This window comes from Lygodium microphyllum, chromosome 1 (genome assembly GCF_053477565.2).
Source record: "Lygodium microphyllum isolate KBCC chromosome 1, Lygodium_microphyllum_v1.1.10, whole genome shotgun sequence".
NCBI classification, from domain to species: Eukaryota; Viridiplantae; Streptophyta; class Polypodiopsida; order Schizaeales; family Lygodiaceae; genus Lygodium; species Lygodium microphyllum.
The window spans coordinates 180,820,939-180,893,027 of NC_141135.1; the positions used below are offsets into that span (position 1 = coordinate 180,820,939).

Here is a 72,089-nt window from a genome sequence, read left to right on the forward strand (position 1 = left end):
AAAGTGATGGTTGCATGGAGCTTTGACCGCAGCGTTTCGCGAAGGGACAGAGGTCTCAATGGAGGAGTGGGAATTCTTGAGGAGATGTAGTCCAAAGGTGATGAGGGGTTTAGAATTTGTCATATCTAAATTTTATAATGCGATATCTAATTCAAGTGTTTCAATGTACAGTACAAAATATATAGTGCAGCGTGGTCGCGCGGAGGTCATTTTCACGTGGAGTGTATTGACAAAATGTGCTCCACAATGGACTGTGGCATCATGGCAAGGTTCGAGCAAGAGAGCCAACGACGAGCAATGGATCCAAACACGGTTATGGATGAGATGGAGTATTTTGGGAACTTGCAAAGTATTGTTACGGTGGATTACTGTAGCTTCTCCACGATACTATTCTATGTGCAGTGGTTCAAAGTGGTACTTAGAGGAGCTGGAGCAACAGTTCGATGAGGTCCATCTAGATTTCTCAAAATAGATTCTGAAAAAAAATGGACGGATTTGCGCGACATCTTTGTGTTTCCAACCCATTGTGAACAGGTGCATGGACTCATTTGTTTGCTAATTGTATTACGACATGGTTTATGTCACAATGGTTTGAACTCTCTTGTACGTATTTGTGAACAGGTAATCTTCTATCCAAACCCCTGACAACCTCGATGGTGGTATGTTATACCTTCAACTCCCCAAAGTGCGAGAGTATATGATCAAAGTGATGTTCCGAGCATAGATGAAGATAATATGAAAATAGAGGGGTCGATATTGCAAGGGGGTGGAGGCTGTCGAAAGCTTGGAGCCAGCATCAGCTAATAATGATGGAAATACAGGAGTCCAAGAATTCTTTGAGAACGAGGTGGACTCATCCTTTTCTGGTGACATGTCTATCGACCTTCCAGTGTATGCGAAGTTGTGTCAAGAGATTGACATGGGACCATAGGATACTTCATACTTGGAGCATCCACTTACTCAATTCATTGGCCAATCGCTTATAAGGGTACATAAGATATGCATTTTAAGTGAGATTTTTTAAAAAAGGATTTATATTATGTGCTTTGTATGATTTAAATTGATTATTTTAACATCATTTTTTGTCTATGCAGGTGACATTTTGAGGATGAGTCGAGGGATGAGTGATGAGGAGTTATAGGATATCTTCACATGCATGTCTCCAGACCAAATCACGAGATTCAGAGATATGGCAGACTAGGAGTTATCTCGGTCTTTGTCAGGGCGCTCTACTAGATCTATTTCAGCGCGATCGGATGCTTCGGCTTCGAGCAAACGAGTTCGATGCTCTAGACTTGGGCCAGAGGGAGGGAGTGCTTCGGGGTTAGGGGGATGCTACAGAGATACAGATGCAATGAGCCCGCGGTTGACACACGATACAGGTGCGACTCGTCGCTCTCGTGGCCCTTCTAGGGAGCACGGCTCAAGCTCAGGTGGATGCTGTGGAGGCACGAACGCGGTGTCTCCATCTCATCATTCAACTGGAGTTGCGTCACCTCAAGAATTTGTCACACTTGTGGGGATGTCTACTCCAATTACTCCGACTTTGGCTCAGCCGTCAGCAGGTGGCATCCCTATGGGTGCCACACCGAGAGATATTACCCCGTTGGTACATCGGATGCACAAGGGTCTCTTGGATATGCCTAGGAGCGTGGATGCAGATGGGAGAGGACGCATCTTAGGCAGACTCCAGGGGGATATGGATATCTAGTAGATGGTAGGTCAGGAGCCATCATCATGAATGATCAGGGGAGGAGGGTGATGGCTCGCATGAGAGAGTTGTGCCAACAAGTTTTTTGGCACGTCTTAGATCATTGGAAGAACATATCGGGAGGGAGAAAGGACTACATAGTATCATCCTTGCATGAGGAGTTTCTGCTTCCAGCCTCAGTAGATAGATTCTCTATGGGCTGGATGATGGATTGCATGTGTGTATATATGTCACACAAAGGATCTGACGCACGCAAGGCAATCAAGAGTGGGGCTGCAAAGCCCGAGTGGTTAGATGCAGACAACTGGCGCCGACTGAGGGAGGAGGCTACATATTCTCCAGGATGTTGGAGTCAGCTGCACGAGGCGACGAGGGCAGAACTCGAGGCCGGAGTGGTCCATCATCTTGGAAGTGGCGGCCACAGGACATTTTTGGAGGACTTTGTAAGTTTTTCTTTTGTTTTGCTTGTTTATTTTTTAACAATATCCTTTGTACTGACAATCATGTTTCTAACAGTTAGCATTTTGTTTTCTTTGCAGCACTCCATTACAAATCGTGATTTGACTGGCCTTGAGACTCGATATGCAAAGAGGTATGGTATCACTTTATTGATCGACCGCTTATATAGATGCGACGGCCCTATAAGTCACTCATCTTTCTTATCCGTAGTTACCATGTTTAATTAGAATGCATTATTGCATGGTGGACTGATGTGTTGTTTCTTTTTTTGCAGAGTCTGTTCGATGCTCCTTTGCAGTGGGACGAGCTTTCGGAGGGCGAGGATATGTAGCTCACCCTTGGATCCCTAGAGCTCACACACCTTTATTTTTGGGTCGCTTGATCTATGTAGACATTTTCTATGTATTAGTGATATCTTGTCATGATTGTACCAATTGCTTATTATGCGATCATGTATTTATTTCATGTAACAGTGTTATGATTTCAGTATACATTGTTTTTCTTTGCAAGCGCATTGTACACAGTGCAGAAACTATTTTGTATGGCTCTAATAAAGCACACAGTGCTTCACAAATTTTACTGCTTGCGTCGTTATTGGCGTCGTTATTTACATCACAAACCGTCGCTATCAGCGTTGGTATTGGCCTCGATATCAATGTCGCAAATGCGACGCTCATACCGATGCCAATACCGACACTGATAGTGACGGTGATATCCACTGTTCTATGGCATCGCCAATAATGGTGCTTTTTTCGACGAGGGGGGTAAATTTTGTTATTTGCATTTTCGTTGCTTTTAACGTCGGTATAAGGCCTATATCTTGTAGTGTGGCTGAAGCAACTTATGGGACCTTTGTAGTATGAAGTAGGAGACTTCCATGTCTATCCACTTAAATGAGTTTTATTCTATTTATAGCCACTTATCTTCAGAAGGGATTGACTTTAAGGAGAATCTTCCTCCCTTGTTCCTGTTGGGTTACATTGCTTGAGTTATGGGACACATTCCATACTACTAAGTGTATAAATATGCTTATTGACGGACTGAAATTGTGGGATGTAGAGGGTCACGATTGAATGAAGAGGTTAACAGAAAGAATGTTGATGCTTCATGTAGTTCTCATACTTTGACAATTAGAGGAAATAATGGTAAGAGCGGTAATGACTGCCATGGGAGAGAATCTCGGTAGTCTCATTCATAGTCATATGGATAGGCTCATAGTGCCATAAAATGCATGATGACAAGCGTAACAAAAAGAGAAAGGGAAAGCTGGAAGAAAATACTAATGATCCTAGTATTATCCCTAGCAAGTACAATGTTAAGACTGAAGAGATTAATATTATGTATATTGATTTTGATGAGGATTATATACTTGTAGCTTCTTCTCTTGATGTTTTCCAGTTGATTGATGCCTCATCTACCTATGCATAGTATTGTTGGATTGATTGAGATGCTTCATTTCATATTACCCCCCATCGAGAGTAGTTTTATTCCTATCAAAGCATGACCAGATGTATTAGATTGAATAAGCACTTTTGGCATTGGATATTTTTGGTATTGGTGATGCCCAGCTGCACTTTTTTTCAAGTAGAATGTTTACTTTACATGATGTATGCCATGCTTTGGCTTTGACTAAAAGCTTACTTTCTGCTAGACAATTGGATGATGCAGGTTATGTTGTCTCTTTTGGTGATTTCTCATGCAATTTTACATGTGGGAATCTTGTCCTAGTAGAAGGTACCAAGTCTAGCATTCTTTATCCCTTACTTCTATCTCAATCTATCAACCATGTTTTGATAGTCGGGATGCAGTACCACATGTATCCTATATGGTATTGTCACCTTAGGTACATGTCATTAAAGGAAATGAAAATGCTTGTCTTTTTTCAGTATCTTAGCCCATTGACGATAAAGATATTTATTCTTTTAATCATTGCTAGGTAGACATGTAGTTCACATAAAAAGTCTAGCATTACGGGCATGAGTGAGCATCTGGCTCTTGTTTATTCTAACATTTGTGGATGTATCTGCAATTCGTTAGGTGGAGTGAAGTATTTTGTTACTTTCATTGATGATTACTCACATAAGGTCTAGACATACATAAGGTCTAGATATACCTCATAAAGTAAAAGTTAGAAGCCTTGGCTACATTTTAATATTGACTTGTTTTTGTTGAGAACTAGTTTGGGTATAGGTTGAAATGCCTATGATTTGACAATGGGGGTGAGTATATATCTAAAGTGTTTGAGTAGTTTTGTCATGAGAGGGATATTAAGCATCAATTGAATACCTTATACATCCCATCCTAGAATGGTACGATAGAGCACGTAAATAGGACGATTTAGAAGAGTGAATTTGTAGTATGCTTAGCCAAAAAGACTTATCGCAATACTTTTAGGTTGAGGTAGTTACCATTACTATATATTTGATTAATCAATCACCATGCACTGCTCTTGACTATTAGGTTGCCAAGGAGATACAATCTGCAAAATCTCCATCATATGCTCATTTGTGGATCTTTAGTTGTGAGACTTTTTGTCGTGTTCCTAAGGACAAGCACAATGAGCTAGATCCTAAGTCAATGAAATGCATCTTTCTTGGTTATGGGGATGCATGGGAGATATGCTATCATTTATGGGACTTGTAGGTTCAAAAGGTCATTCGTAGCCATAATATTACTTTCCATGAGGAGAAGATGCATAAGCAACTTGAGTAGGTTGTTGCGGTACGTAGGGAGATATTTCAGGAGGAGCCTCTTGTTACCATATAGCTAGCTAGACAGCATGTAGCAATTAATTCTCTAGTATCCCAAGATCATGATGTCGGATAGGAGATACAAGACCCATAGCTTATTTTGTGGTGATCTGCTAGAGATAGATATCAATCTGATTAATTTGCATGCTCTATGGATTATGTAATGGTGACAAGTGTTGGTGAACCTCTTATCCATGATAAGGCCATGCACAAAGGTGATAGCCACTATTGCGAGAGGAACATGTAGTTAGAGTATGACTCATTGTAAAAAAATAATATGTGGGATTTGGTTCCTATGCCTAGTGGAAAGAGTACTTTTCCATGCAAGTGGATATACAAGTAGAAGAGTACCCTTAGATGCCCCAAGCTAGTAGCCTATAAGGCCAAATTGATTGCTAAGGATTTTAAGAATGAGCATGGTATTAAATTTGATGAAATATTTTCTCCTATAGTCAAGATGACTACCTATACTTGGTATTGGCATTAGTTGCACAACTAGATTTGGATCTCTATCAGATGGATACCAAGATGGCTTTCTTACATAGAGACTTGCATGATGAGATTTATACACAATAGCCTAAGGGATTTGAGAAAAAAGGTAGGAAATAACTGGTGTGTAAGTTTAAAAAGAGTCTTTATGGCATTAAGTAGGCACCTAGGGAATGGCACCACAAGTTCAATACTTTTATGCATTCACAGGGATATACACCCCGTGATATATGGATCTATGTTTACACACAAATAAGGCCCATGATGGTAGCCTTATGATTTTGGTACTGTATGTGGATGATATATTTGTAACGTGTCCACTAACATCCTCTAGGACACGTCTTAGCAGTCCATCGGAAAGGTTGTCTAGAAGACTCCACCCGGCACTCCCATGGAATGTTGCGGGTTTTGTAATCTAGGACTTTCCGCGTCTGCCCCGTAACGGAAGTGTCCTGGGCGCTTTCCACTTAGGATCGAACGGAATTGTTTGGTCGTTTGCTAACAGCGACTAACGTCAGACCTGATCGAGCTACTTTACGCAGAACGCCCGGTCTGAAGCGGATTCATGCTGCACTTGGTTCAAGGAGAATGGGGAAACGAGAGGGATGCAAGCTCGACCTCTCTGCCAAAAGGCATAGTCCCATTCCGTTTCCCTAAAACAGCCTGAATCGGGTAGTTTGTATTCCTAAGTCATCGTTCTCCCTTCTTGCTTTGGTGATGATGATCATCCTCTGTCCGTTGAAGTCCTTGAGAAAAGTTCCCAGCTAACCGGGACCACCCATCCATAGGATAGACCCATGGTCCATCCTCCGCACTTTCCTCAGCTTGTTTTAGTTATGTAATTACCTACCACATTAGTTTGACATATACAAACAGCTTCTTTGATTAACCCTGTTAAGCACTGGTTCCTTCTCGTAATCTTATCACAGGACATAAAGAAAACAATGTCAAACAACTCCTTTATTATCGTTATATCCTTTTATCTTTGAAATACAAGGAGTTCCCGCCCGTAGGCGTATTCATAAACCGCCCGAAGGCTATCCAGTAATCCTTCCTGTGATTACTATCCCAAGTTTCCGCCCGTAGACTAGTATGCGGGCCTCGAGATCCAATCCCGAGTCACGTTAGTCTCTTGTGCAGGACCCGGAAGGCGAGGGATTTACAGCCAGAGCCCCCCATGGCACCCAAGCGTCCTCCTGCTCCAAGCAGAACTCAACGGAGAGACCTCTCACGGCGGGTTCGGTCCACGTTCCCGGCGCGGTTCACAACCCCCTTGGTTAGGGTCAGGCAGGCAGTCGGGGGTAACTGAGCTGCCTCTCAGGCACCAACCTGAAGTATTTAAATATATTTTCATCCTTTAGTTCATTGAGCAAACAATGCAAACAGTCCTTTCTAAACTGTTACAAGCACAATCAATTTCAGTGGTCTTTTAGCTGGCAAACTGTTAAGAAGTGGCTCCTTTTCTCCGAATGCAACCCGCATTCGATCCGGAATCAATTGCAACTTGGCAAGATTCCTATCATTCTTGGGTTAGGGTCATACCCTACCCATACTTTAGTGTTTAGCTGTGGTAGGTTCCAGCGACCATGTCGCTTTAGTTTATTGTCTGGTCATTTACTTCAAGGCAAACACCTAACCTTTCCCAAGGGTGATAAACTAGATCAATAGTTACAACTATACCAATAAACATGTGATTCACTGTTTCAACGCATCACATGGTTCACAATAACCCCATCCTTTCTTGGTAACGTAAAAATGCCTAATAATCTGGACACTAACTTTCCTAGGTCCTACTAGGATTTACATCAAATAAACATGCCACTTGCAAGTCCATAGTTCATGTTTGTGCCCTTCTATTCCTTTTCGAATAACATCTTATGGGTGATAACTTTTCCTTATGAATCATTACAAGGAAGATTTATCTAAAAAGGTGACATGCCATTAATCTTTCCATACCTAGTAAAAAGGTGTACCTCAATAACTTCAACCTTGTAATGAGGCAACAGTTGTCCTCGGCTCGTCACTTTAGAATGCACAAAAGGAAACTTGCTAATAAGGTCCTACAAATGCATAGACACCTTATGCTCTTTTCATTCATTCCTTTGAACGTACCAATGATCACTTTCCATATCTTAAGCTATTTCTAATAATGTTCAAATAGCCAATTCATGTCCTAATTGCATTTAACTTGACTAGTTGCATTTGACATGTATGAGTGCCTCTGATCCGTGAAGTTATCGTGAATAATTCAATACTTTTGTGTGGAATCCAGATAGATAAAACCTGGACTTGCGGACTCCGGAAAATATCCACGTATGCTCGGGGTGAACCTTCCGCATCGCACCTTGTGACCTTTCTAGAAACCATCGCGAATTCGATCTCCAGCTAGCCTTTGTGGACTTCAACTTTTTGCCTTGGCTTGCAATCTTATGAGCTTGGCTCGCCTCCTTTGTATGCGCAACTCCCTTTGTTATATGCCTTCCTTGACCGAAGTTCTGATTTGCAGAATTTGCCTTGGCGGCCCTTAGGGTTCTTATGAGATCCCTTTGACAATGGCGATTTGAGAGCTTTAGTCCTCCTTGAAATTCCGGATTAAGGAAGGATTGATGATGTCCGCGGAAAAAGGCTCTTGCGAATGGGCCTTTGGAGTTCTTCTTCTTCCACAAAAAATCCAAGGACCGGCTTTGGGGGAATTGGTGGGGAAGGACCCTTATAGTCTTCCTCTTTTATTCTTCTAGAATCCCGAGGATTAAGGATACTGTGGCAAGGTGTTTACGGATCCCCTCTTCTTCTCTACAAGATCTGGCCAAGAGGCTTATGGGAAATCGTTGAGAAGGTTCGTCGTCTCCTCTTTCCTCAAGTTCCGAGATGTGTGCGGATAGACCGATGGACAACGTAGTGGGAAGGACTTTTGTCACCTCCTATTCTTCAAATCCGGGAAAATAATGGCCTTAACGAGGCCTCCCCGTGTCACCTCCTTCTCCTCCGAATTCCCGGGGGATGTGGATAGACTAACGGAGAAGAGTGAGTGGGAAGGGGGCTTAAGAAGCCCCTTAGAAGCTTCTTTAGAGAAGCTTCTAAGAAGCTTCTCTCAGACACGTGGGGGGGGGGAAAATGGTCGTGACCAGGGCGGCGGACAGCGTCAGCAAGGCGGCGCTTCTTCATCATCGTTGTCCTCTCCATGGCTCCCCCACGGCGGCAGCAGCGGCGATCTCCACGGCCGGCCCTTCACACGGCGGCTTCCTACATGGTCCGCCTCCTCCTCCACACGGCGGCCTCATCCAGCATCACTTCACGGCCCCAACGGCCAGCGGCTTCCCAGCAGCCTCTCCTCCATGGCATTCCCCCCTTTACGTCGACATGGCGACTCCCCCCTGCAGCACGGCCAACTCCCGAATGCAGCACGGTCCTATCACACACGCCCAACAGCACCCACCTTCAGCCCACGGCCGTCTCCTCACTCACAGTCCTTCCTCTTCATGGCATACGACAGCCCTCTCACAATCCTTCTTTCCCCTCCTTCTCCCCAAGAGGGGGTTCTTATAGCTTCTTAGGGAGAGAGGGGTCTGCCCACGTGGTCGGATGCATGGCCTCTCTCCCATCCTTCCTTCCCATGCTAAGCCATCCCCTTTCCCCAAGCCACACATCGGCAAGGGAAATTAAAAAAAATTGCAATAATCTTACCTTTATCCTCTTGACCTCTTCCCAAGAGGCTGTTTTCACGCGGTTATGCGGTTTGAATCCCCCGGCCCTATTCTCGTACGATGGAGTGTCTCTATTCCCCGCGTGTAGCTATAGATCAACTGCTGGCACCAGTGATAATCCTTGCACGAGATTCGTATGACGTGCGGCAAGTTAATATTTACCGTACATGGTACGCGGAAATATTACATTCTCTCCCCCTTAGAAGAATCGAGATGTCCTCATCTCGAGGTAAACTGGGGATATCGAAGATTGAGAGAGCTTTCATCCATCCAGGTAGCATCCTCCTCAGGATGATCTTTCCACTGGACGAGGCATTCTCTCAAGGTTCTGGATCTCAGTTGTCTCACCCTAGCATCTAAAATCTTGTCCGGCCTTAGTTCAAAGACTCCTTGACTAGGCATTACAATTTGTTGATCATCAAGTACATGATTAGGGTTAGGTACATACTTCATTCTTCAATAGACTGTTATGGAATACATTATGAACCTTCAGGTTTTCAGGGAATTGCAGTCTATAAACATTAGGTCTTAAGCACTTGAGGATCTTGTATCGTCCACAATACTTTGGACTTAGCTTCATGCAATCTCCTAAGGATAGAGAACTCTTCCTTGGGCATACGTAAATGAAGACCATGTCTCCTTCCTCAATATTCTATCTTGACACTTCAAATCCGTGTATGCCTTCTGTCTATCCTTCGCAGCTTTGATGTCCCGAGAAAGTGAAATCATGAGCTTGCACAATATCTTCCATTTAAATAACTGGCTTGCTCGTATACATACTCTCATTCTATAGTAGACAAGTCCACTACTGATAGAAAATTCACGATACTTAGCCTCTAGCTTTTGTTTCTGGTCCTTGATAAAGACTTCCCTTAGCATCCTTTGATAGGCTAGATCTACTGATATTCCTTTTGATGATACTATGAATCCTAGATATTCAATCTGCCGTTTGAAGAATGCACACTTCTTCATTTTTGCATACAGCTTATGAGACCTCATTGTCTCCAACACAATTCGTAGTTGGGCCTCATGATCTTCTTCCTGTTTAGAATAGACTAAAATGTCATCGAAGAAGACAAGCACGAAATCATCAAGATATGGCCTAAAAATATCCTCATCCTTGATCCTGATTTGATAGTAACCTGACCTGAGATCAATTTTGGAGAAGATCTTTGTACCTTGAAGGCAATCAAGAAGCTCATCAATTCTAGGAATAGGGTACTTGTTCTTGGCTGTTGATTGATTCAACCCACTGTGATCAATACATAGTCGAAGTGTCCCATCTTTCTTTTTCTGGAATAGGACTGGAGCTCTCCATGGGGAACTACTAGGACTGCTATAGCCTTGGCTTAACAGCTGCTTGAGTTGTTTCTTCAACTCAATTGCTTCCGATATAGACATTCTATAGGTTCTCTTCACAATTGGCACAGCTCCTATTACTGGCTTGATCTCATGATCTACTTCTCTTTGAAGTGGGAGTTCTGTTAACTCTTCAGAACTACGTCCCCATATTCCTTCAGCCAAGTGACCAATTCACTTTACTTCTTTATCAATATTCATAGTCAAGACAATCGGGAAAAAGTTTTATTCCATTCATATCAGCATAGCCCTTTCGGGGCACAATTATTTCTTGGGCCGATGGTACAAGTTAATACATTAATTCAAGGAGAATAAGATATTATTGCATTCAGCTACAGGAACTGAGTAGTAGTACGGATTAGGATCATTGATTTTCAGGAATCGATAGTTCATTGGAAGATTAGGGTATCTCTTCCTTCGATATCCATTCTTCTCACGACGCCCCAAAACCTTGATTCGGTCGGCAGGGATTCTTTGAATCACTTCCCCGTACACATACTTATTCTGGTTAACCCTTCAACCTCCGACCTGTAGGGTTGCGTTTGCATGAGCCTCAATAAAGACGAACAACTTTACGATCTTCAAATCCTCCATCCACTTGATTCTCTTCAGGTTAATTTGAAGGTACGCAGGTTGATAGGCAGTTATGTAATAGACCCCTATAACACCCATCCATCTCCATTCCACGTACACAGGTGATGGATTGTAAATGCGGTCTAGGATGTTCATCATTTCAATTCTCTGCCTATAATGCGGAGAGTGCATTGCAGTCATAAACATGATCCGGAACACCAAAAACTTGTTCCACGCCTCGTAATTCTGCAAGACAGCATTCAAAGTAAGGAAATGTTTGGAATACAACATTTGCTTTACTTCTTCTTATTTAAATTTCCTAAAAACAAGTCCTTTGTTGGTTCGCTCTGATACCAACTGTAACGTGTCCACTAACATCCTCTAGGACACGTCTTAGCAGTCCATCGGAAAGGTTGTCTAGAAGACTCCACCCGGCACTCCCATGGAATGTTGCGGGTTTTGTAATCTAGGACTTTCCGCGTCTGCCCCGTAACGGAAGTGTCCTGGGCGCTTTCCACTTAGGATCGAACGGAATTGTTTGGTCGTTTGCTAACAGCGACTAACGTCAGACCTGATCGAGCTACTTTACGCAGAACGCCCGGTCTGAAGCGGATTCATGCTGCACTTGGTTCAAGGAGAATGGGGAAACGAGAGGGATGCAAGCTCGACCTCTCTGCCAAAAGGCATAGTCCCATTCCGTTTCCCTAAAACAGCCTGAATCGGGTAGTTTGTATTCCTAAGTCATCGTTCTCCCTTCTTGCTTTGGTGATGATGATCATCCTCTGTCCGTTGAAGTCCTTGAGAAAAGTTCCCGGCTAACCGGGACCACCCATCCATAGGACAGACCCATGGTCCATCCTCCGCACTTTCCTCGGCTTGTTTTAGTTATGTAATTACCTACCACATTAGTTTGACATATACAAACAGCTTCTTTGATTAACCCTGTTAAGCACTGGTTCCTTCTCGCAATCTTATCACAGGACATAAAGAAAACAATGTCAAACAACTCCTTTATTATCGTTATATCCTTTTATCTTTGAAATACAAGGAGTTCCCGCCCGTAGGCGTATTCATAAACCGCCCGAAGGCTATCCAGTAATCCTTCCTGTGATTACTATCCCAAGTTTCCGCCCGTAGACTAGTATGCGGGCCTCGAGATCCAATCCCGAGTCACGTTAGTCTCTTGTGCAGGACCCGGAAGGCGAGGGATTTACAGCCAGAGCCCCCCATGGCACCCAAGCGTCCTCCTGCTCCAAGCAGAACTCAACGGAGAGACCTCTCACGGCGGGTTCGGTCCACGTTCCCGGCGCGGTTCACAACCCCCTTGGTTAGGGTCAGGCAGGCAGTCGGGGGTAACTGAGCTGCCTCTCAGGCACCAACCTGAAGTATTTAAATATATTTTCATCCTTTAGTTCATTGAGCAAACAATGCAAACAGTCCTTTCTAAACTGTTACAAGCACAATCAATTTCAGTGGTCTTTTAGCTGGCAAACTGTTAAGAAGTGGCTCCTTTTCTCCGAATGCAACCCGCATTCGATCCGGAATCAATTGCAACTTGGCAAGATTCCTATCATTCTTGGGTTAGGGTCATACCCTACCCATACTTTAGTGTTTAGCTGTGGTAGGTTCCAGCGACCATGTCGCTTTAGTTTATTGTCTGGTCATTTACTTCAAGGCAAACACCTAACCTTTCCCAAGGGTGATAAACTAGATCAATAGTTACAACTATACCAATAAACATGTGATTCACTGTTTCAACGCATCACATGGTTCACAATAACCCCATCCTTTCTTGGTAACGTAAAAATGCCTAATAATCTGGACACTAACTTTCCTAGGTCCTACTAGGATTTACATCAAATAAACATGCCACTTGCAAGTCCATAGTTCATGTTTGTGCCCTTCTATTCCTTTTCGAATAACATCTTATGGGTGATAACTTTTCCTTATGAATCATTACAAGGAAGATTTATCTAAAAAGGTGACATGCCATTAATCTTTCCATACCTAGTAAAAAGGTGTACCTCAATAACTTCAACCTTGTAATGAGGCAACAGTTGTCCTCGGCTCGTCACTTTAGAATGCACAAAAGGAAACTTGCTAATAAGGTCCTACAAATGCATAGACACCTTATGCTCTTTTCATTCATTCCTTTGAACGTACCAATGATCACTTTCCATATCTTAAGCTATTTCTAATAATGTTCAAATAGCCAATTCATGTCCTAATTGCATTTAACTTGACTAGTTGCATTTGACATGTATGAGTGCCTCTGATCCGTGAAGTTATCGTGAATAATTCAATACTTTTGTGTGGAATCCAGATAGATAAAACCTGGACTTGCGGACTCCGGAAAATATCCACGTATGCTCGGGGTGAACCTTCCGCATCGCACCTTGTGACCTTTCTAGAAACCATCGCGAATTCGATCTCCAGCTAGCCTTTGTGGACTTCAACTTTTTGCCTTGGCTTGCAATCTTATGAGCTTGGCTCGCCTCCTTTGTATGCGCAACTCCCTTTGTTATATGCCTTCCTTGACCGAAGTTCTGATTTGCAGAATTTGCCTTGGCGGCCCTTAGGGTTCTTATGAGATCCCTTTGACAATGGCGATTTGAGAGCTTTAGTCCTCCTTGAAATTCCGGATTAAGGAAGGATTGATGATGTCCGCGGAAAAAGGCTCTTGCGAATGGGCCTTTGGAGTTCTTCTTCTTCCACAAAAAATCCAAGGACCGGCTTTGGGGGAATTGGTGGGGAAGGACCCTTATAGTCTTCCTCTTTTATTCTTCTAGAATCCCGAGGATTAAGGATACTGTGGCAAGGTGTTTACGGATCCCCTCTTCTTCTCTACAAGATCTGGCCAAGAGGCTTATGGGAAATCGTTGAGAAGGTTCGTCGTCTCCTCTTTCCTCAAGTTCCGAGATGTGTGCGGATAGACCGATGGACAACGTAGTGGGAAGGACTTTTGTCACCTCCTATTCTTCAAATCCGGGAAAATAATGGCCTTAACGAGGCCTCCCCGTGTCACCTCCTTCTCCTCCGAATTCCCGGGGGATGTGGATAGACTAACGGAGAAGAGTGAGTGGGAAGGGGGCTTAAGAAGCCCCTTAGAAGCTTCTTTAGAGAAGCTTCTAAGAAGCTTCTCTCAGACACGTGGGGGGGGGGAAAATGGTCGTGACCAGGGCGGCGGACAGCGTCAGCAAGGCGGCGCTTCTTCATCATCGTTGTCCTCTCCATGGCTCCCCCACGGCGGCAGCAGCGGCGATCTCCACGGCCGGCCCTTCACACGGCGGCTTCCTACATGGTCCGCCTCCTCCTCCACACGGCGGCCTCATCCAGCATCACTTCACGGCCCCAACGGCCAGCGGCTTCCCAGCAGCCTCTCCTCCATGGCATTCCCCCCTTTACGTCGACATGGCGACTCCCCCCTGCAGCACGGCCAACTCCCGAATGCAGCACGGTCCTCCCACACACGCCCGACAGCACCCACCTTCAGCCCACGGCCGTCTCCTCACTCACAGTCCTTCCTCTTCACGGCATACGACAGCCCTCTCACAATCCTTCTTCCCCCTCCTTCTCCCCAAGAGGGGGTTCTTATAGCTTCTTAGGGAGAGAGGGGTCTGCCCACGTGGTCGGATGCATGGCCTCTCTCCCATCCTTCCTTCCCATGCTAAGCCATCCCCTTTCCCCAAGCCACACATCGGCTGGGGAAATTAAAAAAAATTGCAATAATCTTACCTTTATCCTCTTGACCTCTTCCCAAGAGGCTGTTTTCATGCGGTTATGCGGTTTGAATCCCCCGGCCCTATTCTCGTACGATGGAGTGTCTCTATTCCCCGCGTGTAGCTATAGATCAACTGCTGGCACCAGTGATAATCCTTGCACGAGATTCGTATGACGTGCGGCAAGTTAATATTTACCGTACATGGTACGCGGAAATATTACAATATTGATTTCTAGGAGCACTCATAGTGAGTCGAATGCTTTCAAATATTAGCTAAGCAGATATTTGAGATGAAGGACATGGGATAGAGGCCTCACATATTCTTGGGATACGCATCACATGAGATTGCTCTAAGGGACTCCTTTAGTTGTGGCAAAAGGACTACATCTAGAGGGTTCTCGAGTTGTTTCATGTGTAGGATGTTAAGCCTATTGGTTGTCCTTTACCTTCTCATGTGAAGTTTAGTTAAGCCAATTATGTGTAGTACGATAAGCATAAGGTCGAGATGGCCAAGATTCTTTTTGCATCTATAGTGGGTAGTTTGATGTAGGCCATGATAGACACTTATCCTAACATGGCATTTGTAGTGGTGGGAGTTGCGGCACGCTCTATGGCTACACATGGTAAGAAAAATTGGGATGTCATAAAGGATATCATGAGGTACCTTAAGGGCATTATAGATATGTGCATATGTTGTGATAGCTAGGATACATGAGTCATGAGGTACATTGACTCTAATTATGAAAGACATATAGATAGTAGAAAATCTACCTCTAGCTATGTCTTCACCTTTACTAGAGGTGCTATTTCTTGGATATCTGGGGTACAAAAATGCATGGCCATATCCACTACAAAGGTAGAGTCTATTATAGCCATTGCGGCTTGCAACAAGGAGAGTCTTTGGTAGTGCTTTCTAGTTGTATATCTTAGAATTATTGATGTGGTCCCTACATTGCATTTGGATTTGAGTATAATTGAGTTGCCAATATTCCATGTGAGGACAAAGTATATTGAGGTGGGTTACCAATTTATTACGGAGGTCATTGAGGATAAGTCCATTGAGCTTGTCAAGATCTTAGATTGACCAAAATCTTGTAGATTTTCTCATTAAAAGTCTCGCAATAGAGTGTTTTGCCTTCCTTAGGAAGCTCATGCGCATTGGATGAGATGACATATTTCCTCATCTTGTTGTGCTTTATGTGCATTTGTACTTTCTCACTTACATTTTCACTTTCTCACTTTTTTTCTTATTCTCTTCTCACGAGGGGCACATTTTCCTTTAAGTGGGAGGTTGTTGGGGGCAAAGGCATGTATACCTATGCTATCTCTGTACTACTACACTAAGAGTGCCCACATACCTAAACATGACAAGTAGCAGGTACCCATCACTATCACTTTATTCTTTATTCTTTTAGTGACATTTGAATAAGTGAAGGTTGGTCACACTTTGTGATTCTTAGAGTTTCCACATGTTGAGTCTCTCTCTCTCTCACTCCCTTGCTCTATCTGCCACATAGCTCACTCCTCCATTGCTTCTGCTTGCTAGTGCTCTCGCTCGAGCTTCTCCTTTCAACTAGGAAGGAAGTGTAACCATATCATAATATGCTTGGCCTAAATCAATAATTATAAATAGCCTAGCAAAAGTACAAAAGGTTAAGTTTAGTGGTTGTAACTACTTGTGGCAATTGAAGAAATTAGTTTATTTATCAAGTGTATTTCCACCTTGCTTCTATTGTTGTTATGATGGTACTGAAGTAAATGCGAAGTAGAGAGAGAAAAGGGCGAGTGACTCAAGGAGATAGATCATGAATTGTGCTCATAGGTATGTCTTGCCCTTGATGTGCCCTGAGGGAGTGTTGGTGGGGAACTGGAAGAAGGGCTAGGGGGTTAGAGACATAGCTAGTTAACTAATGTCACTAGGATATCTAACTTGAAGACCTGTAGGTGAAGTGCCATGATTGTGCGTGCATAATCATTCATTTTTTAAAAATAACTATTTGAGTGTCGTAAGCAAGCTTTCAACATTATAAGGATGTCAAAAATTATTGAGGGTTAAAATATTAGATTATTAAGGGTTAAAAGATTGATCATGATAGATATTTTGGATCTTCATATAGAATTGATATTTTTAAATAAATAAATAAAGTGTGGCTATTTATATTGCTTCAGAAAAAACCTTGAATACAAAGAAGTGCTCATGCTCAATAGACTAGTTGGAGCTAATGCTGAGTCATAGATATATCAAGTGTACAAGCCTCTCAAGGTGGCGGTCTAGGGGGGATGGCAACAAGAAGCGATGGAGGGGGGTGTATCGCCATTTGGGGTTGCATGCATCATGAAGAACAGGTCGTGGTCACCCCAAGTGCACATGAAGTGAAAATAGAGCTCCTGACGAGCTCGAGACTCACATGGTCCCATCAGTCGTGGAGGGAGTGGATGATGGAGATCCATAACTTTGCCAAAGTTTCATGTACTAAAAGTCTCTCCCCACCCAAAACCTCCTGACACCGCGCCTCCTAGGTGTGCCATCCAGTAACACTCTCTTTACGATCTCCCATACCTCAGAGCAGTCTGCTATGGGCTCAAGTACATGGCGGATGGGTAGAGCCTCCAAGCCGACCACTGCGCACCACGACCTAGCCTCAATGATGAAGATCATGTGTCCTGCATCCCAGCCTCATACAAAAGGTGATTGCCCTGGTTGAACGCTTGCCAATAGAAATCTCCCCATGAGATACATCCAAGGCTCGGTGCTATACAACGGAGAATGCAACATGCTCCTCTCTACATGAGCTGTGCCACCTCACCCAACCAAAGGCGGTGCTTTGGAGTTTCTAGAGATTCTTGTCAGTAGTGTTTACAATCTCCATCCTTCTACATCTAGGCTAACCAACTCCCCACAGCTAGGCCTCCATGTGCCCACATCCATAAGAAATACGACACCCTCCTCAGCCTCCAGCTGTCCCATAGGTGGCATTAGAAAATCCACTGAAAAGCATCCGTGATGCTGTGCTCCGCCTAGTACATGCTACGGCGCCCCCAGTCCATGTTCTCCTGCATCAATACATGTCTACCAATCCTGGCTATGTACTCCAAGAACCTTAGTGCCTTCTTGGTGACCAAAGTGGCCAGCCGTAGCCACTCTCCAAGGTCCCACTCTAGCTCATTGAGTGGCCTGCTCTCCCATATCCAAAGGTGCCACTGCCAGAACTCCTCCTAGAACACATAAGGGTCAAGACGCCATGTCTTCCCTTGAAGGCAAACCACTAGAATCCTCCTCCACAGAAGGACAATTATCCCCTCATCCTGCTCCCCTCTATCAAGGACCTAATGCCCCCCTGCACGGTGAAGAAAGTCCCACATGGGGCACCCACTCTACCTGCAACCTGTAGAGGGATACATGTTGGTGAAAACCTAGCGTCCCATACCTCACTAAGCTCTATCGGCTCTGTATCAGGGGGTCAAGCCACTCCTGAGGTATTGCAGCATCAATCTCCCTTCTCCTCAACTCAACTCCTCTCGGTCAACCTAATGCTTGCTGCAACACCTCCTGGTCCACCATCCTGTACACCTCCTGCCATGTCCTAATGGTATGAGTCGGGCCACCCTCCCAACCAGCCCACTAGATGTGGGGGCACTTGTCAATTTGTACCCCATCCCAATCTCTGACTTGGGGGTTCTAAATCATCGACTGGTCATCTATCTCCTGCTAGCAACTTGGGGGGCTTTGAATTAGGGCTTTACAGAGGCTTTGCCATGCACAAAGTAGGCTACGGGAGAAGGAGGATCTGGGGGTGTGATCTGGGCTATCATAAAGATCCATCTCAAGGACGGCTTCCAATCACCGCTAGGCCTCGGTCTACACTCTTGAAAACCCTCCTGCAATAGGACTTTCCATGTCTACCCTCCTTGTGTGAGCCCACGGATTACTAGCTTGCCCAAAAGGGCCACGCTTTGATACTCTAGGTCTATGATCCCAAGCCCTCCCTCTAACTAATGTTGGATGATGGTCACCCATGCTACCTTCGCCCGGGAGTCCATGGAACCATCCGATATAGCCCAAAGAAAATTTTCCACTAGGCGGTGAAGCTAAACTACACATGACGAAGAAAAGCACCAACATGAGGTAATGTACCATGCTGTCACTAGGAGGACCTGATTAACCACCAAGGCTCGGCCTGTTAGGAAACGTCAAGCAGTACTCTAGTAGGTCAGCTTTCCCCAAATAGAGTCCAGGACTAGAAGAAACTACTGGGTAGGCGTGATGTCCAGTCCCACCTAGAACCCTAGGTAACAAATGGCCTCCCCTCTTCACACACATCTAAATCTGAAGTGGACGCCCCACTCCCTGCTAGAGTCTGCGTCTATAAGAAAACAAATCGACTTTCACCATTTGATTTTTCACTCTTGTTGTAGTGCAAAACACCTCAAGAGCTAGTCTCACTCTCTCGAGCATCAACTCATCATCCTCTATGTAGAGTGTTGTATCATCTACATATTTGGAGTCTAGCAGCTCTGTTTTCTCTCTCATCGGAAGTCGAAGGCTACGTAACTCACCCACACATGACCTGAGGAAGTAAGACATCGCCTTTGCAAAGAGTAGGATCACAGACAAGACCAGAGGGCAGCCTTTCCCGAACCGATCTCTCCAGTCTAAACTCTTCCTCTCGCCTGCCACCTATGAGAACCCTATTGGTAGTCGATCTATAAAGTGCGGAGACACCACGGATCCATGCATGGGGGAATCCCAACCTTACCATGGTGCCCTCTAAGAAGTCCCAATCAACCCCTATCATAGGCTTTCTTGAAATCCAGGAGTAGTACCACCAATCTGTGACCACTGTGCTGGGCCCACTCTGTCACCTCAAAGAAGGTTAAGACATTGTCTAGGATGCTCCTACCCTAGACAAAGCATATCTATGTATCATGAATGATGTATGGAAGCACAAGGCGGAGTCACCTACCAATCATCCTGGTCAGTGCCTTATAAGCCACTAACAATAGGGTGATTGGTCTCCACTAGGATACCTCCAACTAGTCTTCCCCTTTGGGAAGGAGACTGATAAGACCTGTCGATAGACTCCCTAGCATCTGTCCTGGGCAGAAAATATCTTGAAAGGCTAGAAGTAGGGGGTCCTTCACCACCTCCTAGTATGTAGTGAAGAAGGCCTTCGAAAGGCCATCCGGCATTTCTGCCTATCGTGTGCATGGAAAGACTCCTCTAGTTCCTTCCCTGTGGAGGGGTCTAGTAGGGAGCGTCCCATCTCCTCCATGATGAGGGATGGGATGTGATCCTAGACCTATTGTCTACATTGTTGCCCTCTGCTTGAGGCTATCTCTCATGCTAGAAAAAACGTCTGTAGTAGTCAATGGCAATCTCCATCACCTCATCTGGGCTAGAACGAATGCTCCCACACTAATCTCAAAGGCTGAGTATCTACTCTCCTAAGGTGCCGAGCTGATGCACTTGGAAAAATTCTATGCACATCGTGTCCCCCTTCCACGCCCAAAAGGTTGTTGAGGTGCGGAATGAAAACTTAAAGTGCTTGTCCTCTAGGCCAACAAGGGTTGCTCGTGCACGTACCTCATGTGTGTGGAGGATGGGATCCCCTAGTTCCTCCTGTAGGAATTTCTGCATGCCTATTAGGTCCCGCCGGTGTGCTCTCTCCTCCTCCTAGCTCTACTGTCTGGCTTGTAGGACTACCTCCTAGCAGTACTGCCTGACTCGGCTAGGAGCTCTGCAACCTCCTCTATGATCTGGTCCCTCCTACCCCACTCCCTAGTCTAAATCTACTCAATCTGTCTCTTCACCTCCTCCCTCCTATAGATCAAGTCAGGGATCATGTGTTTAGGGTAGAGGCTGGGCATCAAGTGTTAGGAGAACCGGGCAACAGTCAGACAAAGTGGTGCCTACTGCCCTACGTGGCCTCCACCAGAGCATCCCCACTCTCCCACATAAAACCTGTCAAGCCGCTCCAACAAAACTATGCCTAGCTGCCTGTATCCCTAAGAGAAGTTGAGCAACTTCTCCCTCCTATGGAAAGCAAGGTCTCTCCAAGCATCACATGCTTCTATTGCTAGTAGGAAGACCTCCCATGCCTCTTGCTTCTCCCTAGCCATGCCTTGGTAGTTTTTGCCTCTGCCCTCTACTGGTCCTCTAAGGCCTCCAGGTTGTTGAAGTCTCCTCGAACAATCCATGAGTCCACCTCTAGAAGTCCTGCTACAATCTCCACCTAGAACCTGCTGCATGCCCTAAGCTCAGTAGGGGCATAGACATTAAGGACTCCAAGGCACGAGTCCCCAATATTCATTCTAATCTAGAGAACCCTCCTTCCCACAATCATCCCATGATCCTGTATACAAGCACTGAGGCTCAGGACAATAGAGGTGCATATGCCTCCACTCTTGCCATGGACACTGATGGCGTGCTCCCAGCAAGTGTGTGAACTGCTTGTGAGTACCTTCCTAACCCGCTAGGGGACCTAGGCATGGGAACGAGCTTGTGCTCTTGCAAAAGTAGGATGTCGATCCATCCAGAAAGGGTAGGCTGCAACTCTTGCTCAACAATCAACATTCTAGAACCACATGCCCCATTGTAGTGGAGGCTGTTCATATTCTAGGATGCAAGATGTAAACTCATAGGGAAACCTATGGCTGATCGAACATGCATCTGTTTTTTGTGGAAGCTGCAAATGAAGAAGAAGAGCTATGGGCATGCTGATATGCTTTGCTACAGACCTGGACAGTGAACTTGATTCCCCCTTGGAGAGCCATGGGCTGGACCATGGGGGTGATAGATGCACCTAGTGGTACCACCAGGGTATCTATTAGCCAAGCTAAGAGGCATGACTTTGTACACTAGTAGAAACGGGCTGCATATGCTAGGGGCCACTTGATCACATCCATCTGAGCTCTCCACACTATAAAGAGGCTCGAAAGATAATGCTCAGATGTAGGACCTTGGGCATGGCCCACCAACTTATGTCCATTATGCAACTTGGCCATTGTTGCTGGGAGAAGAGTGCTAGTCCTCCTTCTCCCAATCCACTAGCAGTTGTGATCTGCCATCTGACTCTTCACCTCCTCCTCTATCTGTGTCATTGTCTAGTCTCATGTATGAGAGGTCTGAAGGAAGAAAACATAGGTTGGTCCATCCGTTGGTGCTAGTAGATGGACCTTGTGGCTCCTTGACTTGCATACCATGAAGATTCCCACCTCTAGAGCTAGTGGGAACTCTCCATGATCTACAACTCTTAGGTAAGATTACCGACCCTGTGAAAAAGCTCTTGTGGTAGCAGCTGTGCTTATGCTTGTCTCAGGAAAGTGTGACGAGCAGCATGGACATATGAGCTGGTGGCTGTGTGGGGAGGGGGTAGGCTGCTCTGGTGAGTGGAGGATGGCGGTGTATGAGGCTACTTACCTCTTTTGGGTGGGGGGTTCACCTCTACTGCATGGGGATTAGAGGGACTGATTGAGGGGGGGGATGGTGGGGAGGGGGAGGATCGAGGGACGATAGGGTGGTTGGAGGCACAATGTGGGTTTGGGGGGCACCGTGGCTCTGGAGGGGGGGCTGTGGGCTAGGGTCACGTGGGAAGTGTGGGGAGGATGGGGAGGGAGCGTGTGGGGGATCTGGGCCCTCAAGTGAGGTGGCATGTGATGTCTCAGTGGGAGATGGATGTGGATGCATGTGGTCCTACCGAGTGGAACAAGGAGGGGGGTTTGCATGGTGCTTTGCCAGGGGGGACGCTCGTCCTCCTTCTCCCTACTGCCCTGGTTGTGTCTAAGGGTTTGTTGATTGCGGCCCCCTGTCGTCTTCCCCTCTGTCATCTCTGGACCTGTGTAAAGCTGTCCCCGTCCACCTGTGGGCCTATTGGTGAAGCTACCTTGGCTCCAAAGCGTGTGCAATCTACTACATGATGCCCAAAGTCATGGCAATGTAGGCGCTGCCTTGGCTGCCCAGCCACAATAACCTCCTGCTTAAAAGAGTGTTTGCCTGCCTCAATCTCTAGAAACTGTGGTATATTCTTTGTCTCTTTGACTGTCACCTGTACCTTTGGGACTCTTGCAGCTATCACTGTGTCTACGAAGGAGGTGGGAAGGACAGTGCTGAAGAGCTGTCCAGAGTACTCCACTAACTAGCGATACTCTACCACCAATCTAGGGAAGAGTAGGGTGAATTGATGTTTAAGAAACTTATTGTGGAGCGCAAATGCCTCCACTATGAAACCATTGTACCAGGAAACCATGTGGATGACCCCCTTCATGGGAGCATAATGTGAGCTAGCCACTAGCTCACGGGCTGTGTCTGCCGATGTGAGTCATACCATGAAGATCCCTTGACCCATGAGAACCATCTCCACGATCTGCACTGTGCCAATGTGCAGTGTGGAGTGAAGCCAATCCCGAAGCTAGGGAGTGTCATACTACCTGACCAAAGATTGCTATTTCTTTTAGCTCCAGCTCTGTGGCACGGACAACTAAGAGTTGTTCCTTAGAGAGGACGATGCATAAGGTGTTTGACTAGGGAGGCACTCGTAGAATGCATCGGCATCTAACCAGAGGTTTCCAGTGTGTGTCCCTACTAAGAACTTATCAATTACATTGCTGTATTGCTAAGGGGGGGGAGTGTTGTTGCAAATGGAGGGAGCAACGGGGGGGTGGGGCAATGGCAAAGAAAGGGGGTATGCAATTTTCTGACGGCAGTGGTGGCGCTCGATGCCACGGGGATGACAATGTCTGACTGGAGCTGCACGGATGGGGGGATCTCCAGGCCAGTGATGACCGCAGGGTGAAGGAGACGGGGGATAGTGCATGGGAAAGGTACTAGGGCAGGGGGTAGCGTGACGTAGACTGTTATAGCGGGGGGAGCAACAGGGGGGTAGCCAGGCATGGGGCTGGGCAGGGGGAGACAACGTGATGGAGAGTATGTCAAGGGCGGGACAGAGGCGTAGCGCACCCTGGGGAGGGACAGCCGGGAGGAACAGGGGGGTGGCAAGGCGTGATGGCAGATTAGTGGTGTGACGGGCAGGAGCAAAAGTCACTATAGAATGGATATTGAGTTGAGATAATTGAGATATACACCTCAATACTTGAGTAATTTTTATTGATAAAGAACCATAATTGGTGGCAAGGATTAAAATTTTGGAGGAGTCATTGCACATCCTTTTGGGATCCATAACTTGAGATTGTGGTCAATATAGGTTTTTCTTAATAAAGTTAAATGGTTAATGTTGATTTTGTTCTTGCATGCTCTTGAGGTTAATTAAGGCCCATATGTGCCCTTGTGTTCTCAATATTTTGGTTCTGGTGAGTTCTTCTTAGGAATAGTTTACTTTTCTTCTTCATAGATGTCTTCTTTGGGCTCTAGGATACGGCTTATCATATTTTTTGTTCTGAATTCACTTAATAAAAATTGAGAGAACTTGCCATTGAGTTCAAGAGTTAAAAATTTTGATTTAAAATATTTACTACTTTATAAGTTGCAAACTTATTTTGGTAGCTCAACTTTTTGGTTACGTCCCCCCTCCCCTACCTCATGTACAATGGATCTTGAGAAAAAATGATAGAGGAATACACCTCAATGTTGGAGTACTTGCTAACAAAGAACTAGAATTAGTTGATGAGGATTGAAACTTTGAAGGAGCCATTGTACATCCTTTTGGGGTCCATAACTTGAGGCAGCAGTTAAGGTAGCCTTCAACATTTTTTCATTCATGAGCTCTTCTTGGTAATAGTTTACTTTGTTGATTCATACATGTCTTTTTTTTGCTCAAGCATGCCATTGGTCACATCACCATTTTTTTCCTACATTCACTTGATAAATCTTGAGAGAACATATAGTCGAGTGCTGAATTTATAAGTTTGATTTAAACTTTGACCACTATACTACTTCCAAACTTGTTAGTGGCCCAACTTATTGGTGGTTAGTTTTCCCTACTCTGAGTTGATTAAGGCACATAACCTGATGCTGGAGTAGTTGTTAATCAAGAACCATGATATGTGATGAGGATTGAAAGTTTGGAGGAGCCTACTTCTAGTTGATGAAGGTAGATCCTTAACGTTGATTGTCTTCTTCTATAGTTTTGAGATTAATTAAGGCTCATATGCATCCTTATATTTTCAATATTTTTGCATTCTTGAGCTCTTCTCAAGAATACACTTTGCTACTTCATAGATGTCTTGTTTGGGCTTGAGCTTACTACTTGTCACTTTGTCCTACATTCACTTGATAAAACTTGAGAGAACATGCATTTGAGTTCAATAATTTAAAATTTTGAAAGTTTTATTAAAAAAATTTACCACTTTACTAGTTTCGATCTCATTTAGCAACTCAAGTTATCGGTTGCTTTCCCCCTCCCCCCTCCTTGCCTCCCTCCCCCTCGCAAAACAAAGTTGCAATGCTTCGAAGTGTTGTAAGGTTAGCTTTCTTGTTGTGTGCCAATTTTTCGTTTAAAAAGTAAATTGTTTACAAAAAATTAGTTAGTGTTAGATATGCACAAGAGCTAATGTTTTAAGTGTGAAGAATCCAATAGTTATAGAAATTTGGATTGTACTCAAATCCTTCAAAAGCATCCAAATCATTTGGGTTATTTGTTAGATCACATAGATAAGTAGTCAAATTGCAAAGCAAGGGAGGGACTTGCAACGTGACTTGTGCTATATGATTCATCTTCGGTCAACATTTTGTTGACAAATGGATGATGCAACATTTGTAGTGGAGAAACCAAATTCCGAGCTAGAATGATAGAACATAGTGAAGTGGTCTCATAGTAAGTTGGATCACACTGAAGAGTATCAACCACTCATCATTTCTTGGCCATTTCCATAAGACAATCGCCAACAGAGGTAAGTTCAACTGAATACAAAAATTGATTTTTCAAGAATGGACTTGAGGGATTTCATTCCAACTTAAGTTCATATATTAGGGGAGTTTTGAGGTCTCAAAATTACCTTTTAGGATGGATGGAGAGAGAGAGAGAGAGAGAGAGAGAGAGAGAGAGAGAGAGAGAGAGAGAGAGAGAGAGAGAGGAGTAAAGCCTTTGTAACGAAACTTCTATCTTTGAATTTTTAAATCTAAAAAGGATATAAATTTTACCATGTGTAATTGTCATTATGAGAGCCTTTACATTAATGGGATAAGGTCTCACATCTAGTTCACATTAATGACATGATCATGATTGCATGATTATTATGATTGATACTATATTCAAATCACAAAAGATATTGGTGCTTCAAACTCCCTTCTCATTTTTTTTCCTCTCCTTCTTTGGCTTATTCCTCTCTCTCTCTCTCTCTCTCTCTCTCTCTCTCTCTCTCTCTCTCTCTCTCTCTCTCTCTCTCTCATAGCCATGGATATAGAAATCTGATGTTCAACAAGGTTCCCAAGCTCTTAGATCACATCCCTTATACTAGTGTATAATTCATTCCAAATTGATAGATTAAAATGGATCCATATTTGATTCAACTTTTTTAATGACAACCATTGTGTTAAATTTTTTTATAGATATTAAACATGAGAGAAAGAATATACAATGCAAAGACATGTTTTAAGTCTTGATATTGAAGCAAATCTACTTGCTTTAATCATAATTACATATAGAAGAGTATTTAGAAGTCAATATAGAAAAGCTATTTCTTTTTGCTACGACTTTTCCTAGAAGGAGACATCCTTTCTAGGAGTCCTTTAGGTTTTCTTTGATAATTTATTTTGTCATAATTACTGTGGATTTTGAGTAAATTTTTATCTTAAAGCTTAATTTCTTTTATTTTTTGTTAATAAGTTTATCATCATTAAGAAAAATAAAATAAATCTATATTCTTATATTTGTAATTACTCTCCTACCATATGAATAGCTATCTTCTTGATGATGACTCTAAAATCAATAATAAAGAGTGATTATTTCAAGTTATGATAGTTTGTATCATAAACTAAGAGTGATTATTTCAAGTTATTTATGGTAGTTCGTATCATAAACAATATTAGCCGCATGAATAGCAATCTTTTTTTAACATCTTTTGATTCAGAACTCTACTTCATCTTTGCAAGAAGATTAGAAGGCATTGGAGAGCTCTTTAATCAATCTTTTTACACTTCTATGTTAAAAAAAGTTAATATTTTATAAAGATAAAAAATTTAAATGATGAGGGAGGTCTTCAACCATTGTACTTACATCTTGATATTTCTATGGGATCCCTTTAAAGAACTAATGAAATAATATTGCTTTGCCCAAGAAGTTTGACTAGCTGACTTTAAGACGATGAATCTTTTAAGATATTTATATGGGATTATACTTTGTCTTCCTAGCAATTTTTTTAATCCTTGCTATGCTAAAAATGATTTATGAAATAAATAATAAAATAATTTACAAGGTTTTATAAGATCCATTTTCATTGTTTTCTTTGTAAAAAATCAATTGCTAATGATAGTAAAAGTAACTTAGATTCAATGATATCCCATGACTAGTTTAAAAAATTAAATCCATATAAAAAATACTTAAGACTATAAAATTAGGTGATTTTGACCCCAATATTGAGCTTAGAAGGCCTAAAAACCTTAAAAATGATTGCAAACATTATCTATTTTAGCTTTGGATAAAGTTTCAAGGATGCAGTCTTGCAATGTGCCTTATGAAAAGTAAAATATCAAGAAGGAAAGGTAGTACAAGCAATCATATTTTTGTTTTTTAAGACAATGTTGAAGAAGAATAGAAAACTAGATGTTGTCGGCCCTTCTCTTTAGAAACACGATATTTTTAGCACTCACAATTTTGTCAATAAATCAGTAATTGATCGGTTGAAATGCACCCCTATGGCACTACAATGCCTCTTGAAGGTCCAAGTAGCAAATGGAGAAGAGGAAATTAGCACACATATATGTCGCGTAGTCCTCTCAAGCTTGGCTGAAAATTATGTGGTAGTGGTTGATCTAATTTCCCTAGATATGGGCCCCATTGATGTTGTCTTGGGCTATGATTGGCTGAAACAATTAGGGAAATTTGCTATGGACTTCTCTCAGCTCTACATGGAGTTTATGATGCATGGACAGCCCATCCACCTAGAGGGGGTTCAAGATCATGCTGATTTCCAGCTCATTATAGCAAAGCAACTCAAAAGGGAGTTTAAGAAATGCTCAAAAATCTTTGTTTTGCAATTGAATAAGGACAATTCCGATCAATCCTCTGCAATATCTAATGATTCAGCCTTGCAGGCCTTACTTGAGGAATACAATGACCTATTTCAGATGCCTACAACCCTTCCTCCTAAGAGGCAAGTCGACCACCCGCTTGATTTAGAGCCCCATTCCAAGCTAGTAAACAAGCCCCCTTATAGACTCTCCAAGAGCAAGTCAAGGAGCTGTTGGAGATGGGCTTTATTGAACCAAGTTCTTCCCCCTATGCATCCCTTGTCGTGTTAGTCAAGAAAAAATATGGCTCCTTTTCCATGTGCATCGACTATAAAAACTTGAACAAAATCATGGTGGTGAAGAACCGCTAGCCCATCCCACAGATTGATGATTTGTTGGATGAGTTACAAGGGGCATACTTTTTTACTAAGATTGACTTGTGCTCTGGCTACCATTAGATTTGTACGAGGGACGGAGATGAGATCAAAATGGCCTTCAGGACGAATTGTGGACTTTATCATTTTCTAGTGATGCCTTTTAGGTTGACTAACGCCCCCGCCACATTTCAAAGCCTCATGAACAAAATCCTACAACCCTTTTTGTTCAAGTTTATGCTTGTTTTCTTTGATGACATCCTCGTTTACAGCAAGTTGTCCAAGGAGCACTTGACACATGTCAAAAGGGTATTTAACATATTGAGAGAGCATCGACTCTTTGGTAAGGAGGGCAAATGAACCTTCATGCAGACATCTATGGAGTACTTGGGACAAGTTGTGAGCAGAAATGGCATACAGGCTAACCCAAAGAAGGTACAATGTGTTAGGGACTGGCCCACTCCTTCCACCACCACTTCTTTGCGTGGCTTCCTTGGTCTCTCTTCATTCTATAGACACTTCATTAAGCAATATGCCACCATTGTAGCACCTTTGAATGATCACTTAAAGAAGGAGTCATTCTTTTGGAATGCCACTATTGATAATAGCTTCAAACAATTGAAGGACATGCTTACTTCCGCCCCCATCTTTTTTTTCCCTTCTCTAAGTTGTTTACAATTCATTGTGATGCCAATGGTGGGGCTATTGGTGCAGCATTTTTGCAAGAGCATAGTGTGATTGCATTCGAGAGCCACAAGATGAGAAGGAGATGCAAATGAATGTGTATGACCAAGAGATGTTGGCCATCCTCCATGCCATCAAGAAATGGCACTACTATTTGTATGGTAGCCGCTTCCAAGTAAAAAGCGACCACCAAGTCCTCCAGTACTTCTTGATTCAGCCCAGTTTGACTCCTAAGGAAAGGCAATGGGTGGCAACTTTACAAAACTATGACTAACATTTCTCACACTCGGGGCAAGGATAATATTGTGGCTAATTCACTCTCTCGAATGTGGGCATGCAGAGTATCCTCTACCTCGGAATTGCACATTGATTGGGTTGAAGAGCTTCAAGAGGTTTACTTGTTAGATGATCACTTCAGCCACATCTTCTAAAAATTACAGCATGGGGTTAGGGTTGAAAAATCCCAATATCAGCTCGATCATGGCCTTATTTGGTCCCATGGAAAGATTGTTATCCCACACAGTTCTCCCTTCACGTAGAAGATTATAGAAGAGATGCATTTGCCCCACTATTGTGGTCACTTAGGTGTTTTCAAAACATATGAAAAGATTGCCGAGAGCTTTCATTGGAAAGGCTTATGGAGAGATGTTAAGGAATTTGTGACCAAATGTGTTCCATGCCAATAGAACAAGGATTGTACACTCAGGCCCACTAGCCTCTTGCAGCCTCTCCCTATCCCTGAAGAGAAATAGACTCACATCACAATGGACTTTATCAATGGACTTCTCATACCAAGAAGGGTTGAACAATATCTATGTGTGTTAGTTGATCACCTCACCAAAGCTGCCCATTTTATTCTCACTAAGACCCAATATACTACCTCTCAACAGATGGCCACTCAGTTTATGGAAAATCTCTTCAAGTTGCATAGCTTATCACAAGTCATAGTACATGATCGGGATGCAAAGTTTATGAGCAACTTCTGGCAGACAAATTTCACCTCCATGGGGACCAAGATTGCTCCATCCATTGTATACCACCCTCAGATTGATGGCTAGACTAAAATAGTAAACAAATGGCTTGAGACATATTCGAGGCACTTTTTCCATGATGTACAACACAGTTGGGATACGTGGCTCCACTTGGCTGAGTTTGCATATAATAACTCCACACACTCTAATATTGGAGTTTCCCCTTTTGAGTCCTTATATGGGTATAATATTCCCCTCTCCATAATCTTATTTACCAATAAGATCAACCCTCAGAGTCACGTTGAGTTGGTTCACATGCAAGCCTTACTTCAGCAATGTAAAGTGAACCTTCAAAAGACCCAAACACACATGAAACTCTATGCTAATGAGAAAATAAGGCATTTAGAATTCCAGAGAGGGGAATTGGTCCTTTTGAAAGAGCCTAAGTGGTGCACAGAGATTGGACGCTGTATCCACACGTAGTGACTGTTGGAAGGTCGCCAAGAACAAAATAACTCTACTTTTGCACAAAGAATAAGGAAGAAAACGTGCACAACATAAAGCAAGAGACTAATTGGGTACAATTTCCCCCCATGCCTTGTGTGAGCGCTCCACAAAGCATGTATTTGATATATTATTGATCTCCAAGCTAAAAAAATAGCCCAATTTATAATTAGCACACTTTAGCTTTTGTGTTTGCTTTTGTCCCACTAAAGAATTAAAGCTATTGGGTGCCCAAGGAATCGGGTGGTACCCAAATACAATGTCCAATACAAATATTTAAATCGTGCGCCCATGCACATACAAAAAATAATAAATAAATATCAAAAGATTTCGAAGGGTTTTCGAAAGCAAAGTCGCGACCACAGAGGTCCTTGAGAAATTCCAAGACGGAAGATCAAGCGAAGCAAATAATCAAGACGAATATGATGCCATGGTTTAAGTGTATTACAATTTTTGGTTCAAGTATAAGCGGCAAGACATATCAATCAAGAGAATCAATCCTCTCAAGAAAACCACATCAAGTTATAAATCAGAATACAAGAGCATCAAATATGTCATCCAGTCTTAAAGAGAATGTCTTCAAAATAGACTCTTCTTCAGCTGATGGGTCAGCTAGTATGTGTCTTGAGTGCAACTCTAAAGTTAGTGCCACAGGAACTCGCCCAAGTTTCAATATTTTGCCTTTTATACTATTCAGTCAACTGGTTTTCATCTGATCTACCATTCTAAAATTTTCTTGATGTCCTACTAGCTGGGAGTACCTTGCCATCATCAGTCATCACAGAAACATCTGGTATTTTCAAATGTGTAAGAGTTGCAACTGATGTAAACAAAGCAGCATTGAACACCGATCCATCAAAATCAAGACAATACACATCCAAATAGGCCATCCACGATGCCTTGCCTAGTGCAATACATAACTCTTATAAATCTACCATTGAGGAACTTGAAAGTGCATTTGTAATTTGCTTTGTGATCACTAGAGCTTCTTCAAATGGCCTACCAGGACGGTCTGAGGGAGAGCACATTGGTGGCATTTGGAAATCCATGACTATGCGGCCCTCATTTGGAGAATCTGCTGGAGAGGGCATGACTTCCAACCACTACAACAAAAAAGCCTCATACATGCACATTTAGATGCGATTTTTGAATACAGAGGAAAACTTACACGCGCATCTATCCGCCCGTCTATTTGAGCGTCTATTATTCCGCATCTATAATCGCATGTATCGACGAATTTACATGCACAAATAGACGCACAATAGACACACATATACACGCGCATATAGGCACGCTTTTAGACGCGCTTTTACAAGCACTGATAGACGCGAATGGAAAACAAAAAATGTCATTAAAAAAAAAGATATTTAATTTCCTTTTTTAATTTGAATAATGCAGCGCGTGTATAAGCGCGTGTAGTCTGCATTATAGACGCGCGAATAGACGCGAATTAACTGCAATTTAGATGCACTGATAGACGTGCAAAACAGAACTGGGTTTGCAACCACATGCTCTCTGGTTTTTTTTTTTCCCCCTCCCATACATCCGATTGTGTATTTGGAAAAAAGACAATGTATCTTACGGGCACGAGAATTGAAAGTGGAAGTCCATGTATTCATTATATATCAAAGCATTTACAAGGGAAGTTTTGAGTGCTTGTGACCTAAAGCGTGGCTGCAAGCAGTAGGCTCAAAGAGATATCATACATATACAAGAAAAGAAGGCCTCATGAGGAGGTATGGTGCTTCTCTACGAATCTGAAGAGGAAACATCCTCGCTAGTACCACCATGGCTACTAGCGTCACTATTCCCCTCCTCGCTGTGCTCCACATCCGGGTTCGCCTACACACACAAAAGATTAGGGTTGCTTACATAGAAAAGGTGGAGAAAAAGTTATAATTAGTTATACTTTTAATAGAAAAGTAAGAAAAACATACCTCCTCTGGCTGTCGAATCCTCATGGCCCGGTTGTATTGGTCCTCAGTGATGAGACTCTCCTCATAAAAGTGAAGCCATGTCGCTGCGCGGTTATGGCTTCGATGGTAACCTACCTCTCTAGGGATAGGTATCCTACCAACGATGGTAGTTTGTAAAACATTTAGAGATATATAAACAATTAGATGTCACAATATATTAGACTAAAATATATAAAGAATTTAAAGAAATATACATTTAAAAAAGCTAGAAATCAAAATATACTTACAAACTCTGCCTCCCACGCCTCTCTGCCACCCGATCCGTAATGCAACGATCCCATTGTTTCCATTTGGATCTGTCGTGCCTCTGCGTGCTGGCGACTCTTCACTTTCTCAGCTGCTTTCTTCTTGGCTTTCTTCCACTCTACGCGGTGGCACATAGGTGGTTGGCTATAGGCTCCACGCCCCTTCTCCAGCCTCCGCAGTGAGTCCCTGGCCCGTGTCATGAGGTGGGATCTTTTGTTGTGAAGCATATCCCTCACTTTTATACGTCCCCAATCATCCGAGAATTGCTGACCCTCAGGATTTGGGTACCTCCTATGGACTGCCCTCAACACCTCCTGCCACAAGCCGCTTTTCTGATTTTTGAAGGCAATGAAACAATCTTTATACATCACATGCACGACGCTCCTCATGTACGCCATTACATCCCTTCCCTCATCATCATGAAAGATGCCACTGGCATTTGTAACTCTATAGTAATGGCGTACAACCTCCTCTACATGATCTGCTGGTAAGGGTGATCGCTCACCATCTCTTAGGCAACCCCCACACAACCCTCGTCCTCCCCCTTGACTCTCCCTCCTCCCTCTCTATCGACTATCCTCTGCCTCGCTGGACGCACGAGCTTCTGCAGATGCACATGCTTCTACAGATGCTTGTGCTTCAGCCAATGCACATGGAGCACGTGGAGTACCTGCAAATGGAGTACCTACATATGGAGTACCTGCATGTGGAGTACCTGCATGTGGAGTCTGGGAAGTAGTGCCAGGCAAAGATGCTAGAGGCGTCCCAGACATGACACTGAACACCTCCTCCACTCTGGGAGAGCGGCCAAGATGTTTGGTCATCTCTCCCATGAAGTCTTCCCTACTAGGAAAACCTCCAAAAAATGCATTGACCCCCCTGCCAAAGGAGCCCAATGTATCATTCATGCGATCCACATCTCGGTCATTGCTAGATGAACCAGGATACGACATCTGCAAAAAAAACAAAGGAAAAAGACAAATTTATTTGCATACAAAAAACATAGGAGGATATTGTGCAGTACAAGCAACTCATGGATGAGGGGTGGAGGTGACTATCCATAGACTAGAGGGCACATTGAGGCCTATATGCCTAGGTGAGGGCTCTAATTCACGAGATCCACATGTAGAACACACAAGTTTCAATCTCACTTTATGTAAAGAATGTAATGTTTGTATAAATGTGTATAAAAGTATACCATTTCCTAATTTGTCACTTTTAGATCTAACTAGACTTCTATTTAGGAGTTAATCAATACCATGCAACAAGATTCTGCTCTAGGTGATGTCACACAATAGGACCTTGCAGTTTTTAATGTGTATAAAAGTATAACATTGCAATTTTTTAGCCTTTGACATAACATTGATGTTCATCTTCTGTCCAGCGCGTCTATTTGCGCATCTAATGTGCAGCACAGACGCGCTGCCAGACGCATATCCCAGGTCAATGTGCATCTATTTGCGTATCTAACCTGTAGCACAGACACGCTGGCAGACGCGCATCCCAGGTCAATGTGCGTCTAAAATCGCGTATAGGTTGCAGGTCAAACTTTTGTGCAGCGTGTGCATCATCGCGTGTGCATTGCAGAGCACACGCGCCAGCACACGCGCTGTAAGACGTCCTCTCAAAAGCACTGAGAGGAGACAATATTTGCACGTCTATGTCCACGTCTACGCTGAGATGTAGATGCACTAGCAAACGTGCTGGGTCAGCCAATTTTGGACCGACGACAGCCATTGACGATTTACATAATGCAATACATTATAATGGAATCATAAATGAGCAATACACAGACAGAGCAGAGAGAGGAAGAGAGAAACAAAGAGAGAGAGAGAGAGAGAGAGAGAGAGAGAGAGAGAGAGAGAGAGAGACTCACCTTGCGTGTTTGGTGTGGCAGGTGGTGGCGCTTCTCCTTCTCCTTCTTCCTCTCCTTGGTAAGTTACCCTCCCTTGATGCTTGTTTGCTTGCTTGCTGCTTCTTCTTGTTCTCCTCTTTCCTGTTCTCTCTTTCTTCCTCTCCTTGGCTTTCCTTTTTCCCTTCTTGTGTGTTTGAAATGAAAGAAGAGGCGAGTCATGAGGAGATGAGGCATGAAGAGACTAGGTGAGGCATGAAGAGACTGCATGTCGGCTAAACTCAAGCTTCATAACCGTAAAAAACACAGGAAAGGAAAGGCACAGTTTGAAAAGAAATGATTTAAATATGGTTTGAATTTTGACGTGTGCGTCTATTTTCGCGTGTATATGTGCGTCTATTGTTCAGATAGACGCGAGTATAGACGCGAGAATAGACGCGTAGGTAGACGCGAAAATAGACGCGTAGGCAGACGCGTATTTAGACGCGCATTTGGGATTTATCATGACTTTTTGTTTGTAAGATAAGTTTTGATAGTGACTTCTTCTTAAGTTTTGATAAGTTAAGATAAGTTAAGATAAGTTTTAAGATGATGATTTTTGTGTATTTAAAATTAAGATCTTATGTAAACATATGAATGAAAAAAAATTTGATGTTGTCATGAATTAGGTTTAATCATGTCGACGTCGTCATCACCTAGTGCAGTGCAAGTTGGTGAGCCAATGAGCACATCCTCAAGTGAGGATGAAACATTGCGTCTTCATAATCGAGATTCATGGCTACGACAAAAAATTAGATGCATGTGTGATCGTTGTCGAGGGTGTATTTTTCGAGCACGTCGAATTGCAATGTCACACCTCAGCTTATATGGAGAATGGGACCAAGAAAAATCACCGGTATTCATTGTTTTTTTTTACCACTAAGATTGCTAGTCTATGTTATGGGAATTATATATCAACGTACATGAAACTCCCTTTTGTGGTTGAGCAGGATGCGGTGCCACATCCTTAGATGCTCCCTCCTGGGCGTCGAGAGGCTGCAAAACGTCAACACGAGGAGGCACAGTCTTCAAGAAGAGTAGAGTTTGACGACCATGATAGTAGCCCTCATGAAATGCCCCATCAAGTCGTAGAGGATGAGATTTTGGACAACATGGTACACCATCTATTTTCACAACCGGTTCAGGGAGAAGGTCACTCTACGAAGCCAGATGATCCACTATATGTAGCATCATCTACTCCGTTGTATGAAGGTTGTACGTACTCCGTTCTTCATTCGTCCCTCGAGATACTTAACTTGGAAACAATTTATGGATGGAGTAATGTTAGTTTGGATGCGTTATTGAAGTCGATATCAATTCAGTTTGGCTTATATATGAATCATAATATTAATTGTTAACCTCTCTATTTTGAAATCGGACAGAAATATATGTTGGTGGTTTTTTTAACTCACTTTTAAAATATATGTAGGTTATTATCACAAATGCTTCCAAAAGGAAACAAATTGCCAGCTAAGAGAGAGCAAGCAAGACATTACTTGACATCTTTGGGAGGCCTCGATTATGTCAAGATCCATGCATGTGTCAATGATTGTGTCTTATTTCGTGGGATTCATGAGTTTGCACGAGAGTGTCCTATTTGTGGCGAATCAAGATACATAGTGGAGATGAAGTCAATGGATGTGCCTCGTAAGGTTTTGCGACATTTTTCGATTGTTCCACGTATAAAACTTATGTTCAAGTGTAAGTCTATTGGAAAGCTCATGTCATTGCATGCTAGTCATCGTTCAAGTGATGGAAAATGGAGGATCCCTGCAGACACACCCGCATGGCAACATATAGATAATTTGTGGCCCGTTTTCAAAGAAGAGCCAAGAAATTTGAGATTTGGTTTAGGTATGGATGGAATCAATCCATTTGGCATCAAAAGCACATCATACAGTGTATGGCGAGTAGTATTGGTGAACTATAATATTCCTCCATCCATGGCAACTAAAAAGGGACATGTGATGTTGTCCCTTCTGATTCTTGGAAAGTACAAGGTAAAAAACATGGACATTTACTTAGAGCCTTTGATTGAAGAGTTAGAAATGTTATGGGAAGGTATTGAGGTGCAAGATACAAGTGCATCTACATCCTCTAGATATTTCACATCCAAGGCCATGTTGTTGTGGACCATGCACCACTTTCCAGGATACGGAGAGTGTTCAAGTACATGTATATAACTCTATATTTGAAATTCAAGACTTGAATCAATTGCATTTTATTAATTCACTTGTTTTTCCAGGTTTAACCACGTCAGGATATCATGCATGTCCTATTTGCGGTCCCTCTCTAGTTTCCTCTAGGCCGGCACGTTTAAAGAAGGTTATCTACGATAATCATCATCGATTTCTTCCTATTGACCATCCCAAATATGTTCTCCCTACTAATGGAATGACTCCACAATCTCTAACCATTCGAGATTGGAAGGAGAGATGGATTAATGCCGACAGCCACCCTCCACATGGCATGAGTCGGTAAGAAGTGCATTTCTCTCGATTGACTTTAAAGTATTTAGCATGATGAAATGTTTACATAATATATTGTTTGTTTGTTAGGTTCTCTATATTCTTTTGTCTTCCGTACTGGACTGAACTCAAGATCAATCACCTGTTGGACCCCATGCACATATTAAAAAATGTTGTATCTATATTATGGGATCACTTGATAGGGGCTCGCGATTCAGTTAATGTAAGGGAGGATTTACGTAACATTGGTTGCATGAGACGAGCCTGGCCACGAATTGGACCCAGAGGAAAGATTGAGCTACCCCATGCACCTTGGATATTGTCAAAGAATGAGGAAAAAATAGTGAAGGAACAAATATATAGCTTTCGAACACCCACAGGATGTATGAGATGTCTCAAGGGAGCCTTCATAAAGAAAAAGAAAAGAGGTGTGGAGCAACTATCTGGTTTGAAGTCCCACGATTGGCACAAAATGATTCAAGTAAGGGTATCTCTAACCATGAATATACTAATTAGTGGCGTAACTATGTGTAAACTTTGGGGTATGATGACTTTTTCCTCTACTGACAATTTACATCTATGAATATTGTTTACATTCAGTTCGTACTTCCTACTAGCATATCCCATTGTGCCTCCAAAGATGTACGTGATATCATTTACAAGATGGGAGAGCTTGTGAGGTGTGTATACATTGTATTTTTTCATTATATATCTTTGAATTTCTACACAAAAATAAACAATTCTCAAATACATCTTGACAGATACGTGAGCTCGAAGGAAATTGATCCAAACACATTGCAAGATGCTCGAGTATTATCTATCGAGGTGGTTTGTTTGGTGGAGGAAAATTTTCCTCGATCCATTTTGACTACTCAATTACATTTACTTGTACATTTGATTGATGAGATTGCACTTTGTGGGGCAGTTCATGTAAGGTGGATTTTTTTCTCGTGCGCGTCATGAAAACCTTGAAAGATTTTGTGAGGCAAAAAGCACGGCCTGAGGGAAGCATGGCTGAGGGTTGGTTAGTGCAATCATCCCTAGTTTATATATCTGAATATCTTGCTAAAGTGGATCCCTCTCAACCACGACTATGGAAAGATGATGAAGACTTGAGGATGACCTTTATAGTACCTCAAGGAAAAGGAATGAGTAAAGTGCTAATAAAAGAAGAACTTCGTAAGTTAAATAGTTTTTGTGTGCTCAATAGTGATGTTATGAGCAAATGGGTGACACTATATAATGAAGCAAGGGCAAGAAGAAAAAGTGAAAGACAAGAATTTTGCACTAGATATGGACGTAATGTCTCATTTCCAGATCATCTAAATGCGCTCCCACGTCATATTGACATAGATTGGTTACATGAGGAAATGGAGAGAATGGAAAAAGAGGAGGAAATTAATATATCTCAAGAAAAGTGGGAATACGTACGAGGTTGCTTATCAAAGGTGAGACATACTATCAATTAATTTGTTTCTATAAGTTTTATTTTATATAAATAATTGACATGTTTGATCTTTTATCTTTTACTACTAGTGCACATTATTCAATGCACTTTGGTGTGAGGGTAAACATCTTCGAACTCAACGTATAGATGAAAAGAGAAATACCCAAGATTGTGGTGTTCTTGCTTACTTCGAGGCTGCCAATGGTACCATGGAAGGTTATTGTGGCTTGATCCAAGATATTCTGAAGCTTGACTCCAGAGGATTCTTTATATATGTAGTGGATGTGAAGTGGTTTAAAGAAGTGGTAACAAATGGTGAGCATTGCACAATCAGACGTCATCCAAGTGGTTTTGTAATCATTGACTCTACAAAATTTCACCAAAATAAGAATGACACATTAGTACTACCTCAACAATGCGAGCAGGTATATATGCAAAGGCTATTTTTTTTATATGTATACATGTGATACATATACACAATATAATAAGTACTTAAGTTTTTTTCTTTTGTTTTTCAAATACAGGTTGTGTATCATCCAATGGTAAACAATAACCGATGGTGGTATGTCATCCCTATATCTAATCGTTCAAAACCAATATATGGTAATATTACCGACATGAAGATAGCACATGACAATCCAACAATTAATGTAGGATACAAGCGACTAAAAGCCTCCTTAATTTGATCACAAAAACATCTCCTCCTTGATCACTCCCATCAACCGGGTACAAAGCAGGTCGTAAGCCTCCTCTCTACTACTTGTTTGCATTGCTTTTTCTCCCCAGGCAGAGTTTTTATAAAGAATGTGATACTGTGGATGGGCTTAACATGATCGCATCCACATGGGAGTCAAAAGCAGCCCTTGAACAATGGGTTGAGGAAGTAACAACATCAAATTTCAACCAGGGTTGTGAAAGTCTCAATTGTGGCATCAGAACAGGCTCCTTGCCTTCAATTTTATGCTGTAGAAGTGGGTAGCATGGAATCCTGCCTTCAATTTTATGGTGTAGAAGTGCTTCGCATGGAATTCTGACATAGCTGGATACTACAAGAAACCTGTAACCTACTGAGTAATGTGGAACCTGCAGCCTCCATAGCCCTTCACAGAGAGCATTCCACCTGTTCTCTGTAGCAGTTATTAGTTTTGGTAATGTGAATGAGTTTGAAGTTTGATGCTCGCCATCGCACCCCCCAAATCCACTTTATGCACATAGGTGGTAATATTAGAGGGACACTCTAAATTTATCACAGTGGCAACACCCATGATATCCAAACCCTTTGCAGCATTGGCAATCTGGTTTTTTTTCCTTCGTGGTTTAAAACCAAGTCCTTTTAGGCCTTGCGTAAATCTCAGATTCATATTCCATAAAATTTTGAGCCTTGTTTGCTTCCATTTCAGCTTTCCTCATTGCCCTTTCAATTCTTTCCTCTTAAAGAATTTCACGAACAGAGTTCTCCATCTCTTGGATCTTTTCATGGCATTCAATTATTTTCTTTGATGGCAATATTCTGTTACTCAACTTTGATCCAGCCCTCTTAGCAATCAATTTCAACAAAGAACGATCCTTTTTAGAAGTAAATGTAATGGCACAACCCTCCAAGCTTGCCCTTGCTATTCATACCTTGAAAAGACGATGGAGATAATCTTGTGTAACATATGTAAGAGTCTCATTGTCAATCCATTCCATATACTCGGTGACTCCATGTAAAGGCTTTCCCACAAACTCACCAGTCTTTGTATCCATAGTATAGACCGTGTAAATCTCATCACCTTTTGTATCTTCAGCATAAGCAAACAGCTTGAGAAGCTCGGGAAAACCATACTCATTGCAGATCTAGAGCCCATTCTCCTTCTAAATTGTTTGTAACAAATATCAGATTCACTCCCAAACAGTACTTGTCTCTTCTCGGATACGCAGCAGTACGACAACGCTTCAATAAATAAGAGCGTCAAAATATTGGTGCCATGCCTAAGATACGCACCCATAAAACATGATAATAATTTGAATACACACTATCCTCCACTGGTTCCCAATGCCACCGGTGCCTGCTCTACACATCAACTGAGGCATTCACAATTGTTAGAAAATAATAAAATTAAACCAACAAAAGTGAATACCTAGGAGTCTTCAACTACAAAATAAATAAATTGGTTAGAACTCAATCCTAACCTTAATTTATTAGGAGTGTGCACTCTAAACTCATAAACCTCTATTAATTTAAATATGTATTTTGCGGAATCACCCGCTATGGAATCACCCACTTGCACATGAAATTAACAAGATGCCCGAAAAGGACAGGCATCCCCATTGGCTTTTTGCACAAGGAATCCACCTTGTGTATGAGCCCTGGCAATAACATTTTATGGAATCCACCGCAAAACCTTACGGAATCCACTATGGAATATGCCTTCTGGCATGATACCCCCGGGATGGGATAGCAATTGTCCTCAATTGCTATTAGCTCAATGTTGACCCAATAGTGTGAGGAAAGCACTTTGGTCTCGAGCGTGCATCCATTGGGCCTCTTCAACAGGATGATTTTTAAACTTAACCAAATATCTAGAATATCTATGGCCAATTCTAGTGGTCATAAAGTCAGTATCTAGAATAGTTTCAAGCTCAAGGATTTCAATTTCTTTTTCTAGAAAAGGAGGGTTTTCATATACAGGGTGTACAGGTAGTTGTCCTCTAAAAGGTCGTAATAAATTGATATGAAAAGTGTTGTGGATTTCCCAGTGTTGTGGTAATTCTAGTTTAGATGCATTGTCATTGATTTTGTGAATGATCTTGAAAGGTCCATAAAATCTAGGGGCTAATCTTACAACAGGGTGTTTGTCAACACTTTGTAATCTTTGCTTTTCAATTCGTAACCAAACATAATCATCAACTTTGAAACTCATAGCTTTTCTTTTCTTGCTAGCTTGTTTTGTGTATGATTGCTGGGCTTTGGCAATCATATCTTTAACTTTATCAAAAATAGTAGCATGCATGCTAGCAATATCATTAGCAGCTTGAACTTTTTTTGATAATGATGTAACATGTGTGGGCAATCTATATCCATAAATAATTTCAACTGGTGCTTTTTGTGTAGCTGTATGTGGTGTGTTATTATATGCAAACTAAAGTAAATGTAAATATGTATCCCATGTTTTCGGTTTTGAAATTGTGTATGCACGTTGTTACGCGAGCGGTGATCAAGAACAAGCCTCACTCACAACCCAATAACGAGATGTTAAGGAGTGCTGGTTGGGGTAATTGACTTTGTCGAATGCACAACACAACTTGAAAAATTAAAATACTTGACAAAACACCATGAACCACACAAGATAACTCACAATGAAAGTATTAAAATTTCGACAACAAACCAAGTGAACTATATTATCATACCTTAATAACCTTGAGCTGAGGCTTGACACCACAAAGTTTAACTTCTTCCACTTCGACAATAGCACATCCACAAGTATCCTCTCGCATGCGACCCTCCTCTCACATCTATCACAAGATGACAATATGATTCTAAGGGAAACGTCCCTGACACTCTACTCTCCTCTCCTTTTATAGGTTTTTGACATTCTTACTCATGTTGGATTTGCTTTTGCTTTCACAAAAAACCTTAGGAGTTTTATGCCTTTCAAACTTAAGGCAATTTTAATGCCTTAAACTTCATAACTTTAACGTTCAGGAGATCAAAAGCTCAGAAAACTTTATAGCCTTTAAGGCTTTTTACTTCTTGCGTTACATTAACGCCGCCCCCTGCAGAACGGACTACTTTGTCATCCTCGCTATTCATCTTCTTTGTCTTCATCGTCAGAGTTTGATGTTGCTTTCAACTTTGTCTTCCTCTTTCTTAACTTCAGCTCTGCCTTTCTTTGTCTCTGCCATCGTTGACTTCAGCTCATTGAAGCCTTCTGGTCTCCCTCCATTGTTGTTGCTTCCTTCGACTTCGTCTTCTCAGCTTTATCCCTTCTCGTTTTTCAACTGTGTCTTCTCTCCTTTCTGTTCCACATCACTTGCCGTCTTGTTCTGGAGCGTCAATGAACTCCTTCCTTTGTTTCATCTTCAACTCCATCATTTCTCTTCTTCATTCTAGTAGGCCGGTTTCTCCTTTAGCTTCGTCCTTTAGCTTTATCACTTATTCGATCCGCGAGAGAAAGGGGAGAAGCGATGAGTCATCCCTCTTAGCACCTTGTCCTTCATTGTCTGCAGAACTCTTCTTTCCCTGTTCTGACTTCTATGTCACTTCCTCCTCCCCTTCATAATAAGCTCTTCTCTATAGCTGGGATCCATCACCTGAAAAATCCACAAAGGTTCCATCTCCAAGGAACGCAAATGTCATAACGAATGGCAAGTAGTGATTAGTCAGACGAAGAGGCTCCCGCATCTCAGGAGGATGGATAACAATTTCCTATGCATCTACACCTCCCAGACTATAATCAGGCACACGAAAAGAAAGCAAAGCAGCCAATGTAGCCATGTTGGCCGGATCTATCAAAATTTTGCCATTATCGAGTATACAAATATCGATTTGTAAAGACCAAACTACTTTTCCTGCAAGCACACATAGTGACTCCGTATCAACTGCCCGGTTTTCCCTCAAGACACGATCAATAATTTTTCCAAGCTCCACAACACTTTCTCTAGGTCGTCCACTTTCAAAAACAGGATCAACCATGAGTGAAAACTTTGTGTACACACTAAGAATGCCCTCCCGTCGGAGCAAAAATACTCCTTGTCGAGCTCCTTGAACTGAGTTGGCTTCTTTCGTCCAAATTTTCAACTGCTCCTCAGCCTTCTTGTCTTCGATCATCTTTTTCTTCATGTCCATTTGCTTCATCTTCGTCTTCCACTCGTTGCAGCCTTGTCCATGTCCTCTGCTTATGGTCTTCAGCTTCATCTTCCATTTCGTCTACTTAAGAGCCGCCACTTCATCATCTTCATCATGGCTCTGTCCTCTCCTTCACCTTCTACTTGTCGTCATCACTTCCTCTGGCTTGTCCTACAAAAGTTCGACGAAGTCTCCACCCTTCATCCTTCGTTCAGGGTCCTCTTTTGTTTCTTCTTTCTACTTTTGCTAAAGAAGCAACATGTTCTTGACCTTAAGCATGTGTGTATAGCTCTTGACCATCTTTGCATGATAGTCGAGAGGCTACAAATAGGAAATACACTACAAGATATAGACCTTATAGCGACGTTTAAAGCGACGAAAATACAAACAAAAAAATTTGCCCCCGTCGTCGCAAAAAGCGTCGTTATTGATGACGCCATAGAATCGTCGCTATAGCGACGCATATAGCAACGGTTGCAGAGAATTTGCGACGCTCATAGCGACGCCAATAGCGGCACGTGCAGTAAATTTGCAATGCAAATAGCGACGGTAACAGAGAATTTTTTTTTTGTTGGCAGGGCAGCTGTGTGCTGTATGAGAGCCATACAAAATAGTTTCTACACTGCTGCATACAAAGCGTTTGCAAATAAAAAGAATGTATATTGAAATCATAAAACTGATACATGAAATAAATACATGATATTGCATAAAATGCAATTGGTACAATCATGAAACGATATCACTAATACATAGAAAATGTCTACATAGATCAGGCGACTAAAAACTAAAGGTGTGTGAGCTCTAAGGATCCAAGGGCGAGCTACAAATCCTCGTCCCCCGAAAGCTCTTCCCACTGCAAAGGAGCATCAAACGGATTCTGCTGAAAAAGAAACAACATATCAATCCACCATACAATAATGTATTCAAATATCTCATGGTAACTACGGACAAGAAAGATGAGTGACTTACAGGGTTTCCGCGTCTATACAATCGGTCGATCAATGCCTTGACACCGTGCCTCTCTGCATATCGAGTCTCAAGGCCTTGCGGATCGCGATTTGTAACGGAGTGATGCAAAGAAAACAAAATGCTAACTGTTAGAAACATGATTATCAGTACAAAGAATATCTCAAAAAAACAAATAAGCAAAACAAAAGAGAAACTTACAAAGTCCTCCAAATATGTCCTGTGGCCGCCACTCCCAAGATGATGTACCGATCCGGCCTCGATTCGTGCCCTCGCCGCCTCCCGCTGCTGACTCCAACATCCTGACGAATTTGTAGCCTCCTCCCTCAGTCGGCGCCAATCGTCTGCATCTAACCACTCGGGCTTTGGAGCCCCACTCTTGATTGCCTTGCGTGCGTCGGATCGTCTATGTGACATGTATGCACGCATGCAATCCATCATCCATCCCGTAGAGAATCTATCCACTGCGGCTGGCACCGGGAACTCCTCGTGCAAGGATGCTACTATGTAGTCCTTGCTCCCCTCCGGTATGTTCCTCCAATGATCCAGGACGTTGTGCCGAAAAACTTGTTGGCACAACTCCCTTATGCGAGCCATCACCCTCCTCCCCTCATCATTCATGATGATAGCTCCTGACCTGCCATCCACTAGATATCCATAACCCCTAGGAGATGCCTAAGATGGGCCCTCTCCCATCTCCGTCCACGCTCCTGGGCATATCCAGGAGACCCCTGTACATTCGGTGTACCGACGGGGGTACCCTCTCCCGGAGTGCCACTCAAAGGGGTGCCACCAAAAGGAGTGCCACCAAAAGGCATGCCATCTGCCGACGGCCGCGCAAAAGCCGGAGTAACTGGAGTGGACGTCCCCAGAGGTGTGACAAATCCTAGAGGTGACACAGCTCCAGCTGAACGACGAGACGGAGACACCACGTCCGGGTCTCCACAGCAGCACCCCCCTGATCCTCCTGCAGTCGCAGTCCCTCCCTCTGGCCCAAGTCGCGAGCGTCGAGATCGTCTGCTCGAAGCTGAAGCATCTGATCGCGCTGAAGCTGATCTAGCTGAAGCTGATCTAGCAGAGCGCCCTGATGAAGAACGAGACAGCTCCTGATCTGCCATCTCTCTGAATCTCGCGAGCTGATTTGGAGACATGTGTGTCATCATGTCCTGAAACTCCTCATTGCTCATCCCTCGACTCATCCTAAAAATGTTGATACCTGCACAGATAAAAAATGATGTTAGAATAATCAATTTAAACTATACAAAGCACATTAATATAAATCATTTTTGAAAAATCCCTCTTAAAATGCATATCTTATCTACCTTTATGGAAGATCTAAACAACGAATTGAGTAATACAATTCTCCAAGAATGAAGTATTCTATGGTCCCATGTTAATCTCCTGACACAACTCTGCATACACTGGAAGGTCGATAGACATGTCACCACAAAAGAACGAGTCTACCTCGTTCTCAAAAAATTCTACGACTTCTGTATTTCCATCATTGTTAGCCGATGCCGGCTCCAAGCTTGCGGTGGCCTCCACCCCTTGTAATTTCGATCTCTCTATTTGCATATTTTCTTCATCTATGCCTCGAACATCGCTTTGATCATATACTCTCGCACCTCGAGGAGTTGAAGGTATAACATACCACCATCGAGGTTGTCGGGGGTTTGGATAGAAGATTACCTGTTCACAAATACTTACAAAGCGACTTCAAACCATTGTGACATAAACCATGTCGTATTACAATTAGCAAGCAAATGACTATTTGTACCTGTTCACAATGGGCCGGCAACACAAAGATGTCGCGCAAATCCGTCCATTTTTTTTCAGAATCTATTTCGAGAAATCCAGATGGACCTCGTCGAACTGTTGCTCCAACTCCTCCAAGTACCACTTTGAACCACTGCACATAGAATAATATCATGGAGAAGCTACGGTAATCCACCGTAATAATACTTTGCAAGTTCCCAAAATACTCCATCTCATCCATAACCGTGTTCAGATCCGTTGCTCGTCGCCGGCTGTCTTGCTCAAACCTTGCCATGACACCACAGTCCATTGTGGAGCGCATTTGGTCAATACGCTCCACCCGAAAATGTCATCCGCGCGACCACGCTGCACTATATATTTTATACTGCACATTGAAACACTCAAATTAGATGTAGCAAGCAAATTTAGATACGACACATTCTAAACCCCTCATTACCTTTGGACTACATCCCCTCGAGAACTCCCACTCCTCCATTGAGACCTCTGTCCCTTCGCTGGATGCTGCGGTCAAGGCTCCATGCAACCATCGTGTTGACATGAATCGTGGCATCTCCTCCATGCCTTCGGGATATCGAATCGGTCGGTGACGCGTACTGCGTCAGAATTCAGCTCGCGCTTCCTCTCGATCTTGCCTTGCAATCTGGTACTTGGCGAGCCACGTCTCCATGGAGGCATGGTGCAACATACAAAAGCGATTCACCTTCTCTTCCATTGAGGCATCCATTCTTTTTTCTACCCCATTTCCAACCACCACATCTCCAGTCAGCCTATCATCGTCCTTCAGCGTCCATAGCATTTCATTGTCTGGTTCCACCGTTGGTAGCCATTGTGAGATATGCACTAACGCATGTGACACCAACCAACCTTCTGCCATGCTACCTTTCGGACGAGCTCGTTGTCGCACAAAGCCTTTCAGGGTTTTCATGAAGCGCTCCAAGAAGAACATCCATCGCGTATGGACACCTATTCTGCACATGCCACTTTGTCAAGCTTGCCATGGCAGACGTGCGAAACATGTGGTTTATGCGGGGGATGAGCGGAAAGTGTCTGAGAACTTTTTGAGGGATGGTCTGCCCTTGCAAGTCCTGTCAATACCTGTGAGCACCACACTTTGGACATGTCTCCATAGTCTCATATTCATCTCGAAACAATATACAGTCGTTGATACATGCATGGATGTTATTGTAGTCCATGCCAAGCTTCCATAAAACATGTCGTGCATCATCACGAGACTCAGGCATGGTGTTTGCAGGTGGCAATATATGATATTTCAATAACCTGAAAATAATCATAAAACACCTTGAAAAAACACAAATGTTTGCAATAATACTGTTTTTTAAAAAAACAATGAAGTCTGTGTGCAAGGTACCTGAATAACTCAGTTACACTCGTATCGCTCCAACCGTATTTTGCTTGCACACTTAAGAGTGCAAGCAATACACTTAAGAGTGCAAGCAATGTCTTCAACCGAGATACTCGGCACCCATCGTATAATGGTATGGATGCTTCCTCTCTAAGCGGGTCAGATGTCTCAACATCCATGGGAATCAATGCATCGATCATTGCCTCCATCTCAGGCTCCAAGATTGTAGGCAAGTCGGGAAGGTTGTCTGTCTCCTCTGGCATTGACGGTATAGATCGGCCTTGCGAGTGGTCGATTGGCTCCTGCAATCCATCCATCGCACGTCCACAAACTCTTCTAATTGGCCGCAAAGGGTGCACTCCCCCTTGGGTCGAGACATCACCCCCCTGGATACAAAATTTGCCAACAAGACCTAATCTTATTGTGTATGGTTTTCAATTAGCTTGAGAGTACAATGCATGAAAAATGCTAACTTCAAATTACCGTTTGCTGAAAATCCGCAATCGCCTGATCAATGATCTTAGATTGAAACTAGCCAAATCGTGGTACGTGTTCTATAGAAAATCGACGTTTTCGTCTAATTGCCAACTTGCATTGAGAGCAAGGACATGGGACACGTTGATTAAGATACGTCTCACGGTCTTGAACAATAAGACCTTCTTCGTTTGCCATCTTATCTACATTACAGCAAACGAGGCTTAAATGGATAGCTTTATGGAGATGTACGTCAAGTTGCAAGTTGACCATAAACCTTGCATTGTATATAGTAGTCGAGAGATTTTCCGATGTTATATCTCGGCCTTGTATCATGCTCAACGATTTGTTTGTCCCGGTAGATAATTATTTGTTATATCTCGGCTTTGAGTATAAGTAATCCATTTTAAAATTAATGCGCGCCATCTATGAAATTTTATAACTATAGTAATAAAATTTATTTCAATCAATTCTACTCATAGTCATAAGACCTGAGAGAAATTATCCTATACTCAATTTAAGGGTTTCTTCTTCTATAACAATAATTTTGGGTTCATTTTGATGAAGTACCTGGCCCATGGCAAAGCACATTGCATACCATTATCAATAAGTCTATTATCTTAAATTTCCTTCCCCACCCTCTCCCTCTCTTTCTCTCCCTCTCCCTCTCTTTCTCTCTTTCTCTCACCCTCTCCCTCTCCCTCTCGTTCTCTTTCTCTCCCTCTCTCATTTCCTTCCCCTCCCTCTCCCTCTCCCTCTCCCTCTCCCTCTCTTTCTCTTTTTCTCCCTCTCCCTCTCTATCTCTCTTTCTCTCTCATTTCCTAAACAAGAAAAAAATAAAGTGATTTAAACATCCTCCAAGCAAAAGGGAGAGGGAGAGATACAATGCACTCTCCCTCTCTTTCTCTTTCTATCCCTCTCTCATTTCCTTCCCCTTCCTCTCCCTCTCGCTCTCTTTCTCTCTCATTTCCTCTCCTAAACAAGCAAAAAATAAAGTGATTCAAATATTAAACAAGCAAAAGGGAGAGGGAGAGAGAGAATGCACTCTCCCTCCTTCTCCCTCTCTTTCTCTTTCTCTCCCTCTCTTATTTCCTCCCCCTCCCTCTCCCTCTATTTCTCTTTCTCTTTCTTTCCCTCTCCCTCTCCCTCTCCCTCTCTTTCTCTCTTACTCTCTCGTTTCCTCTCCTAAACAAGCAAAAAAGAAAGTAATTTAAACATTAAACAAGCAAAAGGGAGAGAGAGAGAGAGAATGCACTCTCCCTCTCTTTCTCTCCCTCTCCCTCTCCCTCTCCCTCTCCCTCTCCCTCTCCCTCTCTTTCTCTCCCTGTCTCTCCCTCTCCCTCTCCTTCTCTTTCATTTCCTCTCCTAAACAAGCAAAAGAGAACGATTTAAACCTTCAACAAGCAAAAGAAAGAGAGAGGGAGACTCACCAATGAGATATGGCGAGCGTGGGCGGCTTCTCTTTGCAACGAGGGCTCCTCCTCTCCTTTGCGAACAATGGCGGTGGCGGCAGCGGCGGCGGCAAGTCTCTTCCTCTTCTTCTCTCACAAAGCCTTCGCTCTCTCCCTCGCTCTCGCTCTCAAAAGGCGAAGAAAAGAAAATGAAAACGGCGCTCTGGTTTCAGCCACACTTTTTTTCCCTGCGGCGTCGCTATTGGCTTAGCTATTTGCGTCGATATTTGCAAATGCGACGCAAATAGTGACGCCAGTTGCGATGCCGATATCCGCCGTCGCTAATCAGCGTCGCTAATTGCCCAATTCCTTGTAGTGATCCCAGAGTTCTGCAGTTTCATGTAAGCCTTACGAGTGCTTTCTATTTAACTTCAGCGATCATCCTTTCCATATCTTTCAATTGGACCCCCTTTATCCTTAAGGTTGCAGGATCTTTTTCTTTATCATCCTTTGTTTCAGACTTTGCTTCAGAATCATCATCTATGCTACTAGATTGCTTTGCTTTCTTGGATTATGCTTCTGCTCCATTGGACTTTTGAGTCCTCACTTCAAGAATCTTGGATAGAACAAGAAGTAGATTGGGCATATATCAAGCTCAACTGCAAGATCCTTAACACCTTCCAACTTCATATTTCTTGTATATTTTTCCAGCACCCCTTGAGCATGTACCTATTTCTTCTCAATGTAATGTTTCCTAACATCAAAATATGCTCTTTGAAATGAACTTTGTGCCCAATCATTCATGATTTGAAAAATATGCAAAGTCAGATTGTGGTATGCAACCAATCAATCCATGCTACACACAAAATAATGTATGCATTGAAGAATTGTGCCTAGCCTATCTAGATGTGATCGTACGTCATGCAAGATGCAAAAAAAATTCCTTAATTAATTAAAAATTCCTTATCCTTACCTCTCAACTCTCATAAAAAAGATATGACATACTGCGCTTCACCCATCCAAAATCTCACAATCACTCTAGAAAATGATGGTCCTCAAGATGTTGACCAAATATGAACAACCCTTCTCACAATTAATGGCGTCCTTTATGACCCTCGAACTCTCCTAGCCACCTTACACTCTCAACGAGAGGTTCCTAGATTTGTGATGAATATCCCAAATGATGTGTGCAAGAATTGTGCGTGCTCAATGTTAGGTGCTCTCTCATGTGCGAGTGTATCTAAGATTTACTGCATATAGTTGTAGCGGACCTCATGCTGTGCTAGTGCTCAATGATGGTGCAAATCGTGCATAATCCCAACCCATGGCATGGAAGTTTTTGATAAGAACAAGAGAGGATCCTTGAGTATAGTGCATCAACAAGTGCAACGTGAAGTGCTCGTGAATCCATAATCCCTGTGATGTGCAAGAGTCTCGACAAGAAAACATACCTTGTTCCTCAATGTTCAGTAGCTATTGACAAACACAAGCTTCATCTTATTCAAAAAAATACCAAACTCGACCAAGGCTATCAAGTTTCACACTCATCAAATTAAACAAAATGATAGAAACAAATTCTAAGCTAAACAAACACAAGAAATCCATCTACGAAATAACAAAACAAACTGTCACGCAAATAACTAAGCTAGCAAAAATCAATCCTAACTATAGTTAGACTAGGGGATTTTAGTTTCAAAAAAATGCTTGACATATTTAGCCCTCCCCCTAGTTTGCAAACATTCATGTGCAACAGTTGTTTTCATAAAACAATGCAACATCTAGCATCCATTCAGTTTCCTCATTCTTTTGTTGAAATTGTTGTTTTGACCACTTCTCTATTTGTATTGTCATTAACCTTGATATGTACTTCTTTAATCTATATCCATTTATCCTTTGCTTATGTGCCTTTCCATCCAAATTTTCTAACGTATAAGTTTCATTTTTTAAAACTTCAGAAACCATGAATGGTCCTTCCCACTTTGTTTGGAATTTTTTTTGAAAAGTATGATCCAATTTACTATTGTATCTCAAAACTAAATCCCCTTTTTTTATATTTTTGCTTTTTATTTTTTATTAATCTCTTGTAAAAAAATTTCTTGGCTTTTCTCATATTGATCACACACTTCCTGTCTCTTTAATTGTGCTTCTTGTAATTGTATCAACCTTTTTGTGAAATAATTTTTTTCCTCTCCTTCAGTCAACTTTTCAAACATCCTTAAAGTTGGTATTTCTACCTCTATAGATAGTAAGGCTTCCTTTCCATAAACCAGTTTAAAGGGAGAATAGCCTGTACTTTCTTTTCTTGCTAATTGATAAGCCCACAAAGCACTTGGCAATTCAATATCCCATGTTTGGGGACGATCTTTTGTCATTTTAGACAGCATTCTTATTCACTCCCCGTTGAATCACTCATTGAGACCATTACATTGAGGATAGTATGGTGAAGCACATCTTTTTGTTATTCTCATTTTCTCACAAAGATAGTCTATTAATTCTCCCTTAAATCCTTGTCCTCTATCTGACAAAATCTCTAAAGGTGTTCCAAATTTACAGCATATATCTTCATAAATAAATTTTCCCACATCTATGGCTCTGATGTTTTTTACAACCTTAGCTTCTGCCCATTGAGAAAGATAATCAATTGCTATCATGTCATATGCAAGAATTTTTTTTCTTGTTTCAGGTTTTAATATTCTCTTACTCATTCTTTGACATTCATGACAGGATTTGCACCAATGATTAACATCTTTTTGAACACTTGGCCACATATATCCTTCAGTTAAAATATTTTGTAAAGTTATTTTGTAAGAATAATGTCCCCCACATGCCCCCTCATGATTTGTTTCTAGAATGTGATATATTTCTTCTTTCCAGGGCACTCTTCTTAAAATTAAATCCACTCCTTTAGCATAAATGACATCGTTCACCATTTTATATCTTCTAGCTCTTCTTAAAAACCCATATTTTTTATTTTTTTGAATACTAGAAGATACTTTCCCTGTTAACAAAAATTCTTCTTCCAAGTTAAGAGCTTCTCTTTCCCTATAAAGAGGAAGATCTGCTTTCATTACAAATACTTGACAAATTGCTAATCAGGCTACATTGTGAGCTTCTTGATTTTCTTCCTTGGAAATATGTTTCAAACTCGAGGCTTCAAACTGTTTTAAATCTCTTTGAATTCTATTACACAACCTCTTTAATTTGGGATTTTTGATCTGCCAAACTCCGAGTATTTGCTTTACTAATAGTAAAGCATCACCTCTAATTCTCAACCTTTGAATTTCCATTCTTCGACAAAGCATAATGGCTGCTTGTAATGTTGCATACTCAGCTTCGTTGTTACTTGTTGCCTCAAGTTTGACTGTTTTTTTTTTTATTAACTTTCCTTGAGGATCATAAACTACGACTTGAAGATGCTTGGTGTGCCTTATGATATGATCCATCAAAATACATCAAGAATGAGTTTTCTATTTTTGGTTTTTCTTCTTCTTTTTCTCCAAATTTTCCTTTTAGTAAAAAATAGCTTCCTCTATAGGTTAAAAGGTCTGCTATTGTAGCCCTAGTTGAATCCTCAACCTGGAATTTATATTGAAATTCTTCTAGTTAAACAATCCATTTCTCAACTCTTCTTGATAAGTTTTGAGTTATTCACCAACTGTGGCAATAGAGTATAGCTTGTTAAAATAGTAAAGGATTTTGGTAGTAGATATCTCCTAAACTTTCTACAAGCAAATATTACACTTAACATTACCAGTTCTATTTATGTATATGTTTTTTCTATTTGCAAATTCACTCGACTTGCGAAATAGATAGGTCTCATATATCTAGAATTCCTTCCTTGTTGCATTAGAATTGCTCCAATAGCGTCTTTCCCAATTGAAGGATTTACAAAAAATTCATTTTCCCAATCAAGTGCTTGAACTGATGATGCATGACTCACAATTTCCTTCACCTGTTGAAACACTTCTTTAGCCTCTTTAGTCCACTCTAAAGGATCCTTCTTGGCTACCATCTGTAATGGATAGAGTAACTGAGATGCCAAAGGAATGAATCTTGATAGATATATTACCTTATGAATGAATGTCATAAGTTCTTTGGTATCTGGAGGTGATATTAAGGTTACTAGGGCTTCTACTTTTTCAGGATCAGGTTCTATTCCATTTTCTGAAACTACATGACCAAGAAGTTTCACTTTTGGTTGGGCTATTTTGCATTTTTTTGGATTTAGCTGACAACCGTAATTATCCAATCTTTCAAATACTTTCCCAAGTTTTTCACAATGTTCTAATCTTGTACTATGAACACAAATATCATCGATGAAATCTCTAACAAACTTCCCTAGGTAAGGAGCTAACACTCTATTTATCCTCCTTTGATACCAGGCTGGTCCATTATTAAGTCCAAAAGGTAAAACTCTATAGCAAAAACGACCCCATGGTGTTATGAAAGTCCTTTTCTTTTGATCTTCAAGAGCAATGGGCAATTGAAAATATCCAAAATATCCATCACAAACACTATTCCTTTCAAAACTTGCAACTGAATCTAAGATTTCTTCTACGAATGGAAGCTAATAATGATCCCTTTTTGTGACGGCATTTAGAGGCTTATAATTAACACAAATTCTCCAACCTCGCGTTTTCTTTGATGCTATAACTATTGTGCTTACCCATTTTGAATCTTCTACAGGATAAATAAATCTTGCTTGCAACAATTTATCTACTTCTTCTTTCAAGACTGATATTTGTTTTGAAGTTAGGGGTTTTAACTTTTGACATACTGGCTTGGCATCTTCTTTCACTTCTATTTTTAGCCCTTCCCCTTTCATTCCTCTGATTTCTAAGTATGAGGTTGCAAAAAGGTTGGGATATTTATTTATGAGTGAATGATATTGTTTTCTTTCTCCATCTGTCAAATCTTGACTTAACAATTTTTCTAGAAACTCTCTTTTTTTTTGTTGAAACTTGAGGTAGTTCCATTAATTTTTCTAATTCCTCTAGTTTCCCTTCTTCATCATCTTTAAAAAACCCATCTTTTTTATTTCCTTTGGTTTTAACATTTATGTTTTGGACTTTTTGTGAATGTTCTTCTTCTGAAGTTGATTCTTTATCCTTTAACAGGAACAAAAGTCTTTTTCTTTAGCACGAAGATTTAAATTAGGACTTTTTTTGCTGCCGCCATCGCCGTTGTTCATGAAGGAGAGGAGGAGCCTTCATTGCGAAGAGGAGCACCCCACAGTTGCCATATCTCATCGGTGAGTCTCCCTCTCTCCTTCTTTTGCTTGTTTAGGGTTTAAATCACTTTCTCTTTTGCTTGTTTAGGAGAGGAAATGAGAGAGAAAGAGAAAGAGAGGGAGAGAGAGAGGGAGGGAGAGAAAGAGAAAGAGAGAGAAAGAGAAAGAGAAAGAGAAAGAGAAAGAGAGAGAAAGAGAAAGAGAGGGAGAGGGAGGGGGAGGAAATGAGAGAGGGAGAGAAAGAGAAAGAGAAAGAGAGGGAGAGGGAGAGGGAGAGGGAGGAAGAGTGCATTCTCTCTCTCCGTCTTCCTTTTACTTTTGGAGAGTGTTAGGATATATTGTGAGAGGGAGAGGAAATGAGAGAGAAAGAGAGGGAGAGGGAGAGGGAGGGGGAGGAAATGAGAGAGGGAGAGAAAGAGAGGGAGAGGGAGAGGGAGAGGGAGGAAGAGTGCATTCTCTCTCTCCCTCTCCCTTTTGCTTTTGGAGAGTGTTAGGATATATTGTGAGAGGGAGAGGAAATGAGAGAGAAAGAGAGGGAGAGGGAGGGGGAGGGGGAGGGAGGGAGAGGGAGGAAATGGAAGAGGTTGTGGGAAAAACCTTTGTGGTATGAAGGAGATGCTCTCAATAAAAGGCCATCTTTGTCTCTACTTTCTATATTAGTGCTATCCATGTCTTGACATCTAATTGAGCAAGGTCTATTTTTATGACTTGAATGTATTATTAACCACCATCATCTTTGTCTTCCAAAGGTTCACTATTGATCCTCTATGCATATAAAATGTTTGCAATGCATCCATGTGTCTTTAAAAACCCTCAAGAGAGTCTGCAATCAATACCACATCATTTGCATACAATAAAATGGATATCAATATGCCTGCTAATTGGTCCCCCCGAGCCTACATGCCCCATGCTCTATTCTCATCTCTCTTTGCCCATGTTCTAAGCTCATATTTCTACTTAGGCACACTAAGCGATTGTAATGATTTACTTTTGACATTTTACTATAACTAATTACAATGCAATTATGTTATTCTATATATAATTCATGTGAAAAGAAAGTTTTGCTCTTCTATCAATGCGTTTTCTTTGTAATAATATTTTTGATTTGGTAAAAATATAACATTCTACCTCTTGAGAATGTTGGGGTTTTGCACATAGTTACTTAGTGCATCATTTGTACCAAACAAAAATTATTCTATGTTCTTCTTTTATGAACAAAGAGAAGTAGATGCATGATAATGCATGAGCAAGATGTAGACTCACAACTTCACAATAATACAAGTAGCCCCAACAAGTGCTACTAGGAGATCATCTAGTGTGTTTGTATCGTATACGTATACCCATTCTTATGTTTATATAATGGCAAGTACCTTTGTCACTAAAAATTTCAAGGGCACTGAATGAGTTTTTGAGTTTGTCTACAAAAAATGGCATCAGATGAGTGTTGACAAGAAAGACTACTCCTCCATTGCTGCATTTGTCCTCTCCTTATGGATGCATGTAGGGGAAAAGGGTAGGAGATGACCTCCCTCAACACTTCAAATTCCAAGTCACTTAGGATGGTGGGAAATCGAAGCATAGTCATATGCCACATAGGTAAAGGAAAAGAGTATTGATGTCGAAACTATTTGTAAGGCCCTCTTCTTTGATAGGAACCAAGAAGAAAGACATAAAATTTTTAGGTAATCTAAAGCAAGCATTCTATGTCAATGGAAGCTTTATGCTCTATTGAATTTGGCTCATGTATCATCCAATGATAAGAGGCATGAAGTGTCCTAAATTAATGCTTGATGTGAGAAGTGACAGTCAAACTCAATGAGACATGTTTTATGGAAGCTTGATGTGAGAAGTGACAGTAAAACTCAATGTGATAGTCAAACTCAATGAGACAACAATCATATATTACCACCTGCAAATACCATGCTTGAGTCTCGTGATGATGCATGACATGTTTTACGGAAGCTTGGCATGGACTACAATAACATCCATGCATGTATCAACGATTGCTGTCTGTTTCGAGGAGAATACGAGACTATGAAGACATGTCCAAAGTGTAGTGCTCACAAGTATCGATAGGACTTGTAAGGGCAAATAGAGGGGTCAATATTGCAAGGGGTGGAGGCCATCCAAAGCTTGGAGCCAGCATCGGCTAACAATGATGGAAATACAGGAGTCTAAGAATTCTTTGAGAACGAGGCGGACTCATTCTTTTGTGGTGACATGTCTATTGACCTTCTAGTGTATGCGGAGTTGTGTCAGGAGATTAACATGGAACCATAGGATACTTCATACTTGGAGCATCCACTTACTCAAATCGTTGACCAATCACTTATAAGGGTACATAAGATATGCATTTTAAGTGAGATTTTTTTAAATAATTTATATTACTGTGCTTTGTATGATTTAAATTGATTATTCTAACATCATTTTTTGTCTGTGCAGGTGACATTTTTAGGATGAGTCAAGGGATGAGTGATGAGGAGTTACAAGACATCTTCGCACGCATGTCTCCAGACCAGATCACCAGATTCAGAGAGATGGCAGACCAGGAGTTGTCTCGTTCTTCGTCAGGGCGCTCTCTAGATCTGCTTCAGCGCAATCAGATGCTTTGGCTTCGAGCAGACGACCTCGATGCTCATGACTTGGGCCAGAGGGAGGGAGGGAGTGCATCGGGATCAGGGGGATGCTGCAGAGATACAGAGGCAGTGAGCCCACGGTCGACACAGGATACAGGTGCGACTCCTCGCTCTTGTGGCTCAGGTGGATGCTGTGGAGACACGAATGCGGTGTCTCCATCTTGTCGTTCAGTTGGAGTTGCATCATCTCCAGGATTTGTCACACCTGTGGGGACGTCTACTCCAGTTACTCCGGCTTTTGCGCAGTCGTCAATAGGTTACACCCCTTTGGGTGCCACTCTGAGAGAGATTACCCCCATCGGTACACCGGATGCAGAGGGGTCTCGTGGATATGCCCAGGAGCATAGACGCAGATGGGAGAGGACCCATCATAGGCAGACTCCTAGGGGTTATGGATATCTGGTTGATAGTAGGTCAGGAGCCATCATCATGAATAATGAGGGGAGGAGGGTGATGGCTCGCATGAGAGAGTTGTACCAACAAGTTTTTCGGCACAACGTCTTGGATCATTGAAAGAACATACCAGAGGGGAGCAAGGACTACATAGTAGCATCCTTGCACGAGGAGTTTTCGATGCCATCCGCAGTAGATAGATTCTCTACAGGCTGGATGATGGATTGCATGCGTGCATATATGTCACATAGGCGATTCGACGCACGCAAGGCAATCAAGAGTGGGGCTGCAAAGCCCGAGTGGTTAGATGTAGACAATTGGTGCCGACTGAGGGAGGAGGTTACAGATTCTCCAGGACGTTGGAGTCAATAGCGCAAGGTGGCGAGGGCATGAGTTGAGGGCGGAGTGGTCCATCATCTTGGGAGTGGCGGCCACAGGACATATTTGGAGGACTTTTTTTTCTTTTGTTTTGCTTTTTTATTTTTTTGAAATATTCTTTGTATTGACAATCATGTTTCTAACAGTTAGCATTTTGTTTTCTTTGCAGCACTCCGTTACAAATCATGATCTGACTGGCTTTGAGACTCGATATGCAGAGAGGCACCGTCTCAGGGTATTGATCGACCGATTGTATAGTCGCGGCGGCCCTGTAAGTCACTCATCTTTCTTGTCCGTAGTTACCATGAGATATTTGAATGCATTATTGTATGGTGGACTGATGTGTTGTTTCTTTTTCTGCAGAGTCCGTTCAATGCTTCTTTGTGGCGGGACAAGCTTTCGGGGGACGAGGATGCGTAGCTAGCCCTTGGATCCCTGGAGCTCACACACCTTTTTTTTTTAGTCCCCTGATCTATGTAGACATGTTCTATGTATTAGTGATATCCTGTCATGATTGTACCAATCGCTTTTTATGCGATCATGTATTTATTTAATGTATCAATTTTATGATTTCAGTATACATTGTTTTTGTTTGCAAGCGCATTGTACACAGTAGTGCAGAAACTATTTTGTATGGCTCTCATAAAGCACACAGTGCTATATGTGGCGGGGCAGCTTGCTGCCTTGCCACAATTTTTTTTTCCTTGTTACCGTTGCTATTAGCGTTGCAAATTTTACTGCTCGCATCGCTATTGGCGTCGCTATGCACGTCACAAACCATCACTATCAGCGTCGGTATTGCGATGCCGATATCGACGCTGATAGCGACGGTTTGCGACGTGCATAGTGACGCCAATAGTGATGCTGATAACGGCGCCAATACCGACGCTGATAGCGATGGTTTGCGACATGCATAGTGACGTCAATAGTGACACTGATAGTGACGCCAATACCAATGATTCTATGGCGTCATTAATAACAACGCTTTTTGTGACGACGGGGGCAAATTTTGTTGTTTGTATTTTCGTCGCTTCAAACGTCGGTATAAGGCCTATATCTTGTAGTGTGACTAAGGAGATGTCTAATGCTTTGTTGGTCAGTTTTGATCATGAATTCAGATCCCATTAAATAATGTTTCTATTGACGTAATGCTTGTACCATAGCTAGCAATTCCTTATCATAGGTAGAATACTTAAGTTCAGAGAGTTTAAGTTTGCAGCTAGAGTAGGCTATGGGATGAGAATCTTGCATAAGGACTGCTCCTATTTCAAATCCACTAGCGTCAGTAACTACTAAGAAAAATGGTCTATTGAAGTCAGGTAATTTCAATACAGGAGCATGAGTTAAAGCATGTTTCAGTAAATCAAATGACTTTTGTTGATTGTCAGACCAATGATACACAATGCCTTTCTTTAATAGTTTTGTCAAAGGTAATGCAAGCAATGAGAAATTCCACACAAATTTTCTATAAAAGCTAGCAAGATCTAAGAAAGAGCGCAATTCATGCGCATTTTTGGGTATCGGCCAATTCAAAATTGCTTCTATCTTTTTAGGGTCAACTTTAATACCTTCAAATGAAACAATATGTCCTAGATATTCAATTTCTGCTTGGAAAAATTCATTCTTTTTTGGATTGGCATATAATTGATTCTCTTTTAATAATTTAAAAACCAAAGACAAATGTTCATAATGCTCATTCTCATTTTTATTGAAAACCAATATGTCATCAAAGAAAACAATGACACAATGTTGATGCTTCAAAAATATGCGATTCATCATACGACTGAATGTGGCTGGTGTATTAGTTAAACCAAAAGGCATAACCAGGAATTCATATGTCCAAATTGTGTTCTAAATGCAATTTTGAATATATCAGATGTGTCCAATCTTACTTGATGATATCCAGATTTAAGATTTATCTTGCTGAATATAGCAGATCCTTGTAGCTTGTCCATAAGAACATCTATCCTAGGAATCAGATATCTATTCTTAATAGTAATTTTATTTAGGGCACGATTATCAATGCACATGCGATAGGTATTATTTTTCTTCTTCACTAATAAGACATGCGCAACAAATGGAGAACTAGTAGGTCTAATAAGTCCTTGGGTTAACAATTCTTCAATTTGGGCTTGAATTTCTTTCTATTCAATTTGGTTATGTCTATATGGTGCTTTACATGGTGTTTGTGATCCAAGAATTAGGTCTATCTTGTGATCTTCAGGACGTACAGGTGGTAATCTAGGTGGTAAATCAGCAGCAAAACAATCTTGAATTTGAGAAAGAAATTGTGCGTGCCTAGGAGGCATCTAATTTTCTTTAGCTTCGATTTCATTCACCCATATTAAATAGGATTTACTACTTTTCTGTAATGCCCATTTAGCCTGAGTATGAGTAAGCAATGAAAAATTGTTGAAAGTGTGCATATCGTGCAATGTGATTTGTTTTCCTTGAGAATGAATTTTCATTGAATGCGTAGAATAATCTATATCAGGATTGTATTGATGTCGCCAAGGCATTCCTAAGATAATGTCACTAGACTACAAATGCACAACTAAGAAATTTCTTCGTTCAGTATAATCACCTATTTTAATTTCTAAGTCATGCACCTCTTGCGTTCATTGTATCTAGTGCTTAGGAATATAGCCTTGATGCGATAATGTGTAGAAACAGTATGTAGATTCAATTCTTTGACTGATTTTGCAGAAATAAAATCGTGTGTGCTCCCATCATCATGTAAAACAGTCTTTTCTTATGCACAAGACATTTCATTGTTAATAACGAATGGGGATTTGGCATACCTGGTAAAGTATCTGAAGTAGTACCAATGTCATCATCGTCTTCCGTGAAATCTGGAATCTCTTTATGTTCTTCATCCTCTGTTGCTCCCAAATAATTGATATGAACAGTTGGCTTTTTGAATTGACAATTAGTTGCTAGATATCCAGGTTAATGACATTTGTAATAGACTATGGCATTGGCTTTGGATACATTATTAGTAATTGCAGGAAGTTTAGGAATGTTGCGATTTGACTAGAGAGATGGCTTAGGGTTTGAATTTGTGTTTGATGGCAAAACAAGTGGTTGTGTCCAAGATTTACGGAATGAAGATGGAAGGAAACGACTTTGATTGAATCTTTGAAAATTTAAATTGAATTGTTTTGAACCCAAGTTACCATTAGTTTGAAATTGTTGTGGTTACTTCTCTCGTCCTCGAATTTTGTCTTCAGTGTCATGGGCCAAGGAAATTGCATATTGTTGGCTTGAACATGTTGACCTCCACATAAAAATGTCCAAGTAAGCTAGACATAAACTTGCGTTTATGGGTTGCCTCAGGTACATCTTCAAGCATTCATAGTTGCAATAAAGCGTTCCAAAAACGCTCGGTATATTGTGAAATAGGCTCACGATCCCTTTGTTGCACAAGATCCCATTGTCTAATTGGTTTTTCGTGGAATTGGGGTGGAAGAAAATTCTGCAAAAATTTCTTTTGGAAAGTCTCCCAAGTAGTGGGACAATCAATGCTTTTGCGGACAACAGTCCACCATAGGGATGTTCGGTCACCTAGATGGTTAGTGACACACTTAATTTTGTCTTTCTCAGCATATTGTTCTTCATGGAAATAATCATCAAATTGATTGATAAAAGAAAGTACAGTCTTTCCATCACGTGACCCATTGAAAGTACAAAATTTAAAGTTTCTTTTACTTATCTTTGTTTCTTTCCGAATAGATTACACTTCAAGTGTTGCATTGATCGTACATCATATAAGATCTTCAGGTTGCAGTCCATCTTTTCGGTGGTAGATCATTGCAGATTGGCCAATTGAGCTTGCAAGGTTTGATATGCTCTTCATTCCTCTTGAAGCTGCATCATAATCAAATCCAGTTTTTGCTTCATCATAGGTTCGGGTAGGTCACCTTCAGCCATAAAATCTTCCATGGTTTGATCGGACATCTTGTAAATTCATGGTGCGCAGATCGGTCACTGTATGCTCACGTAGTGAATCCCGGAAGGTCCCCAAGAACAATGAACTCTATCTTTTTGCACAAATTACAATGTAAAAAGCATGAAGGACAAGAGCAAGAGACCAATTGGGTTTAATCTCCCCCCATGTCTTGTGTGAGCGCTTCACAAAGCATGTATTTTATGTATATTTTCATCTTCATGCTCAATAATAGCCCAATTTACAAAAATATGATAAGCTTTTAGCTTTTGAGTTTGCTTTTACAAAAATATGAGATAAAGCTAATGGACGGTGCCCAAAGAGTCTGGCACGCCCAATACAATGTCCAAATAGAAATAACATATCCGTGCGCATAGGCGCATACAAAATAATGATAAATAATCGATGCTTTAATCCATAGGTCGAATACTCGCTAAACTCCAATGCTTTCCTCCGCCTCTACTACTATCTCTACACATCAACTGAAGCATTCACAATCGTTAGTAAAATAATACAATTAAACCGACAAAAGTGAATACCTAGTAGTCTTCAGCTACATAAATAAATCAACTGGTTAGAAATAAATCCTAACCTTAATTTATTACGAGTGCGCACTCTAAACTCATAAACGTTTATTAATTTAATATGCATTTTGTGGAATCACCCGCTATGGAATCACCCATGTACACACTAAATTAATGAAACACTCGAAAAGGACAGGCGTCCCCATCAACTTCTCGCACAAAGAATCCACTTTGTGTATGAGCCCCGGTCATCAAAGTTTACGGAATCCACCGTAAAACCTCACGGAATCCACCGTGGAATATGCCTCCTGGCATCATACCCCCAGGGTGGGATAGCAATTGATCTCAATTGCTATTAGCTCAATGTGGAGCTAACAGAGTGGGGAAAGCATTTAAGTCTCTAGCGTGCATCCATTGTGCTTCTTCTACAGGATGGTTCTTAAATTTAACTAGATATCTAGAATACCTTCAGCCAGTTCTAGTGGTCATAAAGTCAGTGTCTATAATAACTTCTGGTTCAAGTATTTCAGTCTCTTCCTCTAATAAAGGTGGGTTTTCATAAACAGGGTGGACATGTAATTGGCCTCTAAATGGTCTCAATAGACTAATGTGAAATGTATTGTGAATTTTCCAATGAGATGGTAATTCTAACTTGAATTCATTATCATTAATTTTATGAATGATTCTAAATGGTCCATAGAATCTAGGAGCTAGTTTGACAACTGGATGTCTATCTACACTTTGCAGTCTACGTTTTTCTATTCTCAGCCAAACATAATCATCAACTTTGAAATTCATGGCTTGTCTTTTCTTGTTGGCTTGTTTGGTATATGATTGCTGGGCTTTAGCAATCATATCTTTAACCTCATCAAAAATACTGTTATGCATACTAGGAATATCATCAGCACTCTGAATTCTATTAGACAAAGATGCAACATGTGTAGATAATCTATATCCATAAATGACTTCAAACGGTGCTTTCTTTGTATATGTGTGCGGTGTATTGTTATATGCAAACTGTAATAAATGCAAATGAGTGTCCCATGTCTGAGGTTTAGAGATAGTATATGCACATAAAAGATCTATAATGGTGCTCTTTGTGGCTTCTGTTTGTCCATTAGTTTTTGGATGAAATGCAGAGGAGAAATCAATCTTTGTGCCTAGATTAGCAAACAGGGTAATCCAAAAAGTGTTACAAAATCTAGAATCACGATCTGAAATGATAACTTTTGGCAATCCATGGTTAGTAGAAACAGTTTTCAAAAACAATTGTGCTGCTTGTGATGCTGTTAAAGTTTTCTTACATGGAATGAAATATGCTTGTTTACTAAATCTATCTACAACTGTCCAAATCATATCATGGTTAGATTTAGTATTTGGTAAACCAGTAATGAAATCCATAGAAATTTGTTCCCAAGGTTTAGATGGAATAGACAAAGGCATAAGTAATCCATACTGTTTACCATGATGTCTCTTAACTCTTTGACATATCAAACATTCAGAAACGAAGTTAGATACATCTACATCCATATGTGGCCAATAAAAATCTTCAGATAACATACGTAATGTAGATATGATACCTCTATGACCTTGATATGGGGGACAATGAATTTCATTCAAAACAAAAGATTGGAATGGAATAGTAACACACAGTCTCTTTTCATAAAAGATAAATCCATCATTATATGACAATGAATTAACAGGAATGAAATTATTTTTAACTAATTTATTCCAATCAGAATGAAAAGTAATATCCTGGTGATATGTATCTTTCATAGCAATCAAAGAATCAAAAGATATGACCGAAATATTATGAATGGCAGGTCTTCTACTCAATGCATCAGCCACTACATTTTCTTTTCCAGGTTGGTATTGAATGATAGGATGAAAACTTCGAATAAAGGAAGCCCATTTGATATGTCGGTGAGAGATTTGGGGTTGGCTAAGTAAATGTCTAATACTTTGCTGATCTGTCTTTATCATAAATTCTGAACCCATTAAGTAGTGTTTCCACTGTCTTAATGCTTGTACAACTGCTAATAGTTCTTTGTCATATGTGGAATATTTCAGCTCAGAAGGTTTCAGCTTACAACTAGAATATGCTATAGGATGATTGTCTTGCATAAGTGCGGCTCCTATTCCTGATCCACTAGCATTGGTCACTACTAGAAAGAATGGTCTATTAAAGTCAGGCAACTGTAGGACAGGGGCATTGGTTAATGCATGTTTCAGTAAGTCAAAGGATTTCTGTTGATTTTTGGTCCATTGATAAACAATTCCTTTCTTGAGAAGTTTGGTTAATGGTAAAGCAAGTAATGAAAAATTATGTACAAACTTCCTATAGAAACTGGCAAGACCAAGGAATGAGCGTAACTCATGCACGTTTTTAGGAACAGGCCAATTCAATATTGCATCAATTTTCTTAGGATCAACTTTAATTCCATCAGATGATACAATATGACCTAAATACTCAATTTCCGTCTTAAAGAATTCACTCTTTTCAGGATTTGCATACAGTTGATTTTCTTTCAATAATTGAAGAACCAATGACAAATGATCATAATGTTGTTTCTCATTTTAACTAAACACCAAAATATCATCAAAGAAAACAATTACACAATACTGATATTTCAGAAAGATACGGTTCATCATTCTACTAAAGGTAGCAGGTGCATTAGTCAATCCGAATGGCATGACTAAGAATTCGTAATGACCAAACTGTGTTCTGAATGCAGTCTTGAATATGTCAGACTTATCTAGCCTCACCTGATGATAACTAGACTTAAGGTCAATTTTACTAAATATAGAAGATCCTTGCAGTTTGTCCATAAGGTCATCAACTCTAGGAATAGGATACCTATTCTTTACAGTGATCTTATTTAAAGCTCGATAGTCAATACACATACGATAGGTATTATTCTTTTTCTTGACTAACAATATAGGTGCACCAAATGGAGAACTGCTAGGTCGAATCAAACCTCTATTTAGTAATTCCTCAACTTGACTCTGGATTTCTTTTTGCTCTATCTGGTTGTGCCTATATGGTGCTTTGCAAGGTGGTTGTGTGCCAGGGATCAAATCTATCTTATGGTCTTCTGGACGTGAAGGAGGTAAACCTGGTGGTAGGTCTTCTGCAAAACAGTCCTTAAAATATGCAAGAAATTCCTTATGCCTAGGGTGCATATGATTTTCCTTTACTTGCAATTCATTCACCCAAATGAGGTAAGATTTACTACTCTTGCGTAATGCACGTTTAGCTTGAGTATGCGAAAGTAGTGGAAAGACATGAGATGCATGCATACCATATAGGATAATAGATTTTCCTTGAAAATTAATATTCATTGTGTGTGTGGAATAATCTATATATGGGTTATGCTGGTGTCACCAAGGCATTCCTAAAATAATGTCACTCGACTGTAATGGAACAACTAAGAAATTTCTTCTTTCAGTGTATGAACCAATTTGAATCTCTAAATCTTGCACTTCCTATGTACCATTATACCTAGTGCCTAAAAATGCAGCTTTTATGCGATAATGCATAGGTACAGTCTGTAATTTCAATTCCTTTACCAATTTTGCTAAAATAAAATCATGAGTACTACCGTCATCATGCAAAATAGTCTTTTCCTTTCCATGCACCAAACATTTCATAGTCAATAAAGAATGTGGAGTAGGCATACCTGGTAAAGTATCGGAAGTAGTAGTAGTGTCGTCCTCATCTTCAGTGAAATCAGGCATATCCTCATGTTCATCTTCGTCCATGGCTCCAAGATAGTTGATATGAGCTGGTGGCTTCTTTGAATGACAATTTGCTGCTAGATGTCCAGGCTGGTGACATTTATAGCATACTATTGGCTTGGCTTTGGTTACATTATTTGCAATGGCGGGAAGTCTAGGTACATTTGGATTTGGCTGTGGAATAGGCTTAGGATTTGGATTGACATTAGATGGTAATGCAGGTGGTTTAGCCCAATTCTTGCGGAAAGATGATGAAGAGAAACGACCTGGATTAAATCTTCTAAAATTGGAATTGAATTGTTTAGATCCATAATTACCATTGGCTTGGAATTGTTGTGGTCGTCTGTCTCTACCTCGTAGCTTATCTTCAGTGTCGCGAGGTACTGAAATGGAGTCTTCAAGGGTAGCACGCTTGAACATGTTAACTTCAGCGTAGTAATGTCTAAGAAGTCCAGACATATACTTCCGCTTATGTGTCATCTTTGGTACGTCTTTAAGCATGCGTAGCTGTAGGAGTGCATTCCAAAAACACTCTGTATACTGAGGTATAGGCTCACGATCCCGTTGTTGGAGTAAATCCCATTGCTTGATAGCCTTCTCATGAAATTGCGGTGGAAGGAAATTCTGCATGAACTTCTTCTTGAAATCTTCCCAAGTAGCAGGACATTCTATGCTCTTGCGTACTACAGTCCACCAAAGTGATGCTCTGTCTACCAAATGATTAGTAACACACTTGATTTTATCTTTTTCTGGATAAGTTTCCTCATGGAAATAGTCATCAAACTGACTAATGAATACTAGAACAGTCTTTCCTTCTCGTATACCATTGAAAGTGCGAAATTTGAAACTTCGTTTACTTATCTTTGATTCCTTGCGAATGATTTGAGCTTCGAGGGTGGCGTTGATGGTACATCGAATCAAATCTTCAGCTTGAGGTTCTTCTTTGTCGGTAGACACTCTTTGTAATTTTGCCAATTGCGCTTGCAATGCTTGCCTAGCCCTTCGTTCTTCTTCCAATTGCATCATGATTAAGTCCAGCTTTTGCTCCATCGTAGGCTTAGGTAGGTCGTCTTTAGCCATAGGATCATCCATATGTGGTTCCGTCATCCTGTAAAACTCAAAAGACCTTTCTCACTCAAAATCAGGTTAGCGGGATGAGCGTAGCTCAAATTCGGAGTTACAAGGCTTATGTGTTTTTGGGTATTTCTTTCTTGATCTTCAGAAAATCTGCGATTTTTCCTTCTTTGTATGCTTAAAATACTTCTGCAAATCTGCGTGTGGGTAGAATACCTTCCAACGAACAACTTTGCAGTTCGGAGTTTCTGCACAGGAACAGCCCTTCTAGGAGTTTTGAGCACAAGTCAGTTGTGACTCCAGTTGACTAGTCTGACTTGCAGAGTTGCAAACTTAGGTGACTTGCAGACTTATAGACTTGCGGAACTTAGCCGACTTAGTGAACTTGCAGAACTTGATCACAGATGACTTCCAGAACTTGATCTCTGTAGTGCGGGACCTGGAGTTGTTGACTTGCAGAAGATGACTTGCAGAGTTAAGCTTAATTTGATTAAGCTTGATAGCTTAAGCTTATGGGGGGGCCTTTACTACAGAAAAACGGCGCAATCGTGGGGGGGGCCTGTTTTTTCCGCCACGCGGAATTTTCGGGCATCCCTCGATACCTCATGGATGATTTGTTGAATCTATTAAGCTTCTTTTAAAGCTTATAAATTTGAAGATTCAACTTTGGAAGAAACAAGATATGGAGTTTCTCACTGTATATCCATGACTTGTTGATAGAGATGAATGAGTGGTCCTCCGCCTGTATTGCCTGGTCCTTTGCGATCTGATGACAGAAATAGGGGTTCTTGATCGCCAGAAGTCTGCCTGTATCGATGGTTCACGACGAGATTGACTGTAGAGCCCGATCGTTCCAGGAGCTTCGCCTTCGCACGAGATGGGTAGCGATTGGAAGCTCTTCGTTGTATGCTCACATAGTGAATCCCGGAAGGTCCCCAAGAACAATGAACTCTACCTTTTTGCACAAATTACAATGTAAAAAGCATGAATGACAAGAGCAAGAGACCAATTCGGTTCAATCTCCCCCCATGCCTTGTGTGAGCGCTTCACAAAGCATGTATTTTATGTATATTTCCATCTTCATGCTCAATAATAGCCCAATTTACAAAAATATGATAAGCTTTTAGCTTTTGAGTTTGCTTTTACAAAAATAGGAGATAAAGCTAATGGACAGTGCCCAAAGAGTCTGGCACGCCCAATACAATGTCCAAATAGAAATAACATATCCGTGCGCATAGGCGCATACAAAAAAATGATAAATAATCGATGCTATAATCCATAGGTCGAATACTCGCTAAACTCCAATGCTTTTCTCCGCCACTGCTGCTATATCTACACATCAACTGAAGCATTCACAATAGTTAGTAAAATAATACAATTAAACTGACAAAAGTGAATACCTAGCAATCTTCACTTACATAAATAAATCAACTGGTTAGAAATAAATCCTAGCCTTAATTTATTACGAGTGTGCACTCTAAACTCATAAACATTTATTAATTTAATATGCATTTTGCGGAATCACCCGCTATGGAATCACCCATGTACACACTAAATTAATGAAACGTCCGAAAAGGACAGGCGTCCCCATCAACTTCTCGCACAAAGAATCAACTTTGTGTATGAGCCCCGGTCATCAAAGTTTACGGAATCCACCGTAAAACCTCACGGAATCCACCGTGGAATATGCCTCCTGGCATCAATTCCAAAAGACCTCACACACTCGAAATCTCGTTAGCGGGATGAGCATAGCTCAAAGTCCGGTTTATGAGGCTTATTAGTTTGTTTTTAAATTGTCTTTTTTGTAGTATCTCTCCTTTGCGGATGCGGAATTTAATATCACGGTCGTCTTTCCAAAAAATAATCTTGCATGTGTACTACGTGTTGCAAACCGTTCGTTGGAATCTGGTTCTGTCAATCCATAGGTGTGAACATGGGCCTCCAGAGAGGGTTGAAGACGAGTTTGAGGATTGACCCAGTGTGAACGCTTACTAAGAAGGGATTTTATGATTGATTTTGAAGCTTTAGGAACCTTAGAGTATTAAGCTTTATTTAAAAAGCTTAATTTTTTTTCTAAAACGAATCGATACAAGAAGACGTTGACGGCGGAATCGACGCCCAGGAGTACACATTGCCGCCATCATCGCTGGGATTTAGGGATTAAGCTTTACTAAAAAGCGTATTAAGCTTTTAAGTTGAAATTAACTTATTTGTCTTCTCTGATCTTGAAAAAAAAAACGTGTTGATGAAGAAGCTTCCCATGTGGTCCTCTGCCAGAGCCCGGTCCTTCGTGATCTGAGTGTGTAATAGGGGGTTCTTGACTGCCAGGAACACGCTGATATCGACCGTTTACCATGAGACTAATTGTAAAGCTCGTTCGTTCCAGGAGCTTCACCTTCGTACGAGATGATAAGCGATTGAAAGCTCTCGATCTCAGCTTCGCTCTGATACCACTAGTTCACATATTAGACGTTGTATGCGCGTGTAGTGAGCGTCAGAAGGTCCCCAAGAACAAAAGAACTCTACTTTTGCACAAAGAACAATGAAGAAAACTTGCATGACATGAAGCAAGAGACTAATCAGATAAAAATTTCCCCCATGCCTTGTGTGAACGCTCCACAAAGCATGTATTTGACATATTATTGATCTCCAAGCTCAAAGAATAGCCCAATTTACAATTAGCACGCTTTAGCTTTTGTATTAGCTTTTGTCATGCTAAAGAATTAAAGCTATTGGGTGCCCAAGGAGTTGGGCGGTACCCAAATACAATGTTCAATACAAATATTTAAATAGTGTGCCCATGTGCATACAAAAAATAATAAATAAATGTCAACAAGCGCTTCAATAAATAAGCCCATCAAAATATTGGTGCCATGCCTAAGATGTGCACCCATAAAAAATGATAATAATTTGAATATACGCTATCCTCCAGTGGTTCCCAACACCACTACTGCTTGCTCTACACATCAATTGAAGCATTCACAATTGTTAGAAAATAATAAAATTAAAATGACAAAAGTGAATACCTAACAGTCTTCAGTTACAAAATAAATAAATTGGTTAGAACTCAATCCTAACCTTAATTTATTATGAGTGCGCACTCTAAACTCATAAACGTCTATTAATTTAAATATGCATTTTGTGGAATCACTCGCTATGGAATCACCTACTTGCACATTAAATTAACAAGACGCCCGAGAAGGACAAGCATCCCCATCGACTTTTTGCACAAGAAATCCACCTTGTGTATGAGCCCCGGTAAAAAATTTTACAAAATCCACCGCAAAACCTCACGGAATCCACCGTGGAATATCCCTCCTAGCATCACTAAGTCCCACTACTTGATTCTAAAAGAGGGCAACATTAACAAAATAGCCCGCCATTTCTATGGCCCATACCAGATTCTAAAGAGAGTTGGTGACTTGGCCTATCGCTTAGAACTTCCCCCTACCACCAAAATCCACAATGTGTTTCATTTAAGCCAGCTTAAACCCTTCATGGGCTCCTCAATGGACTATCTGGAAGAACTTTCCCCCATAGGTGAAGAAGGCATCGCTCAGTATATCCCTGAAGCAATTATTGGGCAACAAGATAAGCACTTACTGTCTCGATCCATTAAAGAATAACTCATCAAATGGCAAGGCATACCCTTGGAAGAAGCCTCTTGGTTCCCGACAACCATTGTTAATGAATTCTCCTACCTCCAAAAGGCCCCCTGGCCTAAAGACTAGCTAGTCATACCCCATCTAACCACCCTACGCCTCTGCAGACTACACATTATTGTAGAATAATTTTATACTTATCCAAATCTTAGGCATGTGCATCCTACATAGGCTGAAATTACTCATCATAAGCTCTCTTACAACATGTAGTATGCCCCATTTGGAGTAGCCTATCAAAAGTTATGATCCATTTACTTCAGCAGGCTGGCCTTGGACAACATGCTATCCCTAGTCTTTACCCATCCATTTTTTATTGTAAAAGGGCTCAGAGTAGTACTCTACAACCTCCCTTAGCCCACCTGTCACTCCCCTCTACTTCTCCTTGTCTTTTAGGGAAAAAACCTTCGAGGTGGGGATGGATTGTAATAAGTGAGATACACTCCGACTAGGGGTTAGACACCCAGTCACACTGACCCGGGTATATAAGGTGTAAGTGACAGATGATTTTTGATGCCGAGAAGTGCTTAAAAATAGCCAAAAATTAAGAATATCCAGGAAAAAATAGACTTCATCGAAGGCGGCAGTGGCAATTAGTGCGATTTTAAGCGGCAATGCCCCAAAAATGCTTAAAAGAGCCACTGAACGGCGGCCAGAAAATTTTCATAATTTTTTGGCATGTGAGACAAGACCGTGGGAGATGCTCGGTAGTGGAAGACTTCAAGACGGATGCCCAGGATTTTTCGGACCAAAAATCAGATACCTGACGTGGAAAAGGGAGTGCCCGGGAAGCCAAGCCCAAAAGGCCAAGGTGGAAATGGACTTTAGAAGAGCTCAAAGAATGTGACCCTTTGGGGATCCCTTTGTTTTGGGAGCCCAAAAATTGGAAAAATGTGGGGGGGGGGGGGGTGGGGGGAGGGGTTTTGCATTTTTTTCGCGTGATCAACAAGAGGACGCCATATCCACGAAATGGACAAGAGATGGAGGATGGGGCCTGTGAACAACCCCCTAACTGACCGGATACACGATCTACATTCTATCTTCCCTCTCCATCGCTCCAGAACGCTCCTCAATTGGCTACCTGGTTGTGGAGAAAAAAAACCAGTCTTTCTCTCTCCTCCCTCTCTTTCCTGCATAGAGGCAATTCATGTGCAAGAAATCAAGAACAAGAGGGACCGAAGAATGCTTGTTTGTCTATGATCAGATTGCTTTAAGATGAAGAGGAGGCTGAGGAAAGAGGTTTAGCACTGAAGAATGGTTGCT

The 72,089-nt window shown here is 41.5% G+C and overlaps 1 pseudogene; it reads right to left on the reverse strand.

Annotated features, from left to right (window-relative positions):
* Nucleotides 1-30,951: 30,951 nt before the first annotated feature.
* On the reverse strand, nt 30,952-34,381 carry LOC148042046 (uncharacterized; annotated as a pseudogene).
* Between the last annotated feature and the right edge of the window lie 37,708 nt (nt 34,382-72,089).